The sequence below is a fragment of the Vicia villosa genome, linkage group LG1, assembly GCF_029867415.1.
Source record: "Vicia villosa cultivar HV-30 ecotype Madison, WI linkage group LG1, Vvil1.0, whole genome shotgun sequence".
NCBI lineage: Eukaryota > Viridiplantae > Streptophyta > Magnoliopsida > Fabales > Fabaceae > Vicia > Vicia villosa.
The window spans coordinates 121,227,736-121,299,824 of NC_081180.1; the positions used below are offsets into that span (position 1 = coordinate 121,227,736).

Genomic DNA, 72,089 nt, shown 5'->3' on the forward strand with positions numbered 1-72,089 from the left:
CCAAAATATGCATAGATTATTATCAAAAATAGGAAAGGTTTAACGTTGTCTGGATCTGGCTAAGGGGAGGAAGCTAGTTAAGAATATACGACATCACCAAATCTTTGAATGAGAATACTTTTCTAGTAGAATATTTTTCTGCTGTTCACCGTATTTGCTGTATAATGTTCTTGTCTTTCTGCGATTTTACTACTAATGTGATTTGTGAAAATATCTAGTTTCACATTCTGCCAATTTCAAATAAGTCAATGAAAGCTTTTTGTTTTCCACACCACTTTGGAAGAAGAGAGCAAACAAAAAACAATGAAGTTAATCTTCAGAAGAAATCAGCTTAACAGCAGCTAACAAGCTCTACACTTCAACAACTTCAAAGGCCTTAATTGAACTCTGTATTGTGGAAGGTGGAACAAGAATTGGCGGAAGAATCAACACTTCAAAATTTTGATGGTGACAGATTGAGATGGGAGATACATGGATCCATGGAATTGGTAAAAGTCCAATTCACAAAATAGCTCAACAAACATATTCACTTCATTCTGAACAACCTTGGGAGTGCATGGATAGTGATAACAATGATGATTCCATTATAAATGGCTGCTAAAGTTTCTTCAAACTTTGGCTCTAAAAAGAATCTCAGTATTGCTTCTTTCTTGAGACAAGGTCTTGATGCTTACTTGGAATGAGTGAAAGAGGAAGATGTTAATGGGTATGGTGATTGGAATAAGAAATTGCTTGAAAAATCAAATTTTGGAATGTATAAGAATACTGAGAGGTCTTATACATCAGCTGGTGGCAGAGTTTATACCATGAAAATGTTAGGCTTCCAAAGTGTTGATTGTCGTATTCTCAATGTTGATGCCTTAGGTCAAATCTCCTCAAAGTCTTCACTTTCTTCAAAAGGAGGCAATTAATAAATGAATAATGCTGTTTTTACACCCATATTATACACCAATACTTACACCAAGCAGTGTTCACCGTATTTATACACTGTTCACCGTATTTATACGGTGAACAGTGTTTTTTAAAATAAAATAATAATATTTATAATTTTTTTTTATTTTTAAAATTACGGACGACACTGTTTATGTACGAACGTGCATTAACCAACTTCATTTGCATTAACAAAGTTTTTACACTGCATTAATCAAGTTTGATGATTGTTAAAAATTATTTTTAATATCTGGATGTTGCATTAACCAACTTCATTACTGCATTAACCAAATTTTTACACTGCATTAACCAAGTTTGGTGACTGCTAAAAATTATTTTTAATATCTGGATGTTGCATTAACCAACTTCATTACTGCATTAACCAAGTTTTTACACTGCATTAACCAAATTTGAGTAATGTTATTCTTACACCCATGAACAGTACTTTACAGTAGTCACCAAATTTGGTTAATGCAATGTAAAAACTTGGTTAATACAATAATGAAGTTGGTTAATGCAACATCCAGGTTAGGGGTGGCAAAACGGGCCGTGGCCCGCCGGGCCGCCCGCGCGCCCGCCAAAAAATGGCGGGTTGGGTTTGGATTTTAGGCCCGCAGCTCGCCACCGCCCGCCCCGCCAAAACCCGCCGCCCGCCATAGCCCGCCCCGCCAATGCCCGCCGCCCGCCAAAGCCCGCCCGTTCTCCAAAATTCTCTCTTTTTTAGTTAATTTTTATAATTTCAATTCTTGATGGTTTATTTTATATATTTATTTGTAAATATATTTAATATTTTTTTAAGTAAAATTTGTTAAAAAGTTGCTTTTATAAAAAATTGTTTTAAAAAATAAGTGAAAAATTTAATTAAAAGGTAAAAATGATTTATTAATTTAATAAAAAAATGAAAAAAAATATAAATAAAAATAGGCGGGTAAGCCCGCCGCCCGCCAACCCGCCATCTTGGCGGGGCGGGCATGATTTTTATGCCCATTTTACTTGGCGGGCATGCCCGCCCCGCTCGTTTTTTAGCGGGCTTGAGGCGGGGCGGGCGGCGGGCGGGGCGGGCGGCCCGTTTTGCCACCCCTAATCCAGGTATTAAAAATAATTTTTAGCAATCATCAAACTTGGTTAATGCAGTGTAAAAATTTGGTTAATGCAGTAATGAAGTTGGTTAATGCACGCCCGTACATGAACATTGTCGTCCTTAATTTTAAAAATAAAAATAAATATTATTATTTTATTTTAAAAAACACTGTTCACCGTATAAATACGGTGAACAGTGTTTGGTGTAAGTATTGGTGTATAATATGGGTGTAAGAATAACATTACTCTTAATAAATAATGTGCTAGCATTTAATGAAGTCACTGGTTTTGCGAAGAAAAGGATTAAGAAATGTTTAATTTTGAAGGTGAATTTTGAAAAAGCATATGATTTGGCGGATCAGGTTTACTTGAAGTATATGTTAATCAGATTTAGGTTTAGCCAAGTGGGCCAAGTGGATTTAGGTTTAGCCAAGTGGCCCAAGTGCATATTGTGAATGCAGACTTGTATTTTTGCAAGAAGTGCATCGGCGTTGGTTAACGTTTTTCTATGGATGAAATTTTATCCAACAAGAGCTCAAACAAAGAGATCCTCTTGTCTCTTTTTTGTTTTTTATTATTGCAAAAAGGGTGATAGCTCTGATGCAAAGAGTCGTGGCCAACAACTTATTCAATCCATTTTAGATTAGGTGTTTAGATATGACGGTCTCCCACTTACAATATGTAATTATCATTAAGAGTCTATACTAATCGGAACAATCACATTAAAGGGTCTCTACTCTCTTATGGACCTTGATTTTGGAATGGGTCAGAACACTTATATAAGAAGACGACCACAAAAGAAAAGAATATAAATAATTCATAGAGCATTCGACTGCGATTTTATTGGCCTTTACTAATAAAGTCATCACTGATGTTCTTTTACGAGTACAAATTTTCAAGCGCATATGCCAACTTTAGTTTATCTTCATTTTGGTATGTGATACATATTCAATTTGTATGTTTGAGTGATAATAACATGAGTTTCTCTTATTATGATAATTTTGTTAGTTGTCACATAACTCTACAATAAAAACGTTCTCGATCATGAGCGTTTTTTGTTTGTCCTTGTTATAGGCTTCAACCTCGGATAGAGGTCGGATAGTTTTGAGAGGACCATTTTTCTCTTGGATGGAGATAATCAAGGAGTGAGGTCTCTATGTCATCTTTGGTGGATTTTGGGATTTTTTTTTGACATTTTAGGGGACTTATCCTCCTTTACTTTGATATTTATTTGGGTATGCCTTTTGTTTTTTTGGTAAGCTTTACGGAGTAAGTGTGATATGTACAAAAGATTACTATACATTATGTCACATATGCTTACTTGATGTTTTAGGACACTACAAATGTCATAGTTTTTAATCACGACCATGGCTAGCAATGTGACGTGGGAATTTGGTGTTGCGCTGATCAACTCCTTGTCGTTGAATGAGATTGGAATGTTACATTACTTCCAGGGCCTTAGGTATGGTTTTTCCTTTCGTGGCATCATTTCTCTTAGTTTTTTCCACTGAATTTCAAGAGGTTTCTTAGCTAGACTTGATCAAAGGAGTTGAATAAATCAAAATTTTCAAAGCAACTCTCATCCACATACTGAGCGGGGATGAGTTGGTAGTTGGTGAAATGCCTGATAAAATTGATCTCTTGCTATTGCAATGAGAAATTGTAAGAAACAGAGAGTGAAGCAAATAAACTATTGACGATGCAAACTCTTTTTGGTGCCATTTTTAGTGATAATGATGATGAGAACACTTAGGTAGCACAAAGAAGACAAGAGTGTAAGAAAAAGATTATGACAGGGATGAAGAAGAATAATGGAGGAATTGCCTATTATAGAGTGTGCTTAATCAATTAAAGTTGTTTTAATCGATTAAGCCACAAATGCCAATTGATTCATGATTGGTTGCCGGAAATGATGGAAGCTTTTTAAGTTTTAAACTTATTCCTTGAAAAAAAATACTTCCCCTTTGTTCCATTCGAAACTAAACTCATTTCTCTTTCTTTTGCATTTCTTTAAATTATTTGATATAAGAGGTAATCTTAGATTTCATTTCCTGATTAGTAAGTTTTCTTTCAAGGAATTATTTTTTCATGAGACTAATTCCAAATAAATATTTAAACATGAGATTATTTGAAGAATATTTGGATTTATGCTTTACACAGTTTTTCTTGATTTGATATTTGACTTTTGAAGCTGCAAAACATCCCTGCAAAAATAAATCAGGTTTTTAATTTTGGTACCAAAATCTTTTTGGATTCTTTAGCGTTAGTAGATTTAAGATGTCTTGGATCATTAGAGATATATCCTTTATAACATCTTAAACCATGCATTTTTCTAAAATAATAAGATTCAAGATGATCAAGCTTATGACAATAATTACATTTATAAACATAGTGATTTGTTTTCTTCTTCGCATGGCATATACTTATAAAAGATTTAGCATTATTATTTGGTTGATAACCTAAACCAGATTTGTTTTACATAGCTCTTTGATTTGATAAGATCATATCAAAATTCTCCCAACCTTCACTAAATTTATTCAAAGTTTCATGCAAGGTTTCAATTTCATTTCTCAACGAGTCGCATGTTTCACAATTATTTGATTTTTTGTTTTCTAAGAACATTCATTTCATAACCAATCTAATCATTTTCACTTTCAAGTGCTATAACACGATTCTGATACTCTAAGATTATTTTTTTCTAGTTCATCATTTTTCTTACAAAGTTTAACACTTAAATCAAATTTGATTTGATTATAAGATAGAGTAGTTACCTTGTCGTCATCTTTACTAGTAGCCTTAAAGCAAATGTTGTGAAAAACAATGCCAAGAACAAAGTATAATAGATTTCTTTTCTTTGCAAGAAATCCACAAGGGTAGGAAAGAGGGAAACAAGAAGAACATAATGAAATTAGTTATAAACTGCTATTTTTTTACTTTCTCTTTGAAACAAGATTACAAGTGTTACAGAATAACAAATAACCTCTCTCACCCTAATTAGGATTTGCAGTGTTACAGAATAAAAAATAACCTCTCTCACCCTAAATAATCTCTTTTACATTGATTTATGTTTCTTGATTTATGTTGCACCAACAATTTTGAATGGTCAAGATTGCATCGGTAGTTTTGAATGGTTGTGATTGCATCAATAATTTTGAATGACTGTGATTGTACTGATAATTTTGTGGTCCAAAATGAATCCAAAACAGTATAAATAGGGGCCATATGTTTTTGAGAAAAATATCAAATTCTCAAAATGCCTCTTCCTCAATTTTTGGTTAACGCAGAAGTGTACTTCACTGGAGAGCAAGATCTTGTGAAGTTTCAGATTTCGGACGGATGCTGAAACCTTGAGTCATTGACAACCACATTGAATGAAAAGCTGTCTGATACTGATAATAGAAGGGTGAAGAAGATCTCGTACCGTGAATATTGGAGCATGTATGTTAACATAAGGGTAAGTTACAACGTTGTTGAGTAAAAGAGCGATCAAGATATGAAGGCCATGTGGAAATATTACCACCGTAAGATAACTAAGGGGACGATCGAGTTTGAAGCCCAAATTACAAGATTTGTCAAAGATGTCATGAAGATGCTGGAACATCCAGAATCATATAGTAGTGTCTAAATTTTATTGTTTTAGGAGATGTTTGTTGCAATGATTCGAAAAATGTAATGCTCAAAACTATGTTATGATAAAAGTACGGTGGTGATAACAAGTATGAGTCAACATAATACAAATAATACAACAATGACTTAATGGTAAGTCACTTATGTCAAACTAACATATGATGGTAATACAAGCAAAAATTGTAGCCAAAGTTGTAGACGTCCTGCAAATCCTAACATCCAAGATGTTGTAGTTGGAGAACAGAACTTCTTCTAATCTACCATGACTGGTGGCAACGTGAATCCATGTTTCATGTTTACCTGATTATAAATTAAAGTAAAGTATGTAATATATTAAAAAAAATAAAGTATGTCATATATTTAAAAAAAGTAAAGTGAAGTAACTACATGAACTCAATTATTATTGTTGACAAAGTCAATTTAGTAAATAGAGGCACTTGTTGAATGTGATCTTGTCATAGGAAAAAAAGTCAAGCACATGTTGCCTAAATGCATAAGAATGACATTATAGCGATTCACTTTTAAATAACCTATGTCTAGTAATGTCAACCATTTCTCTGGTGGCTGTAGACCAGTGGACTCTATCATCAGCCCTTCTCTCAATTCTGATAACCGATCTCCGAATAACTTCTCATTCAAACTCTTCGTGTCTTTGTCTCTTATTTCCATGTCCAAGTCTCGAAGAACAATTGCCCAACTATCCTCTCTATACCCATGAAATAATGCAGTGACTCTAAATCCGCAATTACCATTTGATTTAACATTAACTACCTCTGCAATATATGGCCCAATATGACTTGGAAACTGAATAGTGAACTGATGCCTCTTTGATTGTGATTGCTTCTTTGATTATGACTGCTTCTTCGAGGTCTGTGATGGTTAAGATTGCCTCTGTGAAGATTGAGATGCTTGGTCAACATACTCATGATGTGAAGAGTCCCTATAAACATCATACCCATTTGATTTCTTCCCTTTCTTCTTCACTCCTTTGGTTTTTATTTTCTCAGGTGGTGGACACATTGAAGTTGTTGTGGAGTAATCAAGTTCACAAACACTACTTTTTAATGCTCTTTTCACAACAACATCTAGTGATCTAAACCTTCTCCACAATTCATCCATTGCACTATTCAGATCCACCTCTGACCCATCTTCTACATCTACCTGCAACTCACCTTCCATACTTATTTTCCTCTAGTGAAGATGAACATTGTCTGATATACCACCAAGAACATATCTTCCTAATACACAAGCACAAGGTAATTCATAATTTTTTCTATGAGTATAACCACATTTTTCCTGTTAGTTCCAACATAATCAACCCTCGATAACTCTTCAGCAATGTGTCTCAAAGCAACTCTAGATACAGAACCACATATATTAACATAAAATGGACTTATGTGTGCGTGCTCAACTTCATAAAAACTATTTTGAAAAGAAGCTCAAAAGTTTCATATTTGTAACTTCAAATTATTATTCATAGCTTCCCAACATTTGACCATGTCACCAATAATATTTCCCAACATCTGCTTTAACTTCCAATGTGCAGACTCAACCCTAAAAATAAAACAACGTAAAATACTAAAAAATAACATCGTAAAAATTAATGCATAATAAAAATACTAAAAAATATGACATACCGATTAGTCGCGGTGTTACCTAAATGAAGCACTCGATTAATCCATGCTCCAACAAATCTGTGCATATATGGAGTCAACTATGTGGCTTTCACATAATTAATAAGTTCACTACAATCAAAACATGTATGTTCAAGTTGTTGCAACCATTGACTATACTCAACCTCATCACTACCTCATATAACTTCCATCCATAACGTGTCTATCATCTGTTGCATGTCATTCACCACATATTGCTTGCATTTTGCTCCCAACATTTTTGTTAATGTGAAATCGACAGAAAAATTAATCGTCGTAGGAAACACAACTTCAACTTTATTCATCAAAGCAAGATCTCTATCCGTCAAAATCACCGTGGACACAAATCTTTCTTCACAAACAATTGCTTCAGCTTATCCAAGACCCAAAAAAAACTCTATGTCTGCTCACACTCCATATAAGCAAATGCAACAGCAAATGTAAACTCGGTGATGTTATGCCAACAAATTTAAACAGAGGTTGTCTATATTTGTTTATCTAATAAGTGTTGTCCATAACTAAGACAATAGGAAAAATATTCGACAACTTAACTGAATCTGGATGAGCCCAAAAAATATCTCTCACAACTTCAGAGTCATCTCTTTTTCTACTTCAGTAAACATAGCCTGCATCCTCTATATGCATAAGTAAATGTTGTATCTCACTTCTTGGACCTTTTATCTCTTTTTCTATCACACTCTTATGCTTATATATTTGCGTGATCCGAGTAAAACTCTCAGGCTCTCGCTCTTGCAACAAAATCAATATGTGTCTAGGTGGAATATGTCACTTTGTCAAATCAAAAACAGCTTCTCATTTGTGGTCAACCTACCAACAAAGGCATGGCCTTCTAATCTATAAGGTAATCCATGATTATGAACTCCACATTTTACATCAACCTTCCATCCAGACCCATCTTTTGTCGGAGTCTACCTGATTTTGAATGGACATCTACATCTCTTAGTTGCACTTTGAGTTTCACTTCTGTCCTTGTATTTTTCTCCTTTACCGCAACTAAATATTACATTGTTGCTTATTCATCTCTTGCCTGTTTTGGTGTCTGAACGAGTGATAATAACAATTACTTTATTTATGATTCCAACCTCTTTAATCCATCTTATAACTTCTCGTGTATCAAATTTTTGAGCAATTGAGAATACATCAGTGGTATCTACAAATTTCTCGTTTTTTTGGTAAATATGGAGCGGAATTTCCTTACCTAAAATAATATATATTAAAAAAATTACACCGGATGACTTATAAAAAGAGTTTCAGCTTAGATTAAACCATACACCGGATGATTTTGGAAAAATGTTTCGGTTAGCAAAATGCATTGCCGAAGAACTTTTGAGAAGTGTTTCGGTTTAATTAAGGTTTGCAGCCCATACCAAAACATTTTGTTAAAGTCTTTCGAAAGTTATTTGACTCAAAACCGAACCACTTTATACAACTATTCCGGTTTGTTAAATTATATACTGGAATTTCTGAATGTGTTCTGGAACGAATGGGTAGAGGTGCAACTTTTAGATTTTTTTTTAAAATTTTCTAAAAAAGTTGTCCAACCCTAAGCAAAGATATCAAAATTGGCAAACATGTATGTACTATTGTGTGTTTCGGACACTTGCCACTTGGTCGAACACGAGCAGTGAACCAAACAAGCAGTTGTGGCAGTAGCGTCTCTGTCTGAGAACACTTTGGATCCTCTCCTTCATTTTTCTCTCCTTCTCTCTCCATCCTCTCTATCTCTCTCTTAATTTCATTCTCTCTCTTGATTAAATTTTGTTTTTTATTAATGAGTGAGAGTGAGATTAAGAGAGAGATAAAGAGGATGGAGAGGGAAGGAGAGAAAAATGAAGGAGATGATCCAAGTCCGTCTGAGAAAGATGTCTGGCAGTAGTAGTAACGTGATATATATGCTCTTGTCTTCACATTTTTATTTATTTAATCTTTTTAAAACTCCTTTCTATAAAAATATATTATAATTTTAATAAGAATTTAATTGGCAAAAATAATTGTTAATTTGTTGAAATTATTTGACTTTTATTTTAAGTTTTTTTAAAATAATATAATTGAGTGGTTGTAATAGTGTAAAATTTATTATAAAATGATGTCATTTTTACTTTTAATATATAAATAATATTTTTTTAACTGTGGTTTTTAATTATTATTCTGTATAGCATTATTAAAAATATATGATAAAAATTACTAACACTTGTTTCTTTGTTTTGAAATCGTATTAGTCATGATATCTATTTAATAATATTGATATTTTTAAGTAGAAGTAGGATTTCTAAATTAATTTAATTATAATATTTATGGATTAAAATATACTAATTGATAATTTATTATTTACCATAAACTTATTTTTTAGACTCAGTTTGACATTTTAAAAATATTGTAAGACATTTATACTAAATTAAAATATCTATTTTATATTAAAATCTTTAAATAAATAATTTAACACATATTTAAATCTAAATCGACTATCAAAATAATCATCTAATGATGTTAAGTTACATTTTGATATTTAATTAGAATTTCTATGTGTAATACTCTTTTAGAGACTAAACAATTTGATATGCAGTTTATTTATAATCTATAACAATATGAAAAATGGAAAAACTTTATTTTGGTTTAGCCTATTTTTCTATCATTTTTACCTTTAGAATATTGTATAATTTATATAATAAATTTTATTGAAATCAATATTATTGATTACTACATAACTTTCTATTATTAACTTTCACATGCTGTTTTTTAAAATTAATAATAAAAAACATCACATATATTTTCATGGATGCGCACTAAAAAAACGGATAGAGTGTCTGTCTGACGCTAGTGATATATAAATATAAAATACCATTTTAATATTATTTATTTTAATTTTAAATATATTATTATTTGTTTTTTATTTAAAATTTATTTTAACTTTTATTAACCGTTTCATAAATTTATATATATATATATATATATATATATATATATATATATATATATATATATATATATATATATATATATAATTTTAAAACTATATTCTTTGATAATATATTATATTTTATTATTTATCTATATTATTATATAATTAATTTAAATTAAGAGGTTAAAGGTAAAATAATTTTATACTCCTATCTAATAAGAATTTAATATTTATCATCATATAATTAATTTAAAAATATCGGAGTAATTTAGCATAAAAATTTATTATTCACCATATTACAAACTAAGTAATTTAGCATAAGAATTTATTATTCACCATATTACAAACTAATTTATAAATATTAGGATAATTTAGCAGAGAATATATGATTGTAATTAATTAACAATTTAAAACTAATTTATGTATTTTTTTAAATTAAAAAAATAAAAAAAATATTGTGTATAAAAAAAGGACAGAGGGTCCCGTCTGTTAATATTTTGTAAGAATTAAAATGAATTTAAAAATAAACCAAAAAAAGTTAACCAACAAAACAAAAAATTAACCAACAAAACAAAAAAATTAACCAAAGCTTATATAAAACTAAAAAGATAATAATAGTATTTAATTTTATTTATTAAGATGGAAGATACTGATAATTCTTTTTCCTTCCCCGCCGGCCACACCACCGCCTTCAATTTCACATACCATGACCTGCCGATGATTTGCACACTCCTCCTTCTTCAATTTTCCATAACTTGAGCTTTAGAATCAAACTTAGGTCCAGATTTTATCAAACAATACATTAGATTCAAATTTTTTATTCCCAATAACAACATCACAAAACTCTCCTAACTCTTTCAAATTCAATACCCCAAATTACACCTTTGTCTCTGACTCTGAGTTTTACTTTTCATTCACTAGTTTCTTCCACCATTACAAACCTAATTTTCCATCATGAACACAATCACCCTCCTTCGCAACCGCGCTCTAAATTTCGCGCGAAGAATCCTCATTGCTTCTAACAATTCATCGTTTTTTCTTTCTCCACTACAACCCCATACCAACGCTTTTCCACAACCACGTTTCAATGTTTACCACACCAAAAATCACCACCCTTTTCGAATACTAGGGTTTCATAATAGGGGTGTTTCAACTTCCATTGAGACACGTGGAAGTGAGAGTAATTTTGAGCGGATTTACATTCAGAGTGGTGTGAATGTGAAGCCATTCACGGTGGAAAGTGTTAGTAAGGGTGAAGAGAAGGATGTAAGAGAAGAAGAGTCTGTTGCGGAGAAAGAAGGTTGGAAGTTGTTGAAGGATGCTATTGTGACTTATTGTGGGAACCCTGTGGGGACTGTGGCTGCTAATGATCCGGGTGATAAGTCGCCGTTGAATTATGATCAGGTTTTTATTAGGGATTTTATTCCTTCTGCTCTTGCTTTCTTGCTAAAAGGAGAGGATGAGATTGTCAAGAACTTTCTTCTTCATACCTTGCAATTGCAGGTAATATATATACCTTTTTAGAGGTACCTAGTGCTTCAATTTAATCATTGCCTTATAATGGTCTTATATTTGGAATAGTTAGTGGAAACAGCTTAGGACATGTCCATATACTGATTTTAGCTTATCTGTATGAACTCTGCAGTTTGACTTCATTTTGTCTTTTGCTAGCCTATGCATGAAGACTTACATGATAAGTGATTATGCTACAAAACCCTTAATAAAGTGGTTTATCCAAATGGTTTGAATGTTTAAAAATGGTAGGTTGGTCATCAGAGCCATCTTAAAAATGGTAGGTTGGTCATCAGAGCCTATGAAGCACGGACACCTTTAAGAGTAGGCGTGTCGCAGTGTCCGACACGCGTCGGTGTCCGACACTTGTATGACACCCGTACGACACGTGTCGGAAAAGTCATACAAGTGTCGGAGAAGTCAGAGAAGTGTCACCTAAAAAAATAGATTTTTTCATTATTTTGACACTTTTTAAATCGGTATCGGACACTTGTATTACACTCATACAACACTTGTAGAACAATTTAGACAAGTTTTTCCAAGAAAATAGCTTTCAACATAGCTTACACATCTTTTGGACATGTATTGAATCAATATTATCAATGAAAATTGAAGACATTACTTTTCATTAGAATATTTTTAACTCTTTTATTAATAGATAGATAAATGAAGCTTATATACTATCGTATATGTAGCGGTGTCGGTGTCTTATGTTTTTGATATTATCGGTGTCGGAGTGTCTGTGTCGTGTCGCAGTGTCCGTGTCAGAGTCCGTGCTTCATTGATCAGAGCCATCTTAAAAATGTTTAAAAACGGTTCAACCTTGACAAAACAACAAAGGGCCTGATTTAGCCATGGTTAAGTTGTGACAAATCTATTATGAGGTCCTATTTAGGCACAATCTAATCTGACAAATTTGAGTCCCTACTTGTAGCCCACCTTGCACACCTTTAAAAACGGCCATGTTGGTCATTAATTGAATTGAATTGAATGCATTTGTAAATGTTTTTTTTTCTAGTGTCTATGTAGAGTCATTAAACTTTTCTCGGGTTTATGTACTTCACTATTATTTTTTCATACCGGCTATTTATTCATACCAATGGCTAAATGCTAAAAGGAAGTGTGTATAGTTTGATGATTGAGTGAGAATTCATCCAAAAGGAGGAGCTGTTATGCTTAGTTACAAATGTTAAAAACTTGTGTATATATTGATTGCTAACATTCTACCTTTTCCCCTCTATTTAACTGTGAAAGAGTTGGGAGAAAACTGTGGACTGCTACAGTCCAGGACAGGGCTTGATGCCTGCTAGTTTCAAAGTTAGAACGGTAGCTCTTGAAGGGGATACTCATGAAGAAGTTTTAGATCCTGATTTTGGGGAATCAGCTATTGGTCGTGTTGCACCTGTAGATTCAGGTTTATTTTTCACTGTTGGTTATAACGTGCATACAGATAAACAATAATGCTCTTGAAAACTGCTTGTAAGTTGAAAGTTAAACAAAGAGAATTCTAAAATAAGTAACTTAACAAAATGAGTTTTGGCTTTTGTTTCTTTGATAGGATTGTGGTGGATCATCCTATTGCGGGCTTATGGGAAGATCACCGGTGACTATAGCTTGCAAGAAAGGGTTGATGTTCAAACAGGGTTGAAAATGATTCTTAAACTGTGTCTAACAGATGGTTTTGATATGTTTCCATCTCTGCTAGTCACTGATGGATCTTGCATGATAGACAGGCGTATGGGCATTCATGGTCACCCCCTGGAAATCCAAGTAAGCTTAACTACCTCAATTGTTTCAATTGTTATCTGTCCTGTTGTTTTTCCTTACATGTGGTGGTGATCTTCACTTGACAGGCATTATTTTACTCAGCTCTTCGCTGTTCGCGTGAAATACTTGTTGTAACAGATGAAACCAGTGATCTTGTTAGAGCCATTAACAACAGACTGAGTGCACTGTCATTCCACATTCGACAATATTATTGGGTGGATATGAAAAAGATGAATGAAATATATAGGTATAAAACAGAAGAGTACTCCATGGATGCCATCAACAAATTCAACATCTATCCAGAACAAATTCCTTTCTGGGTAATGGATTGGATTCCTGAAAAAGGTGGATATCTAATTGGAAATCTGCAACCAGCTCACATGGATTTCCGGTTTTTCACACTGGGAAATCTTTGGTCTATTATTTCATCTCTGAGCACCCAAAAACAGAATGAGTCTATTTTAAATCTGATACAAGAAAAATGGGATGATCTCGTGGGCCATATGCCACTTAAAATATGTTATCCTGCCTTGGATAATGAAGAGTGGCGGATAATTACTGGCAGTGACCCAAAGAATACGTAAGTTCTGTCTGTAAAGTTTCCTTTCTCATGTTTGGATATCTTTGAGTACGTTTGAAGAATTTGTATCATACTATTATAGTCTCTATAGTCATAGTTCTTTCTAGGGTGTTCATCTTAACTGAAACGATGTGCTTAACTTTTGCAGCCCTTGGTCATATCATAATGGTGGATCCTGGCCTACCCTTCTGTGGCAGGTAAATATCTCTTGATGGCAATAGATTTTTTCTTAAGGAAAGTTCAAATATGTTGATTATATGCACCTTGCCTTGTCTAAATACCTCAACTATTGAACGCATAAATGTTTGGATAAACAATTTAATTAAGTGCTAGTCATATAAGTATTTTTGTAACATGCTATGGAGAAGTGTACTTCAAGCCCGCTGATCAAAACACAATATTATAATATTGTTGAAGACTGAGAATTTATCCAGAGATCACATTAAAAAGAATAGAAGAGACTATATTTTTGGTTGGAACTGTTAACAACCATCTAACAAACATTATCAACTTACTAACTAACTTCTACTAAATAACTCTTAACTACTCTAATTAACCTATGTAGATATTATTATTTTTTAAATATATTATAAAATTGTTTTACAATTCAATAAGTAGTTTGTTTAAATAGAAAAAAATAACTCTAGACCTAACATACTTTGCTTAACGGGCCCTTACAATAAGATAAAATTAATTAAATAAAATAAAACAAACTCCATCTATTATTTACAAGACTCCCCCTCGAGCTGGTGGGGGAATATCAATCATTCCCAGCTTCATTCCCAGCTTGCAAGCAAGTTGGTTGAACCTTTTGGTAGGTAAATCTTTAGTTAACACATCTGCCAGGTGATAACCAAAAGGAATATATGTTGTAGTTATCAATCTACTATCCAACTTTTCTTTGATGAAATGTTGTTGATCTCGATGTGCTATGTTCTGTCATTTTGAACAAAATTATGTGCAATACTAATGGCCGATTTGTTGTCACAACAAAAGCTCCATAGGACCTTCACAGTTCACAAATTCTTAGTGCCATAGCTATAAATTATGTTTCCACACTTGAACGAGCCACTACACTTTGCTTCTTGCTCCTTCAAGTAACAAGATTTTCACACAAGAAAGTACAATAACCAGAAGTTGATCTTTGATAGCTTGCTGAACCGGCATAATTAGCATCCTTATAAGTCTCCATAGTTAGATTTCCACCTCTTTTGAACAAAAGACCTTTTTTTTCCTTAGTGGCTTCAAGAAATTGTAGAATTCAATCAATAGCTTGCAAATGCCTTGTCATTGGGTCATGCATGAACCAATGACTAGGAGGATGACAACATTCTCCTTCTCTTATTGAAGAGCATGTGCATCCAACTTATTGCGATATTGGTTATAAACATAAATTAAAGCAACACAATCAAACATGCCAAACTCAGGATTCTGTAAGATAGGAACAAAAGGAAAACGAGACATAGACTGAACAAGACTAACATTTCCCAAAATTCGAGATGGGACACAGTTCATCAGGTAGACAATAATTAGATAGAACTAATCAAAAATTAAATAAAACTAACTAATCTATTATTTACAACAACCTATATATTTTATATCCTAACAGGATATTTATGAGAGAAAACAATCTTCAAAATTAAATTGGTTGTCTTTTCTGGAATACAAAAAATTATGTGCTAATTTGTTGGTGTAAGACCATGCATAAGCCATGAAGTGTTACTTTAATTTCTAATGTATTTTTTTACATCATCTTCAGTTCACACTGGCATGCATCAAAATGGGTAGAATTGAATTAGCTCAGAAAGCAGCTGATTTAGCTGAGAAAAGGCTGCCAGTTGATTCTTGGCCTGAATATTACGATACTCGTTCTGGAAAGTTTATTGGAAAACAAGCTCGGATGTATCAAACATGGACCATAGCTGGGTTCCTTACATCCAAGATGCTTTTGAAGAATCCTGAAAAGGCATCCATGTTATTCTGCGAGGAAGATTATGATCTTCTTGAGTATTGTGTTTGTGGACTTAGCCAGAAGGGAAGAAAAAAATGCTCCCGAATTGCTGCCAAGTCTCAGATTCTTGTATGATGCAAGTCTGCATATTATTTGGAAGCAGAATGCCAATTCACAAGTTCAGGGTATGGATTTTGTTTTAATACAAAAGAGTAGAACTGGAAATGTAACACTATGCTCCATGTTGTCGTCATTATAGTTATATTTGTTAAAATGGCTTTCTATGTATTGGGAAGAAGCCAATTCTTTTTCTTAAAAAAATAATGAAGGAGAGTTTTTAACTTAAAACCTCTTAAAAAGTACTTAATACCCTAGCATAGTTCATTGTTAGGATTTTCACTTATATATAGAGGTATCTTACCAGTGTTCACCAGTTAGGATTTCCACATACAACTATGTATACAAACGATGTTCATATTGACTTTGCTCTTTATAAAATTCCTGCAAAAGCAGGCATTGCAGTGTTTTATAATTCTAGTTTGTTTGCTATGTCCCTAGATTATTTTGTTCGTTATTTGTTGTCTGTTAGACTATGTTTTTACTGGCATTTGTCAAGTACATGTTCTATATCTATATACAAGTTACAACACATGAAACTTAATGACCACCCAAAGTATAATCTTGTCTCTGTCCAATAAATTGACACCTTATCAGTTTTTTTCTTTTTAATCTTTTTTGTTTTATTTTCTCTGTTAATTTTGTGATTTCCTTCACCTCAATCGATATACTTTGTTCTGCTAATTCCTTTTCCCCACACGGAATTACTCCAATATTAATTTGAAACTCCGGAATTTAAACACATCCTTCCAACACATTAACCCCTTGGACTAGATAAACATTATTCTTACTTCAAATTAATTCATCTTACAAAGGGAGCTTTGTTTATAAACTTTCCATTTAGAATTTATCAACGATCTTACCATATCAAAGCTCTTGTATAAATAATTTTCCACTAACTCATCTTATAATGCCAAAAATATTTGCAATTTAGATTCTAGAGAGATTGGAAAGAAAATTAGGTTTTTGATTTGAGGAATTTAAGGCTTGCATATGAAGGTTTTCTAATTTGAGGAATTGAAGGTTTGTATACTAGGGTTTTCAGATTTTTATCGAGGGAAATATTAAAAAGTGCGATAGCCACAAGTGAAAGAGTCGGGTTTTTAGATTTAGATGAGTGTCAAGAAAAATTATTAGATAATTAAGATGGAATTGCGCTTTTCGATTTATGATTGGCACAAGTAACTAATTATTATTTTTAGAATATGATGTAATACAACCATTTATTATTTATATTTTTCCCTATTATTTCTATAATTATATATCCTCTACCGACATGTTACTAAAAAAAAGAGAGGCAACGCTGTTCCATGTGAATACTAAATGTAATATCGACATTCATAAAATGAGATAGTTTCATATTAAACTAATATCGATATATTACTAATGAGATAGTTTCATATTAAACTAATATCGATATATTACTAAAAAAATAGTGACAATATCGCTTCATGTCGACACGTTTATGTAATGAAATATCTTTTTATTAAACTAATATCGATATATTACTAAAAATAGAACAGCAACGCCGCTCCCAGTACATACTAAATATAATATCGACATTTACAAAACGAGATATTTTTATACTAAACTAATTATTAATATATCACTAAAAAAAAAGTTGCAACATCGCTCACTGTCAACACTTTTATGTAATGAAATAGTTCCTTATTAAACTAATATTCACATATTAACTATTATTTACATACTATTATTTTTCTTACCACCATTACTCATTAATTAGATCTTCTTCAAACAATCAATTTTATTTTCATTTTGTTTAAACAAAGGGCGTACCATAAAAGAGACATACTAATTGGGTTCAAAATTTATGTTAAGCCAACAAACAATAAATAGGCATGTATATAAAGTTTATCCATAAAGACTTCTATTACCATGTTAATTGTCACTTATTTGCAAGAGGTAAATCAATTATTAATAGATTTTAACTTCATCTTTCAGTAAGCAATAAAATATATATTTTTTTTATGTTTTCTTAAATAATCCCTTTATAAGTAAAGTTTTAAATAAATCCACGAACATGAACCGCGGCTAATGAAAAAAACAACACATTTAACCCAACGAAACACTAACAACTAACGACATTGTGAACTGAAATTACACATTGCTTAGTTCAATAATTCAATTTTCCCACCTTAAATACAATACAAGTGTTAACGTTATTGTTATGGACATTTCAAAACAATGATAATGGCATCTTGTAGAAAGCTACTATCCTCAACTGATTTCCGACCCCTTCCATCATCTCTCCTAAACTCTCTTCGCTACATCCAATTTGACACACCCTTTAACCCCAAAGACTCGAAAGGTTTAACCACCGATCTCATCAAATCCTATTTCGACAAAGGCTCAATCGAAGAAGCACACTCTCTATTCGATGAAATGCCCCAGAGAGACGTTATCGCCTGGACAGTCATGATCACTGGCTACACTTCCTGCAATCACCCCAAACGTGCATGGAATATGTTTTCTAATATGCTCAGAGATGGAGTGAAGCCCAATGCTTTTACTGTTTCGGCTGTTTTGAAGGCTTGTAAAAGTTTGAAAGCTCTTTTGTGTGGTGAATTAGTTCATGGGTTGGCGATCAAGATTGGTACTCGAGGGTCGTCTATTTATGTTGATAATGCACTCATGGATATGTACGCAACTTGCTGTGATAACATGGATAATGCTCTACATGTTTTTGAGGATATCATAATAAAAAATGATGTCACTTGGACTACTTTGATCACTGGATATACTCATAGACGTGATTCCTTTGGCGGCCTTCGAGTTTTTCGCCAAATGTTTATGGTAAGCTTCTGTTTTATATCCCTATTTCCTTGTTGTATAGATAATTGATTTTTTGAGTGATTGATGAAAGAATGAAAGTAAAGTAATCATTGGTATTATCATGTGAGTTGAAACCTGTTTAACATCGTTTATTTTTTGCGGCAAACAGGAGGGAGGAGAACTTAGTCCCTTCAGCTTTTCAATTGCAGTTAGTGCTTGTGCGTCAATTGGCTCAAGTAATTTGGGTAAGCAGGTGCATGCTGCAGTGATTAATCATGGATTTGAGTCCAATCTTCCTGTCATGAATTCCATACTTGACATGTATTGCAGGTGCCGTTGCGCATCTGAGGCAAAACAAGTATTCAGTGAAATGACTCAGAAAGATACGATCACGTGGAACACTTTGATAGCTGGATTTCAAACACTGGATTCTAAAGAGTCTCTCTGCATATTTTCACAAATGGTGTCCGAAGGGGTTAGTCCAAATTGCTTCACATTTACTAGTGTTATAGCTGCATGTGCAAACTTAGCAATTTTGTATTGCGGGCAACAGCTTCATGGTGGAATCTTTCATAGAGGCCTCGATAACAACTTGGAATTATCCAATGCCCTTATAGATATGTATGCTAAGTGTGGAAATGTAGAGGATTCATACAAAATATTTAGTGGAATGCCGCGTACAAATTTGGTCTCATGGACTTCCATGATGATTGGATATGGTGCTCATGGACATGGAAATGAGGCTGTTGAGTTATTCAATAAGATGGTAAGATCAGGTATTAAACCTGATAAGATAGTGTTTATGGCTGTTCTGAGTGCCTGTAGCCACGCCGGATTAGTGGATGAAGGCCTTAGATATTTTAAATTAATGACCAGCTATTATAATGTTGTACCCGATCAAGAGATATATGCGTGTGTGGTGGATTTACTTGGTCGTGCAGGAAGGGTGAAAGAAGCGTATGAACTAATAGAGAATATGCCATTTACGCCAGATGAGTCTATATGGGTAGCCCTTCTTGGAGCTTGTAAAAAACACAATCAACCAAGTATGGTAAAATTAGCAGCTTTGAAGGTTTTGGATATGAAGCCAAATAAGGCGGGAACTTATGTTTTGTTATCAAATATTTATGCTGCTGAAGGTAACTGGGATGATTTTGCCAGTTTGAGGAAGCTTATGAAAAGTACTATAAGTAAGAAAGAGGCGGGGAGGAGCTGGATTGAATTGAAAAATCAGGTTTACAGTTTTTCTGTTGGAGATAGATTGGTTTTTTCGAATGAGGAGGTCTGTGAAGTGCTGGAATTGTTGGTTAAACATATGAAACAAGTAGGGTATGTACTTGATTTATATTGCTTTGTACATGACTTGGAAGATGAGACTTGAATATTTAGAAGCTGAAAATATCATCTTATTTATGAACGCCTGTAGTAGATTCATAAACCAATACAACATGTTATACAAGCATTACTATGTAACATGATACTTCAAACCTGTATAGGCCTCCTGTTAATAAACCAATATAAAAGCATTGATATATACATGTTATTTATTCATGTATATGACTGGGAAGATGACAGTGCGAATTGACCCATCAATACAAACTCAACATACCAATCCCCAAGACGGGATGAGATGTCCAATTGAATATTGTTCAACCCGTCAATTGTCAAGCTAATCAGAAGTTGATTTCGTCTTTATCTATCTATCTATATCTTTTAACTAAACTTGAGTTTTTGATTGAATTGTGTACTGGTAAAATGTACGCCATTTGTAACCTTGTTGATCATATATCTAGTAAAGCCTCAGTCTTAGAATTTTCAATTGTTCGATCCCTTTTCCTCTGTTACTCCTTGGCTTTTATAACCCTACTATCCCTTTCTCTCTTCTAGCGGTTACAATTATTATATTCATGCTAGTTAATGTTGTTGTCCCTCCATCTGAGCGTAACAACTATTAATTCTTCTTCTCTTGTTTTAACATACAATCACAAAGGCCAATAACATTGTTGCCTCTCTGTATGCCAAACTTATCAAAGTTGCTATTTATGAATGCAGATGGGTTATTGATATCGGGTTTGCATGACACTCTTAACTTAAGTTGACCACAAGATTGGACGAGCTTATTTAGGGAGTATGATTCATTGATGTCGATCTGGTATTCGCCCTTAGTTTAAGTCGACCATGAGTTTGGTGAGCTCGCCACATCGTCAAAATGGCAAACTCTTGTGGTTCTTGCTTGTCCTTGACCCTTTCTCTCCAAGTCTTCTTGAGGCTTTGTGCGTGGAATGCGGAGGTCAATTGATGCAAAGTGGATCTTGAGTAGATATGAATATACCGCTACATAGTCCCGTAAACACAGGGTGTGTAGGGGAAAAGTTCTTTTACTCTTCAAACAATCTCGATAACACCTCATTGCTACTTCCTAATAAGCTTTAACCACACTTACGCACCTGTTGTCCATGGGTATTTCATGGTTTTACCAAGAGTGGAAAAAACCACTTTCAAGACATTGAAGGATGGCCTGACGATAGTAACATTGAATGAGGAATAAGCGTTCCCCCCACATACCTGACTTTTATGGACTTGCCGCTCCCTCTTTTTTCGAATGTTTTTAGGATTGTAATCCCTCGAATGCATCCCAATAGACGACATAGACAGAGATGTTGAGATGCACAACAACCTTCTTGACGCCCTTTTGAGCATTTACAAGTTAATGACCATTAGATTATCCTCGTGTGGCATGACAACTCTAAGTCTCAGCTTGCAAAGCTAATTTTGGGCAAGGAAACATTTGAGTGTTAATATCAATGATGAGTTCTTGAGGTCACTCTTTCCATCAAACGCTACTAGAGATGGTAGTTTGAAGTTGTCAAGGAATGAAATATCCCAAATTTCAGTAGTGAGTGGTTGAGGATCTATGGATTTTTCTTGCTCGTCGATAACCATTGGCGTTTGTTGCTACTGCAGGTCACAAATGTTGTCATGCATCGTTTTAATTTGATGACGTAACTCCTTCATAGCAGCTAACATCTCCGCTTACTGTTGGCTATTGTCATCACCATTGTTAATTAGTGTATCGGCCGACAAGCGAGGGCCGATAAATTCTCAGTTGTATTGTGAATAATTAGTGTATGGATTGCTTGTCTTTTTCTTTCTGTATTGTGTGTATGTATAAGAATATGAACTATTTGCATAATGAAGACTAATTAATATCTATTAATGTTGTTGCTCCCTTGTCTGAGCATGACTCGTTATGACTATTAATCTATCTTGAATTGGTTGTCTACGTAATAAATTTCTTTTACTTAGTTGTCTCATCTACGTTGGTGTTTGGTTAGTTTAACTGAGTTGGATTCTTTATCATATGTCGAGCTGATGTTGAAACTTAAACAATTTAACCACTTTTTTCCAGGGCGGGCTCTTCTGCTCTCGCTACAAGCTTCCTAGTCCCGCTCCTCAGATGGTCTTCTCTAGAGTACTATAGAGTACTAGAGAGATATTTATCTTAGTTTGCCTAGAGATATTATCTTGTATCTCGAATTTGAGTATTCTTATGAACCATAACCAAAACTAAGGTCACCAAACCTCACAATTCAAAAAACATAGTATAAATTATCTTAAAAAAAAATCCACACAAGTAAGTCATGAGCCAAGAAGTTGGGATTATTTGGATTTGAAAATAAAATTAGACGAACTTAGTAAGCTGTTCTAATTCCCGCCAAACAAACTAATAATTTATAATTTATATTTAATAAATAATAAAAAAACAGATATAAAATACAGACACTAGTCTCATTTCTCATTCTCATTCACTTCACCATTTCTGCAATCACAACTTGCGAAACCCTAACCCGATAATCCATGGCGTCCAACTCCAAAACACGCTCTTCCTCCCCCTCCGCAGCCGTCTTCAAACCTGGAACCTTAGTTGAAGTCAGCTCCGATGACGACGGATTTCGAGGTTCATGGTTTACCGGCCAGATCGTCCGTCGTCTCGTCGGTGACAAGTTCACGGTCGAGTATGATAACTTAATGGCGGATGAGGATGGCACAAAGCGCCTTAAAGAATCAATTAGGCTTCGCCAGCTCCGCCCAATTCCCCCTAAGGAGTTCACCCGGGAATTCAAATTCGGTGATGAAGTTGACGCCTATCACAACGATGGATGGTGGGAGGGTCACGTCACCGGAGTATTAGAGGATGGTAGAAAGACAGTGTACTTCAGAGTCTCGAGGGAGCAGCTGGAGTTTTCCGACGAGGAACTCAGGCTCCACCGTGAGTGGGTTGATGGAGGTTGGATCCCACCATTTCCACAACAGGTGTGCTTTGATTTCCATTGTTTATTGCTTTTAGGTTGAATTCTAGGGTTGCATTGTTATTGCATGTCTTAGGATGTTAATGTTAATTAATTAACTTAATTTTATTTCAATTAAATATTGTGAGTGCCGACGTTGTTTGTTAATTATTAATACTATAGGATGATAGTGAAATCAAGAAAAAGGTTAGGGTGAAGGCTGCTGAAACTGTGACTGGAGACAATGCTGGTTTTAAGTTTAAGGAAGGGGAATTGGTTGAGGTATGCAGTGACGAAGATGGTTTCAAAGGGGCTTGGTTTAGTGCAACCGTTGTCGAGCCTAAGGGAGAAGGGAAGTTTGTTATTGAGTATGAGAGCCTGCTCGATGATGATTCAAAGCTTTTGAGAGAGGAGATCAGTCTCCTGCAAATTAGGCCTTGTCCACCAAAAACTGATGATGTTGATCAGTTTAAGTTTCTTGATGAAGTTGATGCATATTACAATGACGGTTGGTGGGTTGGGGTTGTTTCTAAAGTTCTTGGGGACTCCAAATATATTGTTTATTTCAGGAACTCCAATGAAGAACTGGAGTTTGAACATTCCCAGTTGAGGCTACATCAGGACTGGGTGGATAACAAATGGTTAATGGCTTCTAAGGTATGATTGCATGTTTGTTCTTTTGAATATGCAAGCTGACACTTTCGTTTAACAGTAGTCCTGAGTTAATCTGCATATCGGAATGCTATCAAAACAATTTGTTGCCTGGTGAGAATTGACTTTAGTGCTGTGTCAATAGACCATTTTAAAGAGGAATTCTAGTATTCCTCTAGATTAGCTGAAGCATGTGTTTGCTGCAAAAAAATCTTATTTAAACTAACTCAATCTTTTGGTCTATTGAATTTCATCCCTGATGGAATCCTGATTAAAAGCATGATGTTTTGAAACTTGTGGCTTGTCAGTATGAGGATGAGTCCTCCAGTAGATGTTTTTAAGTTGATTGCTTCTCAGGAAAATAGTTTACATTTAATAACACGATAAGATGATTATTGACTCAAATTCAACTCTGTGATTATTAGGGGGTAGCATGTTTGCCTCTTTTGTCACTTGCTTTTATGGTCTAAATGTCTAGAATCTGGATTATCAATGTTTATCTTTGACAGTACTTAACCAAACCTGCCCTGCGTTTCTTATGGTTGGCTTTAAATTGCACATTCCCTTCAGAGAATGATGTTGTAGGTTGAGATGGGTGTATTGAGCGAGTCTACTATTGGACGAGATCATCAATATGAATTAATTGACAGCATAAAATCATATTTTATATATCGTGTATCAGGCTGAAACATATAACTATTATTTAGCACAAAGTCACTCTTAATGTTTGGGTTTATGCCTGTCTCTAAAACTGTAACTATATCCCCTATCTAGTCTAACCTCATTATCAATACTTTACAGTCTTTCCTTTCTCCATACATATCCACACCACCTAAGTAGATATTCTATGATCTCTATTACAAGAGTTATCATCCCAAATTCCTCTTTACTAATTCTATCTTTTTTCATTTAAGCACTCATTCAGTCCTCCTATCTGTTGGCTCTTTACTACTCAATATATAGTTCTTTCTTGTTTTTGAATTATACAACACTGTGGGTCTTTTGAAGCTGTGATTGTGTAACTTGTTTTCTTTTAAGCTTAAGAAGAATTTTGATATCATATAACACACCCAAAGCATTCCTTTATTTCATCCATACTATTTGGATCCTATGATTGACACATGCTTTTATTTCACTTTAACTGTATGATCGGCTCAATGGGTAAGATTCGTTGAATAAAATCTTCTCCCAATTTTACCTTTGCAATTTAGATTAGTTCGATAGACTTGGCTTGCATTTGCATAATAATTTGGTTTACTTATACGTGGAAGTCATGTACTTCCAGGCTTATTACCATATCACCAACTTTATATTTATCTTATTTATCTTCTCTCTAGAGTCTAGACTAATTTTGTTATATCATCATCTAACAAATGTATGCACTGTATTATACATTGATTGTTAAAGTAGTTTCAAAGTATCTGTCTAGCGTGTCAACATGCACAATATTAGAAAATAACTTGTCTGTCAAAAGTCAAAACAATAGATATGGGTCATGTTTAACATCAAAGAAATTGTCTTTATTAATATTGTGGACCAATACTTAATGTTGACGTGATGTCAAGCAATGTTTTGAACTGTGATCTGCTTTGCAATTGTGGCTGGAATGACAAGGTTTATGAGTCTTAGCAACCACTCTGTTACTGTAAAAATACAGAGCAAATGAGATATCCTTGCCTCTTCAGCCTGCAATAACATATTTTGATTAGATGGTCCTAACCTCAAGCTTTTGGTTTAAACTATTTCAGGCGTTAAAGTTTTGAATGCTGGAAGTTGGAGAAAACACTAGGCTCCTTGGAATGATGGAAATAGAAGTTTGTATATTTTCCACTGAGTTCTTACTAGCAAAATTTAACTTTAATTCTCATGGATCAAAACTTTGAACTTGTTTAATGTAATTATGAGTATGTTGAAATATCAACTCCATTAATTTGATCAGGTGGTAAAAAGACAGGTTTTTTAGCCTCGCTAGTGCCTTTAAATTGACTTTATATAAAAAAGTGTTCAAATTTCAACTGTTATCATTACTATTTTACTTTACTATTAATCTAGTCATGGTGTAAAAATAATGATTATTGTTTTCAGCTATGGTAGAGTTAGACAAGTGTAAGTACAAATGAAATGAGCATCCAAATCTATTCCAAGTAATCTTGGGTCGATTATTGTTGCTAATACTTTAGATTTGAGTCAAAATGCAATATGATCATGCAGCTGGGCTTTATTTTCATGTTGATAGCATTGCTAATTGAAGAAGGCATAAACAATAAGTTAATTGTGGGGTGCCATATATCTCAAAATAGAAGGAGCACTCACACATTATATATAACACTCACATTATTAAGGTAAATAGTCAATAGTCGATACATTATATATAACACTCACATTATTAAGGTAAATAGTCAATAGTCGTTTGAGACAACACTTCTTTAGACCACAATTTTAAGGCAAGTACGACAATTTCCTTTATAAAACCATAATTTGTAAGCTATTCAAGACTTTTAATTAATCTATCAAACTATTTTATACATTTTATTTATTTAAAGCATGTTTTAATTAGCAATTCAATATTTCAACAAACTGGACCTAACACTCTAGATTACCGACACTCTAGATTAATGGAAAAACCAAAAGTTGAAGGACCAAGTTTATTTCTTAATGCGATTACTTGAACACAATGAAATTCTTGTTGAGAGCTATTGACTTCTTATTGATTGACATGTTTGATGGGACACTACCACGACCAATACCACCAAGTTTACCTCAAAATCCACATCATCCAAACCGAGTTCATGTACCCATTTGATTGTTGCTAAAAAGGCCTAAAGCCTCCCCCGTATCCATCTTGGTAATGGGTGACACCCACTCCGTTTGAGCAACCACAAATTGCCCCTCTTCATCTCGTACACATACACATATTTATATTTTATTATAAGCCGTATAGAAAGAGGCATCTATATTGCCTTTTAGACGACCTGCTGTAGGCTTACTCCATATGTCGATCGAAAAAATTCTATTTTGGTTAGAACTTCTCGATTGGAACTGTTGTGCATTTCTCCACCCCATAAGAAAATAAGAGGCACAATCACAAATTGTTTCTACTGAATCTTCCGTGGGGTTCCAAATATAATTATTTATACTCTTCCAAATGCTCCAAATAATGACCGAAATAAGGCCTGATGGTCTTGACTTAGAACCTACATGTTTTTTAATGTGAAAGGATAAGAATACAATATGCTTATCATTTTTTAAACCTCCTCCACAAACTTCACAATAGTCCTGACATTGAACTCCTTTTTCTATCAACTGTTTTCTTGTAGGTACACAACTTTTACATAAGCGCCATAGAAAGTTTTTAACCCTCGAGGGAGTTTTTAACTTTCATAAGAGCTTCCAGTTCTCCGGGACAGTAAAATGAGATGTAGCAATAGCCTCTTAAATACAATAACGATATGCACTACGAATTGAGTATATTCCATTCTTTTCAAACTTACACACATTTTGTCAACCTGAACAACTTCAAATAAAGGAGTTTTAATTTTTTTTACTGCTTCTTCTTTTCCAACAAGAGTATGAATCAAATTGTTGTTCCACCGCTTTCCATGAAAAACCATCAACTCAGAGAGCTTCAGGTTCTATACTATCGAACTATTTGGCCAGGGATTTACCAATGAAGAACTATCATATAACCAACTGTTGCCCCAAACACGAAATAGAATCTCCCGAACCAATGCTTCATCTATAGCCTCCTCGCACAACAAACTTAGAGCTCCAAATACTACCCCATACATAGTTGGGGTTATGTCCAATAGATGACTCAAGGAAATCACAACTAGAAAAATATTTGGCTTTGAATAACCGAGTTATCAGATTACTTGGACTTGTCATAAACTTCCAAGCTTGTTTACCCGACATAGCATAGTTGAAGACACTTAGGTTTTTGAACCCCATACCTCCATCATTCTTATGCGCAGACAAACAATCCCAAGAAACCAATAAATACCCTTAGTATGACCCCTGTTAGTCCCCCACCAAAAGGAGTTCATCATTTTCTTAATTTCTTCAGTTAATGATGACGGTAATAAGAATATACTCATGATATAAGAAGGAATAAATTGAAGAATAACTTTAATGAGAGCCTCCCTTTCCGCCTGAGAAAGACATTTATTATTCCAAGAATTAATCTTATTCCATACTCTTTGTTTTATAAATTGGAACGTGGCTTTTTTATTTCTTCCAATCAAGGACGAAAGACCAAGATACCTGTTCCCAACACTTTTTGAACCCCAAAGATATTAGCTTTCTCTCTATTTACATTGTTTGTGACATTTCTGCTACAAAATATTTCTGATTTATGTAAATTAATGGCTTAACCTAAAGCTTCTTCATAAATGACAAGAATATTTTTAAACACACTCATTTCATTCACCTTAGCTCGAAATAAAAGGAATCAATCATCATCAAACAAAATATGAGATATGATTGAAGCATTCTTACAGATTTTGATGCCATGAATATCCTCTCTAGCTTCAACTTTCTGAATGAGAGCCGAGAGTCCTTCAGAACAAAGAATAAAAGAGATAAAAAACATAGAATCAATTGTCTTAAACCATGACTTGGAACAATGGATCCTACCATAGTGCCATTTGCAACCACAGAGTAATCCATAGTTTCCACATAAAGCATAATCCACCTATCCATTTATGATTAAACCCCATTTTAAAAGTAAAGAAAAAAAATATTTTGATGATGATTTGAATACTCTGGTTAAATTCCACGACTTGCTTTGGTTTGAATGTTTTTTTATGTAGCTTTTCTTAATGGAAGTTTTATCTTTCTATTTTCCTTCTATTCATTGTAAATTGTTGGTTATAATCTTAGGCACGCCTCTGCTAAAGAGTCCACCATTTAAATTATTTGACTTTTAAGAAATTCAAATTATATGTTTCATATAGACATGGCAATAAAATCCAGACCCACGGGTACCCACCCGAACCCGCCTCGAAGTTGACGGGGAAAACCCGCTTTAACTGGGTTTTGGTTCGGGTTTGGGTTTTCCTCGATTAGAAAACATGGGGATGGGTCGGGTAATGGGGACACTAGTACCCACCCCGAACCCGTCCCCGAACCCGCCCCGTTTATTTCAATATGTACATTATTATTATTTATATTTCATAATTTATACTATTAAATATGTGGCTAATGTTTTAATAATTTGATTTGCATTTATTATTTTAAACATTTGAAATATATGTATGAAATTTTTTGAGATTATTTTATTTTGTTATTTATAATGTAATTTGATTTTTGGAAAAGTAAATATTTTTATTAAAAAAATTGATTTTACGAAATACATGGTAGCGGGGCGGGGATACCCGAACCCGTTAAGGACGGGTTTGAGTTTTAATTCCCCATCCCAGTTTGAGTTTGGGGTGGGTAACGAGGATTGATTGGGGATTCGAGTTTGGGTTTGGGGGAGGTAAAAACCGTCCCCGATCCGCCCCGTTGCCATGCCTAGTTTATATCTGTTTTTTATTGAGTAAAGATAAATAATAATTTTATATTTTTTATATATCAATAATAAATATTTGTTAACTTTTTTATTTTTATTTTTATCAGTGATAAATATTTAACTCGTATTTTATATATGTATATTTATTTGTCAGAAATATTTGTCTCGTGTTTTAAAAAAAATATTATTTACAAAGATATAAGAAAGAATGAAAAACTTTTTTTTTATTTACTATATTTGACTTTTTTTTTTAGTAAAAATTCTTATAAAAATAAATATGCATTTCTATAATTAAAAGTAAAAGAAATAAATATATAAAATAGAAGTTTTCTTACATCAACAACAAAATTATTGTTCATAAAAGAGCTATTTTTTTCTAAACTATAACAAACATTCTAGAATGTTGAACTATCGCTTTTGTAATTTTTGAGAGGGTTTGATTTGGTCCTCTCTTTTAGAGTGTGTTTGTTTTAGATGAAGTAGGAAAGAGAGAAATTGGTGAGAGAGAAGTTGAAGAGAGATTAATCATTTCTTTTGTTTGGTTTGGAGAGAAATAGGGAAGAGAGAATAAAATTGTGTGGGCCCCATTACTTTTTCTAATCTCCCCTAAAACGAGAAGAAAGGAGAAAGAGAAACATTTTTTTGCTTTATTCCATATTTGTCCAGGCATCATTTTAATGAAATTAAATATATAATATTTTATATATTTTTATAGTAAGGATAAATTTGTCTTTTCAAAATTTTGCACTTCTTTCTCTTCTATTTCTCTCATATTTCTCTTATAACAAACAACCTTATAAATCTTCTTTATTTCTTATCTATTTCTCTCTTCTCATATTCTCTCTCACTTTTCTCTCTTCTCACTTTCTCTTTATATAAGAGAGTATGAGAAGAGAGAAGTATGTGAGAAATAGAGTATATTTTGTGTATTGTTTGGTATAGTTAAAATTGAAGAGAAATAGAAGAGAAAGAAGTGTGTTTTATTTTGAGAATGAAAAAAACACCCTTTATCTAAACAATAACCAATTTTATTTAGCTTATATATTTATATAGAACAAAAATTTATTTAATTTTTAGCTTTATCATTATTAAACTAAAATATAGTTAATCAATCAAATTTTGTTTAGTTTATTATATAAAAACAAAAAATTAAAAATTAATTAGTTAAATTTAAAATTAAATAAATTTTTTAATTATATAATGCAGTTAAGTAGTATTAATATATTCATGTCAATATAATAGCATAGATGTAAATTAATATAATTATTTAATTTGTTTTATATTATTCTTCTTTCTACTATTTGCTTTTAGATTGTTTTTATTTAAAAATTATTAATTAATATTTTAGAAGAATAAATAATATTAAGTAGACAGTAAAAAAATAGCGGATAAACTTTGTACAATAATTAAGTTTTTTCCATATAACCACACTATTGTTTTCCATTTAAAATACATGCTAAGGGGAATCAAAATAAACATAAAATGTTACGTGAATCTTCTTACAAATATATATAAAATATAAATAGTTGAAACTTTGTAACTAATGAAACATTGCTGTAAATTTTGAGTGCATTGATATACAATTGTAAGGGTAAAATAGGAACTGAGAAAATGTCAAGGATTGTTTTCTCATTTCTCTCCATGTTTGAGAAGAAACAGAAAATCAATGGGGCCCACACAAAATTAGTCTCTCTCTCCAACTTCTTTTCAAACCAAGCAAGAGAAGTTTGATATCTCTCTTCAACTTCTCTCTCTCTCTCTCTCTCCTATTTCTCTCTCACCAACTTCACCTTAAACAAACATACCCATAATTTCTGTTCCCTTTTCTTGTTAAGAAAATTCTCAAAATTAATTTCAATTCTATTTATATAAATCATTAAAGAGTATTTACCCTGTTTTTAATTTATGAGTAGTTAATATATATTTGTTTTTATTATTTTTTGAATCTATCTATGACAAAGTTTTGTCATCATGTTTTATATATATATATATATATATATATATATATATATATATATATATATATATATATATATATATATATATATATATATGGAGAGATAAAACTATTATTATTTTTAACCATTAGATTGACAAAAATCAATGGTCTAGATTTGGAGTAATTTATAATAACTTACTCCTGGAGGAAATATATCCCTCCTCATATATATATATATATATATATATATATATATATATATATATATATATATATATATATATATATATATATATATATATATATATATATATATATATATATATATATATATATATATATATATATATAAAAAGTGTGACATTTATACTCTTTTTCCTATGTATGATATTTTTCTCCATTAATAAATTTTTATTTATATTCTTTTTCTATTTTAAAATAATTATATATTTATAAAATCAAAAGTATCATATGTTTATCCGTTAGTAAATTTTACTCAATTTATTTTTTATTACAGTTAATAAATGTTTTATTAAACAAGACCACATGCCTTAGATTAAAAAAAAATTGAGAGGGTTGGCCTAGTGGGAGGGTGCTTGGGTCTCAAGGGTTTATTTTCCTTGAGGTCAGGAGACTACTCTATAAAAAAAATTAAAAAAAGACTACATTCATTAGCCGAACATATACTCATTTTAATTCCCGCCAAACACACTAATTATTCATTGAACAAAGTCATAAAAAGACAACTATAAAAGACACTCCTATCTTTCTCATTTTCATTCACATTCACATCACCGTTTTCTCTTTTACCATTTCTGCAATCACAACACATCAAACCCTATTATGATGTTGTGTGGGCCATTCCCAGACCTTCACTGAGAGGGAGGAAACAATATTTTGTTTCATTTATGGATGAGTTTACAAGAATGACATGGGTAGCACTCATTAAGTTTAAGCATGAGGTTTTCATCGAGTTTTAGAAAATTAAGGTGAAGGCAGAAAGACAGAGTGTTCAAAAGCTGAAGATTCTCAAAACTGATGGTGGAGGTGAGTATAACTCTACAAAGTTCAGACAGTTCTGTGAAGAAAATGGAGTTGTGCATGAAATGACTACTCCATATACTCCATAACACAATGGTCTTGCTGAAAGAAGAAATCATAGTTTGCTTGATATGATAAAGAGCATGCTGAAGGAAAAGAAACGACGTCACTCGTTGTGGGGAGAAGCTATTGAGACTTCAACGTATGTGCTCAACAGGTGTCCAACTAAGAAGTTGAAGGAAGTTGTTTCTTTTGAGAAGTAGACAGGAGATAAGAAAAGTGTGACTCATCTTAGGGTATTTGGTTATGTTTGCTATAAACATGTTCCAGATGCTAAAAGAAAGAAGCTAGATGATAGAAGTAAAGTAATGTTACTGGTGGATTACCATAGTACAGGTGCTTATAAACTTTATTGTAAAATCTCTAAGAAGGTGGAATTCAGCAGAGATGTGATAGTGAAATAGTCATAAACTTGGGATTGGAATACGTCTAGTCCTACCTCTGGTGTTGGAGGTGCTTCTAAAAGAAGTTTGGAAGTTGTTTATGAAGATGAGTCATAATTAGAAGATGATTATGATTCTGCAGGTGAATCAGAGTCCAAAGGCGACTCGAAAGATGACTCTAACGGAGATTCTTGAAGTGATCCCGAATCTAAAGGTAGTTTCGAATATGGTGGTCAAGACTCTACGGGTCAAACTTCTAGAAGTAGTCATGCTTCTGGAAGTAGTCATTTTAAAGGAAGTGTTTCTGGAGGTGGTCCAGAAGCTAACACTGCTCCAGGTTCTGTAGAAGATTTAGAACAATTAAGTTCATAGACCACAAAGAATGAGAAAAATATCCAAAAGGTTTGCAGAGTTCGACATGTCACACGATACTGAAATAAACTCTGAAGGCGAAGTCATTCAGTGTGCCATGCTAGTAGACTCTGAACCTATGGGTATAGAAGAAGTACTCAAGAAGAAAGTATGGCTGAAGGCAATGAAATAAGAACTAAGGCTATAGAAAGAAATAAGACTTGGGAGTTGACTAAGCTTCCAAAGTAGAAGAAAGCCATCAACGTCAGATGGGTTTTCAAGGTGAAACTGAAGCCAGATGGATCAATGGGGAAACACAAAACGAGGTTAGTAGTTAGAGATTTTCTTCAGAAACTTGGGCTAGTTACTTTGATGTGTTTGTACCTGTAGCTAGACATGAAACAATCAGGTCGGTGATTGCTATAGCGACTAATAGTAATCGGTCTATGATACATCTGGATGTTAAAAATGCATTTTTGAATGGTCCCTTACACGAAGAAGTTTATGTGTCACAAATATGTACAAGTTGCATAAAGCTTTGTATGGATTGAAGCAAGTGTCTAGAGCTTGGAATTTTTAGATTGATTCATTTTTCATAAAGTATGTGTAACGCCCCAGACTGCTTTCTAGATTATCGATTGACCCCACAAACCAACACAGGTCTTTTCAGCATGATTTGCCTCACTCACACACTTCCCGAAAAACTTCCCAGAAGTTGACCCATTCCAAAATTGATTCAAGTCAAACACGCTCAATTGTGGAGTTCTTATGGAATGTGCTACCGAAAAAATATGCATCTTGTTGATATAGGTAGTACCTATCAATATTTATAAGACATCTTTCAACCATGCAGTCTCTTCCTTGCACAATCTCAGGATCCCTCTCATTCCGATGTGAATTCGATTTTCCCCTAGAAGCTGCTAAAAGAGTCCATCAATTAAATTACGTAACATTGAATAAATTTAAATATATATGTTTCATATCTGTTTTGTATTTATTATTGATAATTATTAGTTTTAAATTTTTTATATATTAATAATAAATATTTGTCATGTATTTTTTTTTATCTTTATTAGAGATAAATATTTGACTTGTATTTTTTAAATGTATCTTTATTTATCACAAATATTTGTCTCGAGTTTTGAAACAAAATTAATTAAAAAAAACCTTCAATTTTCTCTTCTTTTATTATATTTCACTTTTTGTAAAATAAGAATCCTTATAAAAATAAATATGCATTTCTATAATTAATAGTAAAAGTATATATATATATATATATATATATATATATATATATATATATATATATATATATATATATATATATATATATATATATATATATATATATATATATATATATATATATATATATATATATATATATATATATATATATATATAAAAAATAAACTAAACTAAGGTTTCATTTGATCACCATCCATTTATTTTAATATTAAAAAAAAATTATTATTGTAATTATTTTACTTTACAATCTACTAATTGTACAACTTTACAATCTACTAATTGTACAAAATTGATTATAATATATTTTTTTTGATAAGTCAACAAGTTTATTAATCTCATCAAATGTCTGTACAAGCAAAGGCCTAATTAGACCAAATAAGTTATCAAAGCATCATAACTACAAAATGTTATACCATTGTTTATCAGCTATGCTATGCTTAGTATTATATATACTTCCTAATCTATTTTTGAAATTCTCAATTATCAACTTTACTCCTCTATCTGACCTAAGCAATTTGTGATTCCAAAGCACATAATTTCTTATTTTCTAGATGTTGTAGATAGCAACTTGATTCTTGAAGGAGCTAGCCTTACCTCTGCCAATCCACCTTGCTATACCCTGTAAATTGTCTGAAACAATATTCCATTCTAGTCAGTTTTTAATCATGTGCCAGCAGATGCCACTGCACACACAGTGGAAGAATAAATGTTGGCTAGTCTCCTCCTGTATCCCACACAGAAGACAGAGATCATTGTCCACAATTCTCATTCTTTTTAGTCTACTTCTAGTCTTCAACCTGTCCTGGACAATCATCCAAGCTATGAATCTATGCTTGTTTACATTCTTAGTTGCTCATATGGTCTTAGCCCACTGTTTCCAGACATGCTTGCCAATGGCAACAATATTCCAGCTTAAGCTGTTCTAAATCCAAGTCCTCCAGCTTGTTTTAGTTTGCAAATCATATCCCAAGCTATATTATATTTCCAGGATTACAAGTGGAAGTTTTACCTATCCACAAGAACGCTATACAAATTGCATTTATCTCTTGAAGCACCTTTTTTGGGATGATGATAATTTGACTCCAGTAAGAATGAATTGTTAGCAGCACTGCATTGATCATAACAGATCTACCTGGAAAGTGTGAGATATTGGATCGAACTCTAGTATTGTCGAAGGGTAGCTTCTTGGTTCGACAGTTCGACAGAGTTAAGCATGAAGTCGAAGGATTGTTCACATGCTGGTGTCGAAGTGTGCATGCTGTAGTCGAAGATGGGTCTAGCATGCAGATGTCGAAGATGCTAGGGTTGTTAGCATGTTAAATTAGGTTTTAGTGTTTAAACCCTAATTTGTTAAGTTAGCTTGTTTATTAAGTTGGCTTGTGTAATGGGCCTTGCTGAAAAAGCCCATTAGTTAGTATGTTAGGTTTTATTATAAATAGCATACTAGTCTCTCATCATTGCTAAGCTGCAAATCCTAATTTAGGGTGAGAGAGGTTATTTGTTATTCTTGTAAACTTGTAATCTTGTTTTAAGAGAAAGTGAAAGAATAGCAGTTATAACCAATTCTTGTGTTCTTATTATCCTCTCTAATTCCCTATTATACTTTGTTATTGGTATCGTTTTTCACAACAAATTGGTGCGGTGAGCGTGGAGAAGATGCCTTCAACAAAGTATGAGATTGAAAAGTTCACCGGAGTGAATGATTTCGGTCTGTGGCGCTTGAAGATGAAAGCCCTACTGGTTCAGCAGGGTTGTTTGGAAGCGTTGAAGGGAGAGGCAGCCATGAATGCAGAATTGACGGCAGCGGAGAAGACAACTATGATCGAGAAAGCACACAGCGCAATTCTGTTGAGCCTTGGTGATAAGGTTCTCCGGCAGGTATCAAAGGAGACGACGGCATCAGGGTTATGGGTGAAACTTGAAAGTTTGTATATGACCAAATCGCTGGTAAATCGACTCTACCTGAAGCAAGCTTTGTATTCATTCAAGATGATTGAAGACAAAGTATTGGCTGAGCAGTTGGATATGTTCAACAAGCTGATTCTTGATCTTGAAAATATTGATGTGAAGATCGATGATGAAGATCAAACGTTGTTACTATTGTGTTCTTTGCCTCGATCACATGCTCACTTCAAAGAAACTCTCTTGTATGGAAGGGAGTCCCTGACGTTTGAAGAAGTTCAATCAGCCTTGTACTCTAAGGACTTGAATGAACGAAAGGAGCATAAACCTTCGACTGTTGGCGAAGGTTTGGCCGTTAAAGGAAAACTCTTACGAAAGGATGGTAAGTTCGACAAGAAGAAAGGCAAAAGCCAGTCGAAGACTTACAGTGGCGAAGCATCTGGCATTCGGTGCTACCATTGTAAGAAGGAGGGTCACACAAGAAAGGTGTGCCCTGAACGCTTGAAATATCATGGAGGTAAGGATAATGGCAACGCTGCCATTGTTCAAGATGATTTCGAATCATCTGATGTTCTTGTGGTTTCAAGCAGTGACTCTAAGAAGGAGTGGATTATGGATTCAGGTTGCACTTGGCACATGACTCCAAACAAAGACTTGTTCGAGGAATTATGTGATCAAGATGGTGGATCAGTATTGCTGGGAAACAACAAGGCTTGCAAGATTGCAGGTGTTGGATCTGTGAGATTCAAGCTCCATGATGAGTCAATAAGGTTGTTGACTGAAGTCAGGTATGTTCCTGATTTGAAGAGAAATCTGCTTTCTCTTGGTGAATTCGACAAGAAAGGATATGTTTTCCAAGGAGAGAAAAGTATCCTAAGAGTCATGAAGGGTTCGAAGGAAGTCTTGAGAGGCGTGAAGAAACAAGGCTTGTATACCCTTGAGGCTGAAGTTGTAAGTGGTTCGACAAATGTTGCATCCACGAAACCTTTGTCGAAAACAGAAATCTGGCACATGAGATTGGGCCATGTCAGTGAAAGGGGTCTGGTCGAATTAGGGAAACAAAATCTGCTTGGTGGAGACAAAGTCGAAAAGCTGAAGTTTTGTGAACCCTGTGTACTTGGAAAATCTTGCAGAGTGAAGTTCAACAAAGGCAAACAAAGAACACATGGATCCCTTGATTACATCCATGCTGATCTTTGGGGGCCTGCAAGGTGTGCATCACATTCAGGAGCAAGGTATTTTCTATCCATAGTAGATGATTATTCCAGAAAATTATGGGTATTCATCCAGAAGACTAAGGATGAAACTTTTGAGAATTTCAAAAGTTGGAAGACTCTGGTTGAAAATCAGACTGGCAGAAAGGTCAAGAGGTTGAGAACCGACAATGGCCTTGAATTTTGCAATGAGGCATTCGACAGTTTTTGTGCTGCCTCTGGTATTGCAAGGCATAGAACTACTGCAGGTACTCCACAGCAAAATGGTTTGGCTGAAAGGTTTAATCGAACTATTTTGGAGAGAGTCAGATGCATGTTGACTAGTGCGGGGTTAACAAAGGTGTTCTGGGCTGAGGCTGTTTCGACAGCAACATATCTGATAAACAGATGTCCTTCGACAGCGTTAGATATGAAGACACCTGAAGAAGTTTGGTCGGGACATCCACCAGATCTCGACAAACTGAGAGTATTTGGCTGCGTAGCCTATGCTCACATTAGGCAAGACAAGGTCGAACCTAGAGCTCTGAAATGCATGTTCATGGGATACCCTGAAGGAGTCAAAGCTTATAGGCTATGGTGCCTAGAGCCAGGTCACAGGAGGTGTATCACCAGTCGAGATGTAGTTTTCAATGAAGCTGAAATGGCTTTTAAGAAAACTGATGATGTTGGTCGAAGTACAAAAACATCTGACGAAGAGCTGGAACAGGTAGAGATTCCTGTTGAGGTGGAGCATGTTGATGCTGAATTGCATATCCCTGATGAAGTCGAAGAAGAAGCTGAAGTTGAGGAAACTGACGATGACTACCTATTGTCGAGAGATAGGTCGAGAAGAGTCATCAAGCCACCTCAGAGACTTGGATATGCAGATCTTATAGCTTATGCCTTAATCTCTGCAAGTGAGGTTCTAGACGAAGAACCTAGAGACTATAAGGAAGTTATGAGGAGTCGAAATAAGACTGAATGGTTGAAGGCCATGGATGATGAGATGAAATCTCTTCATGATAATCATACTTGGGAACTGATCAAGAAACCTGCTGGGGCAAGGTTAGTCAGCTGTAAATGGATTTTCAAAGTTAAGGAAGGAATTGAAGGAGTGACGTCGAAAAGATACAAGGCAAGGTTAGTTGCAAGGGGTTTCACTCAGAAAGAAGGTGTCGACTTCAATGATGTGTTTTCTCCTGTTGTGAAGCATAGGTCCATTTGAATGTTGCTTGCCATGGTGGCACAGTTCGATCTTGAACTGGAACAGATGGATGTGAAGACTGCGTTCTTGTATGGTGATCTAGATGAAACGATCCTGATGAGGCAACCTGAAGGGTATGTCGAAAAGGGGAAGGAAGATTATGTGTGCAAGTTAAAGAGATCTTTGTATGGGCTGAAACAATCTCCTCGACAGTGGAATAGGAGATTCGACAAGTTCATGGCACGCATAAGTTTCATTAGAAGTCAGTTCGACCACTGCGTTTACTTCAGATTTCGACCTGGTAATTCATTTGTTATTTTGTTGCTTTATGTGGATGATATTCTCATAGCAAGCAACAATGTTGAAGATGTGATGAGGGTGAAGGCTGAACTCAATAAGGAGTTCGATATGAAGGATCTGGGAGCTGCTTCCAGGATTCTTGGAATTGACATTCGAAGAGATAGAAAGAAGTCGAAGTTATGTCTATCTCAAGAGGCATATCTACGGAAGATTCTTGAAAAGTTTGGTATGTCGAATTCGAAGCCAGTTGTGACTCCAACAAACCCTCAATTCAAGCTGAGTATTGATCAGTGTCCCAGTACTGATGTCGAAAGAGCCTATATGAATAGCATCCCATATGCTAATATAGTCGGTTCTTTGATGTATGCTATGGTCTGTACTAGGCCCGACATAGCTTACGCAGTAAGTCTTGTAAGCAGGTACATGGCGAATCCTGGAAAGGCTCACTGGCAAGCATTGAAGTGGATTTTAAGGTACATAAATGGGTCTCTGAATAGAGTCCTAATTTATGGTGGAGCCTTGGGTGAAGATAGTAAAGCAATAATAGAAGGATATGTCGACTCTGATTATGCAGGTTGTATGGATTCCAGAAAATCTATTTCTGGATATGTTTTCACTATGTTTGGCACTGCAATTAGTTGGAAAGCAACACTTCAGAAGGTTGTTGCTCTATCAACCACTGAAGCGGAGTATATTGCCCTAACTGAAGCTGTGAAAGAAGCATTGTGGCTTGAAGGTTTTGCGAAGGAGCTGAAACTTCAAGGTCGAGGTATCACTGTTAAATGTGATAGTCAAAGTGCAATACACTTGTCGAAGAATTCAGCCTATCATGAGCGAACTAAGCACATTGATGTGAGGCTGCATTTCGTCAGAGGAGTAATCGAGCGTGGAGAAGTCCAAGTGCTGAAGGTTTCGACTGAAGACAATGCTGCTGATATGATCACCAAGACATTGCCGAGTTGCAAGTTTTTCCACTGTATGCAGTTGATAAAGCTGCATGAAGAAAGCTAGTTTGTTCCTTGACGTTGTAGAGTTAGGTCCAAGGTGGAGATTTGTGAGATATTGGATCGAACTCTAGTATTGTCGAAGGGTAGCTTCTTGGTTCGAAAGTTCGACAGAGTTAAGCATGAAGTCGAAGGATTGTTCACATGCTGGTGTCGAAGTGTGCATGCTGTAGTCGAAGATGGGTCTAGCATGCAGATGTCGAAGATGCTAGGGTTGTTAGCATGTTAAATTAGGTTTTAGTGTTTAAACCCTAATTTGTTAAGTTAGCTTGTTTATTAAGTTGGCTTGTGTAATGGGCCTTGCTGAAAAAGCCCATTAGTTAGTATGTTAGATTTTATTATAAATAGCATACTAGTCTCTCATCATTGCTAAGCTGCAAATCCTAATTTAGGGTGAGAGAGGTTATTTGTTATTCTTGTAAACTTGTAATCTTGTTTTAAGAGAAAGTGAAAGAATAGCAGTTATAACCAATTCTTGTGTTCTTATTATCCTCTCTAATTCCCTATTATACTTTGTTATTGGTATCGTTTTTCACAACAGAAAGGATAAGTCTCTTGAGCTCCATGTTCTGATTCTCCTAGTCATATTATCCACAAGGATTTGGCAATCCTTTGTAGAGATCTTTTTGGAATTAATAAGTATCCCCAGGTAGGTGAATGGCAGTTTGCTTCTCTTGAAACCCGAGGCTTTATACATTTTTTGAATATCTGGTTCCTTCATGCCACAACAATAGATTTTGGTTTTCCCCTTATTTGGATAAAACCCTAATGTTCTTGAAGATAGCTCCAGGCCTTGCAACATACTATAAGTGGACAGATAGTCTCCATGGCAAAATAAAAGGACATCATTTACAAAACTTAGATGGTTCAGCTTTAAAGTTTCATATTTTTCATGAAATCTAAACCTGTCTATCTCTCCAACTTAGCCATGATCCTGGACATATACTCCATGCCTAATACAAAGAGCAAAGGGGACATATAGTCCCCTTGCCTTAGGACTCTCTTAGAGTTGAAGTAACCATGCATAAATCCATTCATCATCAAAGAGAACTTTGGAGTCCTGACACACTTCATGATCAATTTAGTGAACTATTTGGGAAAATTGAGCCCCTTTAGCATTTCCTCAATAAAATCTCATTCGATTGTATCATAGGCCTTTCTTATGTCCAATTTTATCATACAATTAGCTTTGTTATTCTTCCCCCATAATGTTTCACTAGATCTTGGTTGATCATAATATCATGGGCTATGAATATCCCTTTCACAGACCCTCCTTGATGCTGTGAAATTAGCTCAGGCATCAATATGTAAATATAAGTAGATGTTATTTTTAGAGATTGAATCTTATATCTTTAATTTACGTGTGGGTGAGATAGAAAAATACTTACATTCACACGAACGTAACACTTGATTTACACACAACCAATTACAATTTTATTATTAGTTAAAAATAAAAATAAAATTTTCTCCGTCCTTCAATATCACAACCACCCAATAAATCCAATTAAAAAAGAAATTAAATTTTAAATAAAATTTTAAAATTTATTTTTCTTTATTGGTTGTTCCTAAGAATATAGATTTATGTTCGTTTTCATGCAAGTATTTCTACGGCGAGATTATTCAGTTTGACATGTATTAATTGAATTAAATGAGTGTAAAAGTTCAATTTATGATAGTAACATTTATTTATATTTATAAATTAATGTAAATAAATTTTTTATATTTATAAATAAAATTCTTTAAAAGAAATATATACAGTATTTTATTTAGTTAATATAAATCAATCAAATAGTATTGTATAATAATTGAGTAACAAGATAATAAATATCCTGAGTATTGAAAAATTAGAATGATTAAAATGCTAGAAAATTAATCCTAAAATATATATTGATAAGGAAAAGACCTGCATATTAAATATTTTCAAAATCTTTCTACAGTAGATGAATAGTCTTTTAGATAAATAAATGGTGATGATCAACCTTAGTATTACATTATATCTTATTAATATTACATTAAATATTAGATAATTGTTTTTTGATGCTTAGTAGCTAAGGTTTGATCATCATCCACTTATCTCAATATTACATTATATCTAGAAAACAATTATTTTAGCTATTAAGCATCATATTTTTAAAATAATATAAATCTATAATACCAAAAGTATCATATTTTTCTCCATTAATAACATTTTATTTATATTCTTTTTCCTATTTCAAAATAATTATAAAATTATAATATAAACAATTATTTTCCTATTTTAAAATAATTATAAATTTATAATACCAAAAGTATCATATTTTTCTCCATTAATAATTTTTTTATTATATTCTTTTTCCTATTTCAAAATAATTATAAAACTATAATATAAAAAGTATCATATTTTTTCCTTCCAATAATAATTTTTATTCATTGAATTTCAACATATTTTTATTACAATTAATAAATTTTTTATTAAATTAGATCACATGCCTTAAATTAAAAAAAAGACTACATTCATCAAAGGAACATATACTCATTTTAATTCCCGCCAAACACCGTAATCATTCATTGAACAAAAGTCATTAAAAACAGCTATAAAAGACCCTCCTCTCATTCTCATTTTCATTCACATTCACTTAACCGTTTTCTCTTTTACCATTTCTGCAATCACAGCGCGTGAAGCCCTAATCCGCTAATCCATGGCATCCAAATCCACAGCCAGTTCTTCCTCTGCCGCACCAACCATCTTCCAGCCCGGAACCTTAGTTGAAATCAGCATCAACGAAGCTGGATTCCGAGGTTCATGGTTCACCGGAAAGATTGTCCGTCGTCTCGGAGGTCACAATTTTGTTGTGGAGTTTGACAAAATAATGGTGGATGAGAAGGGAACAAAGGGCCTCCAAGAAACTGTTGACCGTTCCCAGCTCCGTCCAATTCCTCCAAAGGAGATCATCCAGGACTTCCAACCTGGTGCTGGAGTTGACGCTTATTACAACGACGGATGGTGGGAGGGTATCTACGCTGGATCATTAGAGGACGGTAGGAGTATGGTGTGTTTCAGAGATTCGTCACAAGCGTACCCCGACAACGAACTCAGGCTCCACCATGATTGGGTCGACGGAAGCTGGATCCCACCATTTCCACAACAGGTGTGTTTTCATTTTCATCGTTTTTTTGTGTTTAGGTTTCATTAGTATTGCATGTCTTACAATGTTAACTAAAATTTGTGAGGGTTGATATTGTTTGTTGATTATTAATATTATAGGATGAAAGTGAAATCAAGAAAAAGGTGAGGGTGAAGGCTTTTGAAACTGTGACTGAAGACAATGTTGATTTCAGGTTCAAACCAGGGACATTGGTTGAGGTGTGCAGTGATGAAGATGGTTTAAAAGGGGTTTGGTTTTGTGCAACCCTAGTTGAGCCAAAGCCGGGTTGTAAATTTGTTGTTGAATATGAAAGTCTTATAGAGGATGATTATTTAAAGCCTTTGAGAGAGGAAGTCAGTCTATATCAGATTAGGCCTCGTCCCCCAAAAACTGATGATGTTGATCAGTTTAAGTTTTTTGATGAAGTTGATGCATATTATAAGGACGGTTGGTGGGTTGGGATTGTTTCTAAAGTTCTCGGAGACTCGAAATATATTGTTTATTTTCGAAACTCCAATGAAGAAATGGAGTTTCAACATTCCCAGTTGAGGCTGCATCAGGATTGGGTGGATCATCAATGGGTAATGGCTTCTAAGGTATGGTTGCAATGTTTGTTCTTTTGAGTATGCACATTAGTTGACACTTTGGTTTGCATAGCATAGTAGTATATATTGTAAAAATAATTTGTTGCCTAGAGTAGTGAGGATTGGCATAAATACTCCTGTCATGGAATGTTTGTATTGAATTATGACTCAAATCTTTTAAAGTGTGTTGGATTGCATATTGTCACTATTGCTTTTATGATCTAGATTTCTAAAATTTGGATTTTCAATGTTTTTCCTCATAAGTATTTATGATATTTTAATTTTATAGTCCTAACCTCAAGCTTTAATGTTAAACTATTTCAGGCGTTTAAGTTTTGAATGCTGCAAGTTGGAGAAAAATCCTGGCGCCTTGGAGTAATGAAAATAAAATATGTACTATTTTAGAGTCAGTTCTTGCTAGCCAAAACTCTGAACTTGTAGTTCTCATGGATCAAAACTTTGACCTCGTTGTTTTTAAGTAGTTATAAGAATAAACGTGTTGAATTATAAACTCCAATAATTTGATCAAATTGTAAAAGACGGGATTTTGAGTCTCGCGAGTGCCTTATTTATGTCTTATTTATGTAAAGAAAGTGTTGAAACACAATTGTGATATAGGTAAAAATCAATATTGATTTGTTTATGTTTAAAAATAATTAAATTTTCCGTTGATATTGAGATTGGCAAAAAAAAAAGATTCAAGAACAATTGAATGTTTCTCAACTGTGATAGGGTCAAAAGAGTGTAAGCACAATCTCATTGAATCATTCAAAATGTGTTAGGATCCTTAGATATTGACTGTCCTTGTAGTCATATATTTGTAAATGGCATTTGTAGTGATATATTTGTAAAATTCCTAGTAAAGGTGGGAGAGTTGTAGCTCCTAGGAGGGGCAAAGCTTATATGTCGTCCGTCATTAGGGGTTACCTCATCCTAAGCGTTCCCTACTCGTCCAATCAGAGAAAATGTAGAAAAAATGTTTTTCGGTCAGAGAGAAGTCGATGTCAATAGGTTAGTCCACATATCTCTAGGAAATATGGATTCATTGGTCACCATTGATCGAATGGGTTATTATCATTTCTAAGGAAATTCTAGGCCCAAGGGTCTCGATAAATACCCCGTCCCTCGAGGGTTAAAGAACATATCATAACATATCATGTATAACGCATAAACATTGAACTTCTCACCTCACGTGAGCTTGCTCTCTTCATAACCAAAACATCACTTAACAAGGTCTCTCACCGTCGCACGCAACCACTAACCACCAAAAAACTACAAAAGCCTCTAGTTACCCCTACAAACTTAGGGGTACCACGCACTCCTGTACTATTTGACAAGTAAAGTGACACCCACTGTGGGCCCCTAATAAAACTAACATGGGAACACCTTCATCATCATTACTCCTCCATATCCTCTCGAAGATGGCAAACAAAGCTTCATACTGGAGTTTCACTGGTGGAGGAAGTTCCAATGCCTCCAGAGAAAATACGTCAGACAAGTGTTGACCACAAATGTAATATCCCTTGGATTCCCCCAAGACCAATCAGGGAGAACCGAGGGTTAACATCACCTTTTCTAGCAGTGACGTTATTAGAATCTTGCCTCACAATATCAACACATGGTCATGACTATGCAACATAACAACTGCGATATCAAATGAATTTTGATAGATCCTAGGAGTTCTGTTGATATGCTACTCAGAAACTCCAGCTGGATCCTAGCAACATCAAAGGGTTCTGCAATTTGTTAGTAGGATTTTTTGGCAAATAGGTACAAGTGAGGGCCACGTAACGCTAGAGTGTTAAAAGGTCACGAGTTCAATCCCAAGGAACTGCATATTTTTATTTTCTAATTTTTTTGCGCGCGTCATATACCTTTTGTTTTTATTTAAGGCTTAAATGCACTTTTCGTCCCTGTAAGTTAGCGAGTTTTTTAGTTTCGTCCCTGTAAGTTATTTTTTTTTGGTTTTAGTCCCTATATTTCACTTTCGCGTTCCTTTTAGTCCCTAAAATCAAAATCCGCAGGAAATTTCACAGGAAAATCCGCAGGTAACTTGCAGATTTTCCTGCGGATTTTGGCTTTAGGGACTAAACCTCAAGCAAAAAGTAAGATATAGGGACTAAAACCAAAAAAAATAACTTACAGGGACGAAAATCAAAAACTCGCTAACTTACAGGGACCAAAAGTGCATTTAAGCCTTTATTTAAAATTCAAGGTAATAAGTTATTATTTTACCTCAGTTTTATGTGATATCTGAGGGGTTTATTCTTATTTTTTTGCTGTATTTGTACCAATTTCACTGGCGTGTATTTTTTTGCCTATACCATTTTCACTTACCTGTAAGATTACAGCAACCAAGAAAAACTATTGTTGTTGTAGAGATTCACAACAACATAAGAATAAACTAGCCCAACGTGATCGAATGTCATCAATTTCTTCTTTCGAGTATGGTGTTTGGTTGCTTAGCTAATTAGAATAAAATTTAAAGTATGATAAGCTAAAAACAACAACATTAACTTATAAGAATACATATGTGTCTATATATGGATTAAGCTAATACCTTATTCTTCATCCATCCATTTGTAATGCGTCCGGAGATAATATGTAGCATATATCTCTTAACATAGTATCCACAAGAATAACAGTATGATTGTTTTCGCCATTACAAATAATTTCGATTTATTTATGTCACACTGATACACACAAATAATATAATGTCAAAAAGTATAAGTAATATGCTTACTCTTGGTTGAACATAAAATGGTTTTTTACCAATAATATTCTTTTTGCACGCATTAAATTCCTCCGTCGCTCTACACATGTCGGTTAAAATTAAACATGAATAAAAACTATTCAATTATAAATTTAAATACGAGTATTGAAAATAATACCCCTTACCCATTCAAAGCGTTAATCACAACTTCGGACAGTCCAAAGTGCAACGAGCAAAACACAACTATAATATTTTTCTTGGGACATTGATCTGCTGTCGCGTGCGGATCAAAAACGAGTGTTTTGTAAAAACTGTAGTAACGGTAACGACAACTCGGATATCGTCTCTCAAGGACTCTTAGTTATTACTAACTGAAATCGAATGGGGGGGGGGGGTTTGGTTTGGTCGAAAAAAAATGATTATCAAAAGTGATTCTGAAAATAAGCTGTTTTGAAATAAGTGATTCTGAAAACACTAAACCTATGACTCTAATATCAGTTAATAACGACAAGAATCCCCGGCAACGGCGCCAATTTGATCCGCTGTCGCGCGCGGATCAAAACGAGTTATTTTGAATAAAACCGTAGATAGCGACAAGTGACTCGAATATCGTCTCTCAAGGATTCTTATTCTTATTAACTAATTACTGAAACGATTAATGGGGGTTTTGGTTGGTTTAGAATCGAATTGACAAAAGTCAAAATAAGTGATTATTGAAATAAGTTGTTATGAAATAAGTGATTTTCAGGTTAATCTACCGGTTCTACTTCCAACTTATCATTGGTTATTTCAATTTCAATTCCCCTAAGCGGTACCAATTCCTATTCGATTGTAATACTGAGGAAATAAGCGTCGACAATACTACACGAGTTATGTTCCTAATCACCGAATTAAGCAAACGGTTCACCGAATTAAGCAAACGGTTATCGATAGCGCGAATTAACGAATAAGCTAAGTTTAAACGCGATTAAAGTAAGGAACATGCATCAATCGAATTAAATCCAATATATTCTATAAGAACGAATTAAGCAAACGAAATCATATAACAAATTGGAAAGGAACTGAATTAAATTGAAAGTAATAATAACCTCAAAGTTTTGTGGAATTCGAATTCGGCAGATTAGCCCTTAGGATTAGTTCTCCATTACAGGATCGTCAAAAGCTTGGAAAATTTCGTGAATGGAAGATGGTTGCTACTGTACCACGGCTGCTAACCTAAGGGACAATAGCGCAACCCGTTTTACAATCCAGCTGGGTCAAACAGACGACCCAGGCCCAAAACTAATTGACCCGAAACTTAACTATAACTAGTGCTGCAACTTCAACGAATTTTCTGGCTCTTCTACAGTCCGATTCTGACTTTGACTCCAACATAAGAATTGTAGCTCTTTCTCTTAGCTTTCCGTCGATTATTAGAACGCCTCAATCGGACTCCTGGAACTCCAGTTATGACCGTTTTCGTGCAGACTGCTAAAGCTGAAAAATAAATACGAAAATCAAATAACAATAAAAATAAATTAAAATATAAAAACATAATAAAATAGAAAAATAAACAAACTAAACCATAGAAATGCCTAAGTACAAACATAAAGGAATGTGCATCAAAATGCACTGATCAGACATATGGCTAGTAGTTGCTAATGTCGGCTGCATAAATATTCAGAACAATTAATAATTTGGATACAATTGATTTATAAATGAAAACACAAATTAATATATACTTACTCGCGGTAAAACAGAGCTAAATAAAAATCTTTGGTGTTCCCTTTCTCCATCAACTTGTCTTGTAAGTAATTTTTGATTTCATGTCCTGGAGAATCGTGATTCAGAGCAATCTTCATAGCATCCAAGATACAGTACTTGTTTAGAAACTTCCTTTCATCACATAACTCATGAATGTGTCTGCAAGGGAAAATCTTTATGTTAAAGTACCAGAAAGTATGAATATAAATATAAATCAACATAAAAATTATACTTACGAGCACCACAATTGTAATACGAAACTGTCTAGCCACTCGCCCCCTTCAAAAATTCATGTATAGAGTGCTTAGAAACTACAAATAACTGATTTGGATCATGATTTAGTGGGATACCAAAGATTGGATCTTCATTAATACTCACCATCATCGTCTCTAGTCTCCGAAGGCTATTTTAATTTGGTGGTGAGGGTTCAACACTCCCATGGTTGGCAGAAAAACTAAGTGTCACGCTTGTACCACCCGTAACTTTCTCAACCACATTTTCTCGAAGTTCCAAATGATTTGAATTTGTGTGGCTGAATATAACCAACGAACTTAATTTCTGCATCATAAAAATAACATAAATACAATCCAAAATTGAAAACACAGATAATAATAACAACAACATACAACTTATACCTCAAGAACATCGCGGGTACAGTTCTAAGACAACTTCTCCCCATTCATCCTCTCTCGCTCCTCTTGCTCCTTCTATACACTCTCTCGCACCGTCTGAGAAACTTCTCCCTCTCCTCCTCCAAGAACTTCTCCTGCACCATTTGCAACAACCTCTTTCTCTCTCTTATCATCCAAACACTTCTCTTGCACCATCTGTAATAACCTCTCCCTCTCCTCCTCCAAGTACCTATCATGCTCCTCCTTCCACTTGTCCCTTTCTTTCCCCAACTTAACATCAATAATCTCTTCAACATCTCTCTTACTAATTTTCTCTCTAGATGATTGAGAGTGTCCAAGACCACATACATGCCCAAGATGCTCCTCTGTTCCAATCGCTTCTACCAATATGTCATGACGACCTTGTGAAGTGAATAGACCGACCTTGATTTGTTCAACACGATCATCCTACAACACATAAATTTTTATCTTTACCAAATTGATTTACCTAAAATTAATATTGTTGAAAAAAGTATCTACCTACAATCCTTTGAGCCACTTCGCGCGTAGCATCTGATGTGTACTTGCCTTCTTTTCCTTGGCCTACCTTCTTTTGTTTCTCGTGTCGTGATGGTGGAGATAGAGTGCGGTCAAGACTTATAGAATCTCCCAGCTCTTCTTCCATTTGTTTTCATTTTTCTTCATTCAAAATTTTATCAAGTGTTTGATATCCTCCACGAGACAACCTATGTGGATAAATATTTCTTGTTCGATTTTCCTTTCCTTTTTGGCTTTTTTCCAAGAACTTGGGAGTTTTGTGAGACTCTACAAATTCCTCTCAAGTAGCTTTATCAATAAATAAATATACCTCGTATGGAGGCTGTAACACCCCATTTCTACCCAACGAATATTAATAAAATCAGAGTACAACGTACAATGAGATGCTACATTTTTCAACTTTAAAAACAGTCAACATATAATTCAATCGCATGTAATACAAATACATAACACTTTAAAACTTGGATGAACAAATAACAACAACTTTTATTAATACTACCCAGCGGATTCATAACCTTCAGCTTAATTATATAACATCTTTTGTTCAGCTAAAAACAACTTCATAACAACAAGTACTTCATGTAATATTCAACAATAAAACAACATGCATTCATTCCCGAGTGTTACGTATCAGAGCGACTAACACCAGTCTCGAACTACTGAAGGCAAACAACCTTCACTTTGGATTACCTGCGCGTTATCAACATAGGGGCAACATTAAAACAAAAGAGGTGAGATATCAAACCATATAATTGAGTGTATGATAAATAATATATTAGACTCAGATTATATAAAATTATTACTTCACAACCATTCATACAACATTTACAACAATTATGTTGTCAACATATTATAACAGCTTTTTCATTAACATGTAATAACAACTTTATATAATAACTTGTTAATATAATGGAAATTAGGATAAACAATATATATTAGAACCAATTCATATAAAAATCACGCCTCACAATATTTTAGAGCAATATTATTCACCCCATAATCATCAACATAATATAACAACTTATCAACACATCAACTCAAATACGCATCAACTCAAATACACATCCATTCAAATACATAACAGTGAATGCGACTCGACAAATGTACATGCATGTGGTACCATTGGAGCAGAACTCCCAACTTAAAAATCCGCCAGGTTATTGAGGCGTCAATTGTAACGACCATTTTATTTTAAGTATTTTATGTTATTGTGTTATGTGAATTTTTTGATAATTATGTGTTAATTATGCGATTAATTGGTTTTGTGTTATTTTATTGGGAATTATTAGTAAATAACATGAGTTAGTAAAACTATTAGTAATTGGGCCAAAGTTAGAATTAGTAATTGAGAGGTGCTAATTAGAGTCCATTAGCATTATGAGAAGTTAGTAAGGGTTTAACAAAACAAGGAATTTAGAGAATAGAAATTAGAAGCTCATTTGGTGAAATAAGAGAAAGAGAGAAGAGGATAAAGCTAGGTCAACCCCAAGATTGAAGACTAGAGTTGTCTTCAATCCAAACCCAATGTAAGGGTGATATTCCTTCATGATAAGAGATTGTATGATGGTAGTATATGGCGGGGATTGATTGTATGTTTGTTATCCATGAATGTGTGAATTGAAATTGTTAGGGTTTGTGATAGATTTCAATGAAATTGTGCCTTTAATCATGTTGTGATGAAGATTGTTGATGAATGATGTTAGATGCTGGTTATATGTGCCTTAAATTGTTGTTTTAGAATGACTTTGGTTAGAGGAATGGTTATTTCATAGGTCTATTATCGCTGTTTTTTTTTCTTCTGAAAAATCACGTATCTGCTAAGCGGCCCTTGGTCTGCTAAGCGACCCCTGGGAACAAAATTTGAAAATTCGCGAGCTCGCTAAGAGGAGCTGGTCCGCTAAGCGGAACTTCGAAAACTGGTCACTTCTAGATTTAGTTCTATGAAGCGCGCTTGAAGCCCGCCAAGCGAACGTTGCTGTTCAAAATCTCCCCCTTTCTTAAATTTTCAAAATCTTTACCCTTTTTCCAAAAATATTCTTATGTTTGCAACCTCTTTTAAAAATCTTTATTTAAGATCTCTTTTGCCCTTAGTGGCCTTTCTTCAAAAGTTTAGACACGATTAATCGTTGTAGTGAGTTGCGATACCCCATGATTTTGAAATTGATTGATATGATTGAATCTTTTCCACGTGAGAGAGCTAGTGGAATACTTGTTGATTTTATCCAACTTGGAGCTCTTCTCTCATTTGTGATGCAAAGAATTCGTTTGTTCTCATGCTCAAGATCAATGGCTGAGTATTCTCTCCGACGATGATAAAGTGTTTATTCTTGTTTTAAACATCTTCCCTTTTAAGTGGAACTACATTAACTCTGACTTCTCCATTGCACTGAGGAGGTATGTAGGCACAAGATGTAATGTCTTTCCAAGCTTATTTTAAAATTAAACAGACCTTTCTTTCGCACACACAACACAAATTTTCAAAAAGGTTCCTGTGGAGTGCCACAAATATTAGGGGTGCATAAAACCTTCCCCTTATATAATCAACACCCGTACCTAATATCTCTTTTTGTTTTAAAAAAAACAAACTTTAGGTTTTATTTCGTTCTTTTCCCATTTCCTTTAGAAACAATAAAGCGCAGTGGCGACTTTCACTGAAATAATGAGTCGAGTCAATCTAATGGCTTCGATCTCAGGTTTTTCCCGTTACAGTATGAAAGTATGAATGCATAAATGAATGTTATGTGTATGCTAACGAAACATACATATAGTATAGATGGCCACATTGGGGGTGACAACACCAGGGTATATACTCGACTGATTGTTAATAACACCTTTGTTGGGGATGAAATTTGCTGAGGAAGAGAAAAATCTTCAAATCAATCTTCATTATCAAAAGGATTCATTCCGAGAAGAAAACCCGTTGAAAAGGGAACACATTCTGAAAAGAAAACCCGTCCTCGACTGGAGACAACTTGTGTCAAGACTTAGCTCCTCTGTGGGGATATAATTTGTTGGTGCTTTCATTTCTCATTTTGAGGACCAACTCTCTTGGGGACCAAGGTCAACATCTTCTTTCGTATCCATGAGTTTTAAGAAAACATTCTATCCTTTTTTATTTTGAAAAATAATTTTGACTTTGTTTCAAATATTTTTAATTTCAAAAGCAATTTTTTTTGTAACATTGAATAAAAGTATAAGAATTCCAAGAAATGAGATAAGGTTCAAATTTTATTAATGGAATGGTAGTCTGCGAACAACATTACTCCACGGATTACAAAGCTTTCAACTGGTAACTTTTAAAGGTAAAGGGTACATTAAAATACAATAATGACTATTCTCCCTAACAACTTTGAATATCGGGCGTACGCTGACGGCGATTGAGAGTCTTTAGAAAATATCATCAAGATGGTCAGGTTATACCAGATGTGGTTACTTTCCATATTCCCTAAGTTTTGTATGAATTTCCTTTGCAGGTTTTCAATCCATCGGGATAATTTTTCCATTTTGTTTGTCTCTAATTTTCCTTGACCGCCCTTTCAGATTTTTCAGTCCACCGAGACGCTCATTTTTGCCTAAGTTGCCCTTTCAGGTTTTCAATTTAGCGAGCGCCTTAGAAGGCCTTCTTAACAACATATGAGCCTTAGAAGGCCTTCTTAACAACATACGAGCCTTTATAATTAGGAGTCCATTTGCCCATGAGATTAGGTAGAAGAGGTAATATCTTCTTGAGCACGAGATCACCTTCCCTGAATCTTTGAGGTTTGACTTTCTTGTCAAAGACTCTCTTCATTCTTTCTTGGTAAAGCTGGCCGTGACACAAAGCGGTCATTCTCTTTTATTCAATAAAATTCAACTGATCATATCTAGCTTGACACCATTCAGCTTCTGATGATTTGGCTTCCATTAGGATCCTCATGGAGGGAATCTCAACCTCTATCGGGAGCACAAATTCCATGCCATATTGTAGCAACCTGCCTAAAAATTTATAACTTAGAGAGTCGCCACCTATTCTACCAAGGCGAATAGGAAACCTTCAATGGTTAAGAGATTTAGGGTAAGATACTATGTTCGGGCTAAGGGAAGGTGTTAGGCACCCAAAACCCTTTCCTAAAGGTTAACATTGCAAAGATAAGGGTTATGGCAAGAACTTAAAGAAAAGTAACAGATAGTTAATAGGGTTAAAGGCTTAATTATTGACATGATTAAGATTTGGAGGAGGGGGACTCGCTTTGTTGCCAAGTGCCTACGTATCTCCTTAGGGAGAATCAGAGTCGACGTAGTTCGGGGGACGGGTTGTACGCCCTTCGAGTTTGAAATTCGATTCGATATGGTTTTGGAGGCCTTTGAGTAGCCTATCGTAGTTTTGAATGAGGATGAAAATCCGTAGTTTGATATTGGGGTTTTGAAAGGTTTGAAAAATGTTTTGAGGTTTGGGCGTACAACCCTGATTTAATTTTGCACTATTAACCGCAACGATCAATAGATTCGATCGCCATAGTTAACAGATTTGAAATTGTATCGTTACCAATTTTAATCAATTAATCTGATTATTACTAATAACGAATTATGATATTTTTTTAATAATTAATTTGTATCGTTACCCCTCGTAATCGATTGATTCGATTAAAAAGAATAGCGAATTAGGATTAGAAAAAAGAAGAGGTTAATCATCACAACTAATAAGATAGTTGCAACCATTTAACCAAATATAATTTAATTGCATTTTAATTAAATAGCATTTTAATTAAAATTATTGTTGCCCATAGCGATTAATCGATTTAATCGGAACGAACAACAAATTGGGATTTTTAATAAATATTATATACTTATTTTATTAAAAAATAATTATTATATAACTAATATATATTAAAAAAAGGATATTTCAATTTAAATAAATAAATAATTAAAATTATTTAAGTTTTATTAAGGTTTGAATCCAGTGTGGCTGTGACTAGAGTGTATGGTATAGGGACGAAAGTTGGGGCGTGGGATCTAGCTTAGTGGTGATTTAATGGTTCAGATCTGAGGGTGCAAGGTGGACTACCTGCATGTCAGCGCATGGGATCAAGCATGTAAATTCTGAAAAAATAATAGAAAGGGCCAGGGATCGAACCCTGGACCCTTGGTACAACCACCAAACACGCTTGCCAACTCGCCTGTGGCTATTGTTTGTTAGAGAAACGCTCCCATCATAATACGTAAAAAAAACAAAAGAACAACATGGAAACGCGCGCGCAGATTTGAACTGGCGAACCAAGAAGGGACACCTCATCATCTTCCCCACAAATACCTGTAAAAACTGCATTCTTTTACCTGCGATTTTGCTACGAAACTGTTCGTAGCTATTGCACCTAAAAAATAGCGAACAAAGTATGCTTGCACGAACATCTTTCGCGACACCCCTATCTTGCTCGTCTGAGCCATGCGAACTCAACCATGCCATTATTGTTCTCTAATTTTACTCTTAATAAAAACCCCTAAATAAAACCCTAAAAAGCTTAGTTCACCCGTTAATGGCAACACACAACCGGAACACGCAAACCTTAATTGAAACACCCAGAAACATTCACAACAATCATATGAAGCATAAAACGCAAGCAAATTGTCATGAGCGTGTGTGATTTATTGTAATCGAGCCAATCTTCAGAATCTCATACCTGGGCTTATATGGAGGTGTTCTGGGGGTGTTGAAGCAGCGTGAGTATCCAGTCACCTTCAGAATCTCTCGAGGGAACTTTTGCAACCTTCAAATCCTGTTGAAATGCTTTGATTCCTTGAAACCGAATTGGAGTTTTTTTATGAACTTTCAAGTTCTTGCAAGTGTACCTCTGATCCGATCCTCCAACCCCTATTCCTTTGACTCATGTGCTATACTTATAGTGGAACAGAATTAGTTCAACTAAGAGAGCCCAAAGTCCTTGCATCCAATATTGCCATATTTGAAAAAATTGATTCAAATCTTGAATGAAATCTTTCTATTTTGGCCAAGTCTTGTATCCATTTTTTCCCAATAAGCATACAATGAAAATTATATGATATTGTGATATAAATGCTAATTGGAATTAAAATTTATGCAACCTTTTTTCAAATATTTGATTTCCTTTGATTTATACAATTTTAAATCATTATTTAAATGAATAAAAATCATATGAAAATCAAATAAAAATCTAAAATTCGTGGCATATGGTTTTGGGCATGCTATTGACTTGTGGACCAAGTTTTTATCATAATATCATAGGTGAAGGATAGAAAAACACTTAGAAAGGGGGGGGGGTTTGAATAAGTGTAGTCTAAAAACTTGAACGATAAAAACAAATTGCACAGTTATTTTTATCCTGGTTCGTTAACTAAACTACTCCAGTCCACCCCCACGGAGTGATTTACCTCACCTGAGGATTTAATCCACTAATCGCAACATATTACAATGGTTTTCCACTTAGCCCACGACTAAGTCTTCTAGAGTATCCTGATCACAACCTGATCACTCTAGGAACAAATGCTTAGACACAAGCTAAGACTTTCTTAGAGTATCCTGACCACCACGTGATCACTCTAATTACAACTGCTTAGACACAAGCTAAGACTTCCTAGAGTATCCTGATCAACACTTGATCACTCTAGTTACTTACAAATTAATGTAATCAATTCTAAGAGTATTACAAATGCTTCTGAAAAGCTATAATCACAACAGTGATATTTCTCTTAACGTTTAAGCTTAATCTCACTAATATATTACAACAGCAATGTAGTGAGCTTTGATGAAGATGAAGTTTCTAAGCTTTGAGTTGAACAGCGTTTCAGCAATAATGCGCAAGTGTTATATTGAGCTTCTCATCAGAACTTCATATTTATAGGCACTTGAGAAGATGACCGTTGGGAGAATTTAATGCTTTGCGTGTTCCGTACAGCATTGCATTTAATGTTTCACGCTTTTGTCAACTACCTCGAGCCTTGTTCACGCTGTGTCTACTGACGTTGCCTTTAATAGCTTCCAACGTTCCTTTTGTCAGTCAGCGTAGCCTGCCACCTGTACTTTCTTCTGATCTGATGTTTGTGTATACAACGTTTGAATATCATCAAAGTCAAACAACTTGGTGCATATCATCTTCTTGTCTTCTGACCTTGAAGTGCTTCTGAGCGTGATGCCATGAGAACTTCAGTGCTTCTGCTTCTGAACTCAAGTTCTTCTGATGCTTCCATAGACCCATGTTCTGATTCTGCCTTGACCATCTTCTGATGTCTTGCCAGACCATGTTCTGATGTTGCATGCTGAACCTTCCGAGTCAAAGCTTCTGAGCGCTGATTTGTGCATACTCTTTATATATTTCCTGAAAAGGAAATTGCAATGTATTAGAGTACCACATTATCTCACACAAAATTCATATCCTTGTTATCATCAAAACTAAGAATATTGATCAGAACAAATCTTGTTCTAACAATCTCCCCCTTTTTGATGATGACAAAAACATATATAAATGATTTGAATTTGCGATCAGAAAGAGCAGACGGCTAAAGACAAATTACACGGCTATAGCATAAGCATTTGAATATGTCTCACCCTGAGATGAATAATCTCCCCCTGAAATTAATACTAGAAGAATTTTAATAATAAAAGACTTCCCTTAGTATTTCAGTAGAGACGTTCACAGTGCTTGATCTACAAAACATTCATGACTTCTGATTTCTGCTTCCATAGGACAACTTCATAACATTGAATTTCTTTAGATCCTCAGAACATTCACAGCTTCTGATTTCTGCTTCCATCGGACAACTTCAGAACTTGAATTTCTTTGATCCTCAGAACATTCACAGCTTCTGACTTCTGCTTCCATCAGACAGCTTCAGAACTTGAATTTCTTTGATCTTCAGAACATTCACAGCTTCTGATTCTTGCTTCCATCGGGACAGCTTCAGAGCTTGAATTTCTTCTTACATCACTTCATGCTAGATTGTATCAGAACATTGTTGAATGTACCAGAGCATCATCAGAGCATCTCTACATCCTGAAATGTTGCAGAACAAAACTAAACGACAAAAGTCAGCATGAATGAGTCAGAACATAGAATATGTTTCAGAACACATAATATGTATCAGAGCCATATAGAATGTGTCAGAACAAATAGACAAAATGTTTCAGAGCATATTCTATCATTAGAATATCTGAACATTCTTCCTTCTTGCTTCTGAAGCTTCATAGCACTCAGCTTGCTTCAAGAATCCAAGAACTTGATTCATCTTGTTGCTTCAATGTTGATCTTGTAAAGAGAATCTTCAATTCCTGCAACAACACAACTTAAAGCATAGAACTTTGCAAGTTCTGTTAGTAATGTGAGGCCTTTTTTACCCGGTAACTGATATAATATTTAATCAGATCATTTATCATATATTTTCTCCCCCTTTTTGTCATAACATCAAAAAGAATATAAAAGATTCAGATGTAGAAAACGACAGAATCAAACTTTTCATTGATTAAGCAAACAGAATTACAAAAGATGTATGCATAATAAGCAGATGCAATCAAACAAAGAAAACTACAAGGACTTAAGGACCACAACCCTAGCTTAGACATAATCTTAGCTAACATATCATGAATCCCTGCGGTGTTCTCAGTTTGTCTAGCCATGAAAGCTTGACACTCTGCATGCCTGTCCAGACTAGAACCTCCACTGTAAGAGAATGCATGAATTCAAGGAGGAAGTGAGAAACAGTTCACAGGAAGAGAGCTAATGTCTCAAATGGAGCTTTCCCTTAACATAGAAGTCAAGAACATGATCCTTAACTTCATCCAATATCTCAAGAAAGTCTTCTTCCTTTGGATAAATGTTGATAACATCATCACAGAAGAGATCTGACTTGAGATTTCTTGGAATCTTGAGAGATCCTTCTTGAGATTGATGTCAGCGATCCCCGAGATTTGTTTCTCAACCTGGAACCAGACAACCCTTCCAAACGTTCTATTCAAATAGAACGACCACCCTTGAGCCTTCGTCTTCGTTTTTGGTTTGAAAACATAAGCACCCAAGTCATCAGAGTCCACAGAAGATTTACACAAAACTTCCATTTCTGATGGAGGAATGTAGCGAGTTTTCAGTGGAGAAACCTCTTGTCTGTTGAATGCTTGTTGGGAGGAACATGAAAAAGGTTTCATGATGAATGCTAGGTTGAAGATGAATAAACTAGGGTTTATGCAACATGCAGAGAGAGAGAGAGAGAAAAAGAAACTGAATGCAAGAGAGTAAAAGAAATAAGAGGAAAAAAAAACGTTTGAAGAATATAAAAGAAAAGAATTAAAGGAAATGATGGATAGCATTTAATGTTACGTGACGTGAGGAGAGATAATAATGACAAAAGACGTAATTAGCACAGTTACCTAAGTAGGCGTCCCCTCAACTGCACGCGCGCTTGTCCAGAAATAGTGAACACGTGTTTGTCATACCCCAATTTTTGACCCTAAGATCCTATATCATTCATATCCCAATCACTAATCAAGAGCTTCACTTGGAAGTTTGTTTATGGTGTTGCACTCACCTCATCAATGAGGGACCATCAAGCACCAATGATTGTTTATCTTTTATGCATATTATACTAACCCAAATACCAAAAATATTGCTTTGTTTCTTTGTAGGCTTTTGTTTTGTAGGTACCAAGCCAAGACATGCAATAAGCAAGGCATTTTTCACATTTTTGACTGATGAAATCGATTTCCCTACTGGGTAAATCGATTTCCCTGTAGCAATCTTCACCAAAGTCACATTCTGGACAGCATGAAATCGATTTCCCTCCTGGGTAAATCGATTTCCCTAGTGTATTTTGCGCCAATTTCTCTTCTGGAACAGAGTGAAATCGATTTCACTCCTGGGGAAATCGATTTCCTTAAGGCAAAATTCAAAAAAATATAAGGAGGGAAGCTTGACATCATTTTGGCACCTTTTTCTTTGATCATTTATCAATTTTCCACCTCATCAAAATTAACTCATTCATTAAACCCTCTTTAACCCCATTTTACCACTTTTTACCATTTAATTGCCACTTTAATCACCAATTAAACACAAGTTAATCACCAAACACAAAAAGACCAAACTACCACTACTCTTGCTCTCATCCTATAAATAGAGCCCACTACTCTCTCATTTCTCAAGCTTTTGATAGCCAAAAAAGTTCTTGCAAATTCACTTCTCAAGCTTTGAGAGCCAAAAAACCTCTTGCAATTTCTCTCCTCATTCCTACCAAATTCACCAAAGCTCTTTATTCTTTCATAAAGTTTGTGAGTTACATCTTGAACCTCACAAACTTTGAGCTAAACCACCATCCATTTCACTCTTTTTTCTTCAATTGTTGAGAGATCAAGATTTGTGTTGGTGATTCTTGAAGTAGATCCAAGTTTTGTTCAAGATTTGGTAAATTTTCTTCATCCTTTTTGTATATCATGATGTAGATCCTTGTTGCTTGTGTGTGATGCATCTTTGATGCTATATTGGTGCTATTTGATGGTGATTTGATGGAAAATTCGTGCTCCAATTGATGTTTGATCATAAGGTGTTTGTACATTTGTTCAAGTCAAGTTTTATGCCTCTAAATGCTGTTTTTGCTGATTTTTACACTGAGGAAATCGATTTCCTTAAGGCTGAAATCGATTTCCTGCTGAGCGTGACTTGTTTTTTTTGAAAACTGCACTATGGAAATCGATTTCCCTCTGCATGAAATCGATTTCCTGCTGGCAGAATGTGGTTTTTTTTGCCTTTTTCATGCTTGTTTTGGTTTCCTACTTCCTCCACTTCATTAATATCATTGGATCTAGGATGTTGATAGGTTTGAAATGACCTAATCCATAATATTAGATGAATGATATTAATGATAGTGTGAGTTGATTATCTTTTGTGAATTTTATTCTTCTTCCTCCATTTTATTAATATCATTGGATCTAGGATGTTGATAGGTTTGAAAGAACCAAATCCATAATATTAGATGAATGATATTAATGATAGTGTGAGTTGATTATCTTTATGCATTTTATCTTCTTCTTCTCCTTTTTTTCTTTTGATCGATGAAAGTCTTAATACTTTGAGAATTCTTATGGATTCTTAGTGAAGACTAGATCGTTACCTATTTTCTTTTCGTGCGGTATTGCTTTCGGAAGGCGATCTACATATCGTTCTTCTCGCATGCATTAGCACATAAAGTTTTGACCGGCCTCGTTGTAGGGTGATTTCTACATAAATCACTTGGCGATCTGCTTAACATAGCGCAATATTTCGTGTCCCGAATCAAAAAGATCAAACATGGAAGAGAATTGTATGCGGTTGGTTTAAGACTTGTGGAGGTTTTTATCGTGTAGTCGCTATGATTTTATCAAGCTTCTGATAAGCCCCATTGACTTTAAATCCGAGTACATCATTCACTCACCATAGATCTTCCTACTAACTTTGATAACATACTTGACAAGTTTCAAGATGGTTATCTTTAACATTTAACAACTAACTTTAACTTCCGCACCTTTATATTACCGCTCTTTATATTTTTCGCCTTATCGCTTTACTTTATCATTTCATCATATTTACTTTCCGCCATTTTTCCTTTGTCCACTTGGACCATACTTTATCTTTTCTTGCTAAAACACTAATAAATAACCAAAATCTAAAAAATACATAAGGCTCTCTTTGGACTATCAGTTACTATCCCTAGCGCTTTGGAGATTCGGACTTACGGACCTAGTACCTCTGGACTCGTTCTATTGCTATCCTGTGATTGTTCTGTCTGTTTGGCATTGTTCTGTTGTATGTTTATGTGTGCAGGTATTTCCTTGAAAGCCCTTGATGGTTAATTCCAAGGCATTGATATAAGGATTTTACCCGAAAACAGCCGTTACTCTGCCCGATTTTCGTCAGAATCTTAATGTGCTTAATGAAAAGTGGTGCTAAGACAATAAGTTCATCTGGATCCCCAAGTGTTAATGTGTTGGTATTGATAAATCCAAAGGATGGGAAAACTACCTTGGCTCTTAATGTCAAGTGTTGGTTTCTTATTCGGTTAGACCGTTTCTTTCCTTAGCTTTTATTTTATGCATTAGGTTAGCCTCTTCATCTCCTCCCATTCTTAAATTTTCAAAATCTTCTCCCTTTTTCCAAAATATTCTTATGTTTGCAAACCTTTTCAAAACTTTTTTTCTTAAAAATATCTTTCGCCCTTAGTGGCTTTTCTTCAAAAGTTTAGACACCGTTAATTGTCGAAACGAGTGGTTATACCCCACGATTTTGAAATTGATTGATAATAACGAGATCTTTTCCGCGTGAGAGAGCTAGTGGCATACTCGTTGATTTTATCCGAGTTGGCGCCCTTCTTTCATTTGCGATGCAAAGAACTTGTTTGTTCTCATGCTCAAGATCAATGGCTGAGTATTTCTCTCTAACGACAACAAAGTGTTTATTCGTTTTAAAAACGTTTTTCCCAAAAGCGGAACTACATTAGCTCTGACTTCTCCATTGCACCGAGGAGGTATGTAGGCCCAAAGCTTAACGCTTTGTCGAGCTTATTTTAAAAATAAAACAAACCGTTTTTTAGCACACACACACAGATTTTCAAAAAGGTTCCTGTGGAGTACCACAGATCTGAGGGGTGCTTAAAACCTTCCCCTCATATAATCAACACCCGTACCTGAGATCTCTTTCTTGTTTTAAAAACAAAACTTTGGGTTTTACGTTCTTTTCCCTTTTCCTTTGAAAAAATAAAGCGCGATGGCGATTTCAAAACGGAATATTGATTCGAGTCAATCCCATGGCTTCGATATCAGATTTTCCCCGCTACAGAAAAATGGCGACTTCACTGGGGATCCAGTTTTAAGTGTGTTAAGCCTATTTTTGTTTATCTGTGTGTTTTTATTTGTATATATTGCTGTGTGCTTTGTTTGTTTATTTTCTTTTTTTTTTCTTTTCTTTTTGGTGCTCGATGGTTCCTCTGTGATGAGATAAAGTTCTAACCCGAACTTTGGTGAGTAACTTGAGATAGGAGGTGGTAAGACCAATAGTCGCATGTCAGGAGCAATCCTTACCATGAGCGTCATATGGTGGAACCCCAATCAGTGGAGGCCTCATGGAAGGTAGTAGAGGTTGTTACGAACCATCGTGATAACGCTATTACTTTCAATAGTGAGTGTCCGTAGAAGCTGAATGACCTAGAACCCTTTTAACCAATCTAAGCCTTTTTAGGATGTAGTGCAGAAACAAGATCAAGTACCAATTTGAGCTTGTTGTCATGCGATACTACGCTCAGACGAGGTCTTTTTAGGCATATTATTGGCGCCCATGAGCAATTGTGCGTGCCGGTAATATCCGATAGAAGATTGAAAACTCTGGGAACCTTTGTAGAACCCGATTGGCAGGTACAAAATTCCCTAGATCACTCCTTGTGGGATGGGTAGACCCATGGCTCCATGCTCGTGACGTCGAACCTTTGAACCTGGACTGTTTGATATTTGTGTGATTTGATGTGATCTTGTGTGCTCTTGATTGTGATTGATGCATAAGCCATGCATTCATGCATTCATAAAAATGACATTCACAAATGGTTTTCAAGGAACTTAGAGACATTTTTTGTAAACATAACAGGTACTATGGATCAAAAGAGAAGCATCAAGAAGTACACTTTCAGAAATTCAAGTGCAAAGGAATTGAAAGAGCTAGCAACTTTGATTCCTAATCTTGACAACTTCAAAAGCCGTTATGGGAAATTGATTTCTATCTTGAAGACTAAAGTGGAAAAGGGGATTCTTGAGACTCTTGTGCAGTTTTATGACCCGGTTTATCATTGTTTCACCTTTCCTGATTATCAGCTTATGCCTACTTTGGAGGAATATTCTTATTGGATTGGTTTGCCCGTTACGGATGACATACCATTTAGTGGTTTGAAGAAAGAGCCTCAGGTTGATGAGATAGCAGAACTCCTTCATTTAAAAATATCAGATGTAAAAGCAAACATGACCAAAAAAGGAGGAATTTGGGGGTTGACTGCTAAGTTCTTGATTGGAAAGGCTTCTATGTTGGCTAGTAAAGGGAGTATGATTGCTTTTGAGACATTTTTGGCCTTGCTCATCTATGGTTTGATACTCTTTCCCAACATTGACAACTTTGTCGATGTTAATGCTATTCGGATTTTCATGATTGGGAATCCTGTGCCTACTTTGCTTGGGGATACTTATCATTCCATTCACCATAGGAATGATAAGAAAGGTGGACTTATCAATTGTTGTACCCCTTTGCTCTATAAGTGGTTTATTTCGCACTTACCTCAAGCTAAGAGCTTCCTGAACAATCCTGATGGTCTCTCATGGTCTCAGAAGATCATGCCTCTTACTAATGGGAATATCCATTGGTACAATCCTGCTTATGACATTGGTGAGATTATTGATAGTTGTGGAGAATTCCCTAATGTACCTCTTCTTGGTATACAAGGAGGGATTACCTACAACCCCATTCTTGCAAGGCGTCAATTTTGCTATCCTATGAAGGAACGACCCGCTAGTATTCTTGTGTCAGGAATCTTTTATCTTAATCAAGATGGAAATTTGGATATGAGAAATCGGTTTGTGCGTGCTTGGCACCATGTTGATAGGAGGAGACATTTGGGAACAAAACAATGTGTTGCTCTCAAAGACTACACTGATTGGGTTCAAGCTAGAGCTCATACTTTTCAGATGCCTTATTTACTCGAGGAGCCTTCTCTACTCGTTACTCCACCATTGTCTCTCACTACTCCTGTTGAAAGTAGTGAAGAACATCTAGAGCTCGTGGCTAAGTTGAGAGCTGAAAGAGATGCTTTGGAGTTTGAGAACAAAGAGTTGAAGATACACTTGAAAGAAAAAGATGAAATGCTTGATATCCAAGATGGTTGGTTGATGGAAAAGGAAGATCAGATTCGTCATCAAGAAGAGTTGCTTCAACAACATGGTGAAAAGCGAAAGAGACCACAAGAAGATTCAGTTGCATGGAAGGAAGTTGCTGATAAGTTGGTGGTAGAGAATGCTCATTTGAAGGCCTTTTATGAAGATGAATTGGAGAAGCTCCGTAGGAAGCTGCAGAGAGGAGTTGGATCTTCATCAGAAGTGTTCCCTTCTAGTTTTTAGCTGTTCCTTTGTTTTTGTAATTTTGGATCTTTGAATCCTTTTGTATGCTTTTCCATGATTAATGAAAGAATATTGTTATGTTTTATGATGTTTTTTGCTAATGTTTGCAATTAATGTCTTAAAAGTTCCTTGAAAACTAATAAAAAACATTTACATTGCATTTCATGCATCATTCTGCATTTTGGTCCTGCTTCCGAGAGTATTCCCGAGGTCTTATTCAGTGTTCTTCATACAGAATCAAGCTGTCTCACCGGTATAATACTCGAGCTAACCGCAAGAAGAAGATGGAAGGTCTTGAACAAGAGAATCGTGAGCTACGTGAAGAGGTTGTTACTTTGAGATCTGGTGTGGATCGTCTCACTGCTCTGGTTGAGACATTGATGGCTGCTCAGACTCAGAATCAGAATCAGAATCAGGTCCCTCCTCCTAATGCTCAAGCTCAGGGTCAGACCACTGTGATTTCTGAAATTGCTGCCACAACCATTCCTGCTATTCCTGTTGGTGCTACTCAGCAACGTATGCCTAATGGATACCCCTGGGGTATGCCTGAAGGTTATTTGTCTGTTCCTGAGATGACTCGTCCGTTGACTCCTGTTATGGTCAACACCTCTCCTATTGTTCATACTGGTCCTTTTGTCCCAGAGCCCATTTATGATGCTGCTCCAAGTGAAATTCATGACAGAATGGATGGTTTCCAAGATCAGTTTGAAGAATTACAGAAAGAGATGAAAGCCTTGCGTGAGAAAGAACTATTTGGAAAGAATGTGCATGATCTCTGCCTTGTTCCCAATATGCAAAGCAATCCATTGCCGACTCATGAAGCGTCTGCTGTCAATATGGTTGAACATAGTTTGAGACGCTGTCGTGTGCCTAATATTTGTGCTCTACGTGGATCTTTGAAGGAGATACATGCGAGGTTTGTTAGAAAAGGAGTGATCGAGTTTAGTCATGATGGTTGTCCTTTGTGTGGTGAAGATCCTATGGGATGTGCTGCCCTCCAAGATGATGTTCAAACACTGATAGGTTTGGAGTTATTGGATGATGAGATAGATAACACTTATGTAGATCACAAGTTGCATTTGAAGCAGTTTAATGGGGGTTGTGAGTAATATCACTGCGTGTAATAATTTGAGCTTCAGTGATGAAGATTTGCCTGAGGAAGGAAGAAATCATAATTTGGCTTTGCACATCTCTGTCAGTTGCAAAGAGGACTCAATGTCTAATGTGTTGATTGATACTGGATCATCTTTGAATGTCATGCCAAAATCTACTCTTGCCAAGCTGTCTTATGGTGGTACACCAATGAGATTTAGTAATGTGATTGTCAAGGCTTTTGATGGGTCGAAGAAATCAGTGGTTGGAGAGGTTGATTTGCCTATTGGTATCGGACCATTTGTCTTCAAGATTACTTTTCAAGTGATGGATATTTTCCCTGCGTACAGTTGCTTATTAGGACGCCCGTGGATTCATGAGGCTGGGGCAGTTACTTCAACTCTTCACCAAAAGTTGAAATTTGTGAAAGATGGAAAGATGGTTGTTGTGAATGGAGAACAAGCGTTGCTGATTAGTCATCTCTCTTCGTTCCGTACCATAGAAGCTGATGAAGTGGTCATTGGAACTGCATTCCAAGCCCTGTCTGTTAATGATGAAATCAAAAAGGATGAAGCTTCCATTGCCTCCTTCAAAGATGCTCAGTTAGTGGTTCAGAATGGACATTCAGGAGTCTGGGGACAAGTGGTGAGTCTACAAGAGAACAAGAATAGAGCTGGTCTGGGATTTTCTGCCTCAGACAAGTCTGTGATGAAGTCTGAATCTGCTTTTCGTCCTTATCAAGAGATGTTTCATAGTGCTGGGTTTCTACACCCGACTCTTCCAGAGGTGAACGCTATTGTTGAAGATGAATCAGAGCCAGAGGTGCCAAACTTTGTGACCCATGGAAAGATGATTAAGAACTGGATCACCATTGACATTCCTGAGTGTACTCATGTCTCAAAGTAATTTGCTTTTATGTTTTTCAAAATCCTTTCATTCTGCCCAAGATGAAAGTGAAGTTGTTGGGGCTGTTTTCTGTTTGTTTTAAACATTAAAATCATCAATAAAAGTCATTTTGTTTCTGCATATAAATGTTTTTTATCTTTTTGTTTTTTCTGGAAAGTGGTAACACAAAAAACCTTAAAAAATGTTTTCATTTTCCATAATCTGCACGATTACATGTTTGCATATATCTTTCCTTTTCCTGAAATAATAATCATTTGTGCAGATTAATCAATAAAACCGTTGAAAGTAATGACCCTGCGCCCTCTCCTAACTTCGAGTGTCCTGTGTATAAGGCGGAAGAAGAGAATGATGAATGTATTCCTGATGAGATTTCCCGACTGCTTGAGCACGAGGAAGACACTATTCAGCCATATAAAGAGCCATTGGAAGTCATCAACTTGGGTTCTGAAGAGGATAAAAAGGAAGTCAAGATTGGGGCACTGCTTGGTCAAGATGTTAAGAAGAGGATGGTAGAGCTTCTTAAAGAGTATGTTGACATTTTTGCGTGGTCCTACCAAGATATGCCTGGACTGGACACAGATATTGTGGAGCATCGCTTGCCGTTGAAACCAGAATGTCCTCCTGTCAAGCAAAAGTTAAGAAGGAGTCATCCTGATATGGCAGAAAAGATTAAGAATGAGGTCTTGAAGCAGATAGATGCAGGTTTCCTTGTCACTTCTGTATATCCTCAATGGATTGCCAATATTGTGCCTGTTCCGAAGAAAGACGGAAAAGTTCGCATGTGTGTGGATTATAGAGATTTGAACAAAGCCAGTCCGAAAGATGATTTTCCTCTACCTCACATTGATATGTTGGTAGATAGCACTGCAAAGTTTGAAGTTTTCTCCTTTATGGATGGTTTTTCAGGATACAACCAGATTAAGATGGCACCTGAAGACATGGAAAAGACAACCTTTATTACGCCATGGGGGACATTCTGTTACAAAGTGATGCCTTTTGGGTTGAAGAATGCTGGTGCGACATATCAGAGGGCCATGACTACTCTTTTCCATGATATGATGCACAAAGAAATTGAGGTTTATGTGGATGATATGATTGCCAAGTCCCAATCAGAAGAGGGGCACATGGAAGATCTGTTAAAGTTGTTTCAGCGTTTGAGAAAGTATCGTCTCTGCTTAAATCCAAACAAATGCACTTTTGGTGTCCGTTCTGGAAAGTTATTGGGTTTTGTTGTCAGTCAGAGAGGAATTGAAGTAGATCCTGATAAAGTCAAAGCAATTCAGGAAATGCCAGCACCAAAGACTGAAAAACAAGTGAGAGGTTTTCTCGGACGTCTGAATTATATCTCCAGGTTCATTTCCAATATGACTGCTACCTGTGAGCCGATCTTCAAACTGTTAAAGAAAAATCAGGGATGTGTGTGGAATGAAGATTGTCAGAAAGCTTTTGACAACATCAAAGAATATCTGCTTGAACCTCCCATTTTGCTCCCTCCAGTTGAGGGAAGACCTCTGATTATGTACCTCACAGTGCTTGAAAACTCAATGGGATGTGTGTTGGGTCAGCATGACGAGTCTGGTCGAAAAGAGTATGCAATATACTACCTTAGCAAAAAGTTTACCGAGTGCGAAACAAGATACTCGCTGCTTGAGAAAACTTGCTGTGCTTTGGTGTGGGCTGCTCGCCGACTGAGACAGTATATGTTGAACCACACCACCCTATTGATCTCCAAAATGGATCCAATTAAGTATGTATTTGAGAAACCTGCATTAACTGGAAGGATTGCTCGCTGGCAAATGTTGCTATCAGAATATGATATTGAATATCGAGCTCAGAAAGCTGTGAAAGGAAGTGTGTTGGCAGAGTACCTCGCTCACCAACCAATTGATGATCATCAATCTATCAGGATGGACTTCCCAGATGAAGATATAATGTATTTAAGATCTCAAGATTGGGATGAACCATTGCCAGAAGAAGGACCTGATCCCGAATCCAAATGGGGTTTGATTTTTGATGGAGCTTCTAATATTCATGGCCATGGAATTGGCGCCATTATTATCACTCCGCATGGGTCACATGTACCTTTCACTGCAAGGATATGTTTTGACTGTACAAATAATACTGCTGAGTATGAAGCTTGCATCATGGGACTTGAAGAGGCCATTAATCTGAGAATTAAGATTCTTGATGTTTATGGAGATTCTGCGCTTGTGATTAATCAGATTAAAGGAGAATGGGAAACTCGTCATCCTGGTTTAATTCCTTACAAAGATTACGCCAGAAGGTTATTGACATTCTTCAACAAAGTTGAATTCCACCACATCCCTCGAGATGAGAATCAGATGGCCGATGCTTTAGCCACGTTGTCTTCCATGTACAAAGTGAATTTCCATAATGAGGAACCTCAAATTACAATCAGGCGTCTCGATAGACCTGCCCATGTATTTGCAGTTGAGGAGGCAACAGATGAAAAGCCTTGGTATTTCGATATTAAGCACTTCCTCCAGACTCAAGAGTACCCACTTGGGGCATCAAATAAAGACAAGAAAACTTTGAGGAGATTGGCTGGCAGTTTCTTCATCAATGCTGATGTTTTGTATAAAAGGAATTATGACATGGTCTTGCTCAGATGCGTAGATAGACACGAAGCAGACATGTTGATGCATGAAATTCATGAAGGTTCTTTTGGTACCCATGCCAATGGACATTCGATGGCTAAAAAGATGCTTAGAGCAGGTTACTATTGGTTGACAATGGAATCTGATTGCTACAAGTTTGTAAAGAAGTGTCACAAGTGTCAAGTGTATGCTGACAAGATTCATGTGCCTCCGACACTTCTCAATGTTATTTCCTCTCCATGGCCTTTCTCTATGTGGGGTATTGATATGATTGGCATGATTGAACCCAAGGCTTCGAATGGACATCGATTCATCCTGGTAGCAATCGATTACTTCACCAAGTGGGTAGAAGCTGCTTCATATGCTAATGTAACAAAGCAAGTTGTGGTCAGATTTATCAAGAACAACATCATCTGCAGATATGGTGTACCAAGCAAGATCATCACTGATAATGGCTCGAATCTGAATAATAGCATGATGAGAGAACTGTGTGAAAGCTTCAAGATTGAACATCACAACTCTTCGCCTTATAGGCCAAAGATGAATGGAGCTGTTGAAGCAGCAAATAAGAACATTAAGAAAATTATGCAAAAGATGGTTGTTACGTACAAGGACTGGCATGAGATGCTCCCATTTGCTTTGCATGGGTACCGTACATCTGTTCGTACTTCAACAGGGGCAACTCCCTTTTCTTTGGTTTATGGCATGGAAGCAGTGCTCCCTATTGAGGTTGAGATTCCATCATTGAGAATTTTAATGGAAACCAAGTTATCTGAGGCTGAATGGTGTCAGAGCAGGTTTGATCAATTGAATTTGATAGAAGAAAAGAGAATGACGGCTTTATGCCATGGTCAGTTATACCAGAAAAGAATGAAGAAAGCCTTCTCTGGCGGTGCATTAATTCTTACAACTATGGATGGAGAAGAGCTCCCACGTCCCGTGAATGCTGATGTAGTCAAGAAATACTTCGCCTAGATAATAAAAGAACAGCTCGCTAAGTTGAAAACCCGAAAGGGCGGCTTAGGCAAAAAAGAGCGTCTCGGTGGATTGAAAACCCGAAAGGGCGGTCCAGGCAAAAATTAGAGACATAAACAGAATAAAATACTCGGTGGACTGAAAACCCGAAAGGGCGGTCCAGGCAAAAGTTAGGGATTCATGGCAAGTAACTACATCAGACAAGACTTGATCATCAGCAGTCATCTGTTATCATGAAGAAGTTCAACACTTTTCAACGGAAGCCTTTGCTCAGGAATTCCCAGTTGAGAGAGAGGATGGGGTCATTACGTTTCAATGTACCTTTTCCACAAAATTACCACTTTCCAAACTTTGTAATAATCCATGGGGTCTTGCCTTTTGCAGGCTACCATTCCATTAAAAAAGTTTGAGCCTTTATCTTTTTATTGGCAATCTTATTTCTTTCATATCTCTCAAAATGTCATTTATTGTTGATAGAAATTTTTGAAACAAAGAGAAAATTGATTTCAACAAAATCCTTTTGAAAATTATAAAAGAATTTTTACTTTGATTCATGAGTGCATTACAAGGAATGGATATGTTGATGTATTCATATGCAGAAGAACGTATTACACTCAATACACCTTTGGCCTGGTTCGAGTTTGGGGTAGAACTCAACTACGGTGTTCTCTCAGCTTCAATGTTCCCTAGTGTTGGGCAGCATATATTTTTGAAGCCATCAAAAGATTGATAGCAGTTTCTGCTCTGGTGTTCAGCTTGGGACATGCTTGATTATGTCATCTTCGTACACCATCTCTTTATACCTTCAGTGTAACGTGGGTATGTGTTATCGTTAGTGGTACGGCGATACATCTCTTTCTACCTCCAGTGGGACGTTGGTAGTTCACCTTCAGTGGAACGTTGGTGTATTTTGTTATCTTCATCGTCAGTGGTACGTCGATGTATTTCTCTTCAATACCTTCAGTGGAACGTGGGTATGTGTTATCGTTAGTGGTACGGCGATACATCTCTTTCTACCTCCAGTGGGACGTTGGTAGTTCACCTTCAGTGGAACGTTGGTGTATTTTGTTACCTTCATCGTCAGTGGTACGTCGATGAATTATCTCTTTTCATATCATCAGTGGTACGGTGGTAGATCTCTTCATATCATCAGTGGTACGGTGGTATATCTCTCTTCATATCATCAGTGGTACGGTGGTATAACTCTCTTCATATCATCAGTGGTACGGTGGTATATTTCTTCTTCATGCCTTCAGTGGAACGTGGGTATGTGTTATCGTCAGTGGCACGGCGGTACATCTCTTCAATCATCAGTGGTACGATGGTGTGATTTCTATTAATGGAAGATTGGTATTCTAATTCAGGATGCATACTTTCTCATCCCCAGTGAAAGAGGATGTTCCCTTTTTTCTCATCCCCAGTGAAAGAGGATGCTATAACCTCTCTGATGTGAAGTGTTTTCCCCAGAGAAGTTTCTTTTCCCACCAAAGTTCTGTCTCTCCAACAAAGTCCTGCTTTCCCCAGTGGAGTCTCTACTTGCAAGACATTTGTTTTCCCCAGTGGATCACCTGTTACTCCCCAGTATTGTCATGCTTTATTATCATCACATGCATTCATTAGCATTGCATTGCATCTTAGGCTCAAAAATTGTGTTTTATATATTTAAGTCTCTTCGATTTTTGTCAAAACGAAGATTTCCAATCATCGTATCTCCAAATCGAAGAAACTTAAATAGGGGCATCTGTCATACCCCAATTTTTGACCCTAAGATCCTATATCATTCATATCCCAATCACTAATCAAGAGCTTCACTTGGAAGTTTGTTTATGGTGTTGCACTCACCTCATCAATGAGAGGGACCATCAAGCACCAATGATTGTTTATCTTTTATGCATATTATACTAACCCAAATACCAAAAATATTGCTTTGTTTCTTTGTAGGCTTTTGTTTTGTAGGTACCAAGCCAAGACATGCAATAAGCAAGGCATTTTTCACATTTTTGACTGATGAAATCGATTTCCCTACTGGGTAAATCGATTTCCCTG

At 35.2% G+C, this 72,089-nt stretch overlaps 4 protein-coding genes across 4 annotated transcripts; all 4 read left to right on the top strand.

Annotated features, from left to right (window-relative positions):
• The first annotated feature begins 10,856 nt into the window (after positions 1 to 10,856).
• LOC131644034 (alkaline/neutral invertase A, mitochondrial) lies at positions 10,857 to 16,551 on the top strand. The gene is made up of 6 exons (XM_058914418.1): positions 10,857 to 11,712; positions 12,976 to 13,135; positions 13,280 to 13,491; positions 13,575 to 14,068; positions 14,217 to 14,265; positions 15,828 to 16,551. Exons 1-6 carry the CDS (start codon positions 11,164 to 11,166, stop codon positions 16,152 to 16,154), a joined length of 1,791 nt encoding a protein of 596 aa, XP_058770401.1. The 5' UTR covers positions 10,857 to 11,163; the 3' UTR covers positions 16,155 to 16,551.
• A 1,617-nt stretch (positions 16,552 to 18,168) lies between these two features.
• LOC131615773 (putative pentatricopeptide repeat-containing protein At1g56570) lies at positions 18,169 to 20,484 on the top strand. The gene is made up of 2 exons (XM_058886933.1): positions 18,169 to 18,950; positions 19,099 to 20,484. The coding sequence occupies exons 1-2, from the start codon at positions 18,342 to 18,344 to the stop codon at positions 20,308 to 20,310; spliced, it is 1,821 nt and encodes a 606-aa protein (XP_058742916.1). The 5' UTR covers positions 18,169 to 18,341; the 3' UTR covers positions 20,311 to 20,484.
• A 2,232-nt stretch (positions 20,485 to 22,716) lies between these two features.
• LOC131615783 (protein AGENET DOMAIN (AGD)-CONTAINING P1-like) lies at positions 22,717 to 25,884 on the top strand. The gene is made up of 3 exons (XM_058886944.1): positions 22,717 to 23,243; positions 23,402 to 23,875; positions 25,618 to 25,884. The coding sequence occupies exons 1-3, from the start codon at positions 22,788 to 22,790 to the stop codon at positions 25,630 to 25,632; spliced, it is 945 nt and encodes a 314-aa protein (XP_058742927.1). The 5' UTR covers positions 22,717 to 22,787; the 3' UTR covers positions 25,633 to 25,884.
• A 16,797-nt stretch (positions 25,885 to 42,681) lies between these two features.
• On the top strand, positions 42,682 to 43,937 carry LOC131653004 (protein AGENET DOMAIN (AGD)-CONTAINING P1-like). The gene is made up of 3 exons (XM_058923024.1): positions 42,682 to 43,131; positions 43,248 to 43,724; positions 43,896 to 43,937. Exons 1-3 carry the CDS (start codon positions 42,682 to 42,684, stop codon positions 43,935 to 43,937), a joined length of 969 nt encoding a protein of 322 aa, XP_058779007.1.
• Positions 43,938 to 72,089: the final 28,152 nt, after the last annotated feature.

What these genes read in the sequence shown, in the direction of transcription:
- LOC131644034 (XM_058914418.1), top strand. Translation starts at nt 11,164, where the DNA reads ATGAACACAATCACCCTCCTTCGCAACCGCGCTCTAAATTTCGCGCGA. An exon ending in GGCAGTGACCCAAAGAATAC is followed by an intron (nt 14,069 to 14,216) that starts GTAAGTTCTGTC and finishes TAACTTTTGCAG; the next exon opens with CCCTTGGTCATATCATAATG. An exon ending in GGCCTACCCTTCTGTGGCAG is followed by an intron (nt 14,266 to 15,827) that starts GTAAATATCTCT and finishes CATCATCTTCAG; the next exon opens with TTCACACTGGCATGCATCAA.
- LOC131615773 (XM_058886933.1), top strand. Translation starts at nt 18,342, where the DNA reads ATGATAATGGCATCTTGTAGAAAGCTACTATCCTCAACTGATTTCCGA. An exon ending in TTTTTCGCCAAATGTTTATG is followed by an intron (nt 18,951 to 19,098) that starts GTAAGCTTCTGT and finishes TGCGGCAAACAG; the next exon opens with GAGGGAGGAGAACTTAGTCC.
- LOC131615783 (XM_058886944.1), top strand. Translation starts at nt 22,788, where the DNA reads ATGGCGTCCAACTCCAAAACACGCTCTTCCTCCCCCTCCGCAGCCGTC. An exon ending in TCCCACCATTTCCACAACAG is followed by an intron (nt 23,244 to 23,401) that starts GTGTGCTTTGAT and finishes TTAATACTATAG; the next exon opens with GATGATAGTGAAATCAAGAA.
- LOC131653004 (XM_058923024.1), top strand. Translation starts at nt 42,682, where the DNA reads ATGGCATCCAAATCCACAGCCAGTTCTTCCTCTGCCGCACCAACCATC. An exon ending in TCCCACCATTTCCACAACAG is followed by an intron (nt 43,132 to 43,247) that starts GTGTGTTTTCAT and finishes TTAATATTATAG; the next exon opens with GATGAAAGTGAAATCAAGAA. An exon ending in AATGGGTAATGGCTTCTAAG is followed by an intron (nt 43,725 to 43,895) that starts GTATGGTTGCAA and finishes AATCTTTTAAAG; the next exon opens with TGTGTTGGATTGCATATTGT.